Source organism: Nylanderia fulva, unplaced genomic scaffold (genome assembly GCF_048542155.1).
Source record: "Nylanderia fulva isolate GAGA-0341 unplaced genomic scaffold, ASM4854215v1 Scaffold90, whole genome shotgun sequence".
NCBI classification, from domain to species: Eukaryota; Metazoa; Arthropoda; class Insecta; order Hymenoptera; family Formicidae; genus Nylanderia; species Nylanderia fulva.
This window is the reverse complement of record NW_028191027.1, coordinates 315,499-387,587: the sequence shown is the minus strand read 5'-3', so window position 1 is coordinate 387,587 and position 72,089 is coordinate 315,499. Positions and strand designations below refer to the sequence as shown.

Here is a 72,089-nt window from a genome sequence, read left to right as displayed (position 1 = left end):
GCACGCCGCCATCTAGCGGCGATGCGGTGAGTGAATAAGCCGCATTCAAAGCCATTGCCTACGGCTGAGCCACGTTCAAGTCATTGTCTACGGCTGAAGCCGTAAGCAATGTATTGAACACGGCTATTCCCGCACCGTGCCGCCGCAAGATGGCAGCGTGCAATCGGCCACCTCGCTCACAGAAAACGCGCACAAAGCCACTTTGCCTGCACTTGTAATACAAAATAGTATGTGTATCACGTGCGGATTGACAATTGTTCACTCGTGTGGGGTGGTCGCACTCGCCTTCGCCTCGTGCGTCCATCTCCCGCACTCGTGACCAATTGTCAACTTTCCGCACTTGATACACAATATACTATTATGTGCAATACGGTTTGTGCGCAAAACTGTTATGTGTACAAACGTACGTTCGTCTCTTCATTTTTCATTTGTGTGCAATAGCATTAGTAAGCAATCGATCTGTTGGCAATAATTTTTGTGTGCAATACGATTTGGATCTATATTTTTTTCTCGCATTTATTTGTTTATTTTCGTAAGGGTGTTAGAGGGTTATTAAAATTAAATCTCAAGTATGAGATTATTTCGAATTTTAAGTCTTGCTGGTACATCGAGAATGATACGTGTCTTGTGCACGGTTTATTCCAATGAAAACTTAATTTTTATTCGAAATGTACGCAGCAACATCCGCGTATGGCTCTTTAGGCTTTTCTTATTTGTAATTTATATTTAATATTATAATAGAGAATAATATAATAGAATATTATAATTTATGTTTAATATTATAATAGAATAATATAATAGAATATTGTAATAGAATATTATATTATAATAGAATCTATCTGGCGAGAATTGAAGGATGACATTGCTAATTAATTATAATAGAAGTTTTATATAATGTCTCTTTTCTTCTTTCGTTTCTTCTGACATTTCATAATGTTTTTTTCTTAGTGTTACAATTCTGCTTTTATTTGGATCTTCTACTAGAATTATTTTCAATTTCATTACTTTTCCTATAAAAACCGATTCTGCAGAAAGAAATTGTTGTTTTATCGTTATTTTATTATTTTTTTTATTTCTTTATATCGTCTATAATTCTTATATCTATTTTTTTTTAATTGCATTTTGTGCTACATTGGTTTTCTAATCTTATTTAACAGGTTTTACAATATGTAATACTTATATATCTATTTTCCATTACTTTCTCTATTTTCATTATCTTTTTTCAAAAATCGATCTTCTTTATATTATTTCTCATATTTTTTTCTTTTGTCTTCAACTTCTTATTTGTTTTATTTATTTATTTATTCATTTTATACTCCCTCAATACTTTGCTAAAATATAATATCAGTATTAATGCTATTTAAGCGTAAAAAATTAAATAAAATTATTAAATTTTATTTAAAATTATGTTGTATTCTTTATTATCAGAATATAGATGTAAGATATATAAATATATAAATATATAAATAGAAGTGTACAAAATATATGTTGCTTCTTAGTATTTATTAAACTTATATAATGTTAACGTTATACAGACAACATTTTAACATATTTTTATGTATTTTAAATACTTTGTGAATTTAAGCCGATACATCGTTTAAGCTTTGAGGATATTATTACAAATTTTACTGGAACAATAAATGAAAATACGCGTGTACAACTAACGAGAATGGAAAATTGGGCTTCGGAAAAGCATTGTCCTCTCATTAAAGTAGAACGAAATTATAGTCATCCTAAGGGCCAAACAAAAGCAAGGGTATAATATAGTGACACATTAGAAATTCGCTACATTCCTATAACTTATACTACGGAAACATTTCCCGAATTTGAACATTTCATTATTTATTTTATATCAGTGTCTGAGTATTTGGATATTATATTACTATCTAAAAAGGATGGTTGGGTGATATTCAATATAAAACAAATTGGTAAATATTGACAAATAAAATTATTATGACTTATTTCTCGTTTTTATGTTACACACACATAATTGACATAATTTTATATTCTCCTCTATTTTATTCATTGTCCTATAAAAATTTGAAATATTCATTATATAATTATAATAGTTTTAAAATGTTTTGTATAGTTTTCAGCATTATATATATATAATATATATATATATATATATATATATGTATATATAATATATTTAAGATTTAGAGGTAGGCGTTTTCTAAACAATATAATTAAATATTAAATTAATAGTAGATATCTTGTATCGCCAGTGATGAATAAATTTAAAAATAAATGTGAGACGACCCAACTGGCTTAAATTAATTCTTATTATTATTTGTTTGATGCCATGTACAAGAAAAGACAACGTTTCGACCTTAGGTTTAGGTCCTTATCAAGTCTTATAAATTCTTAAGTGCAATATATAATTAATTTTGTTCCATTTTACATATTTCAATATAAATATTGTGTCAACGTAAACGTTCGGTATGGATGGTAAAGACGAACTGTCGTTCGTCTTTACCATCCATACCGAACGTTTACGTTGACACAATATTTATATTGAAATATGTAAAATGGAACAAAATTAATTATATATTGCACTTAAGAATTTGTAAGACTTGATAAGGACCTAAACCTAAGGTCGAAACGTTGTCTTTTCTTGTACATGGCATCAAACTAATAATAATAAGAATTAATTTAAGCCAGTTGGGTCGTCTCACATTTATTTTTAAATATTAAATGTTATATTATTACAAATATTTTATTTTAATAATAGTAAAATTATTGAAAAAATAATTATATTTATAAAATTAATAATAGTAAGTAATTGGGGATAATAAAGTAACATTAATTGATAACACTAAAACTTTATTAGATAAAACGAAAGAACTTGGGTTGCAAGTAAGCGTTGAAAAAACTAAATATATGGTCACTGATAGAATCCAGAGTATTCATAATTGCGGAAACTTGGTCATTCGAGATAAAATGTTTGAGCGGGTCAGCAATTTTAAGTATTTGGGTTCGATTTTAAACCAAACTAATGAAATAAGAGAAGAGCTTAAGAAAAGAATTAATTTGGGAAATACTTGCTTCTATTCGGTTAATAAATTACTCGGATCGCGAGTGTTGTCTAAGAGTTTAAAAATTAGAATTTACAGAACGATTATTTTACCGGTAGTTTTTTATGGCAGCGAAACGTGGTCACTTACGTTAAAAGACGAGAAAAAATTTAGAGTATTCGAGAATAAAATACTTCGAAAAATCATGGGTGCGAAGCGCGATAAGGAGACGGGCGAATGGAGAAAACTGCATAACGTAGAATTACATCGATTATACAATAGTCCAGATATAATTAACGTCATAAAATCACGCCGATTAAGATGGGCAGGCCACGTGGCGCGTATGAGTGAGGATCGAACCGCATATAAAATACTAATTGGTAAACCTAATGGGAAAAGACCATTGGGTAGACCAAGACGTAGGTGGGAAGATAATATTAGAATGGATCTTAACGAAATGGGGTACGAGGGACGCGAATGGAAGGATCTTGCTCAGGGACGGGAACATTGGCGAGATTTGGTATTTGCGGCAATGAACTTTCGAGTTCCGAACGCCAGTCAATTAATTTATAATAGTAAGTAAAAGTAACATACAATTTTCGTAACGTTACATGTTACAGAAATTATATTGGTTATCATAAAATAAATATTATTTATGCATAACTAGAATCAATTTTATTTTATGGTATACAACAATATTTTACACAGTTTTATTTTTTTTTCTATTTGAAGTATTAGGATGACATTTATATAATTATTTTTTTATATATAATTGTATTTTATTTATATGTATAAAATTTTTTATGTTTTTAATTTATAATTTATATAAAAACAAGTATGAAACAAAAATTGAAATAAGTTTGAAAATAATTAAAAAATAAGTTTGAAAATATTAAATATTAATGATAAACCATCAGAATTGATAAAATTTATTCACTATTGGACAAGATATTATCGCGTTAATTATGATGACGAGAATTGGCAAAGAATTTCAAATTATCTAAACTCTGATGATTACACGAAAATTCATGTTCTTAATCGTGCCCAAATTATCGATGATGCATTTCATTTAATGATAGCAGGCCAAATCAACTGCCATATATTCTGGGATCTCATCAAGAGACACGGTAGTGTCTCGCGACCAGTTAAGGGCGTAGCGGAGACACCGTGTATCTTAACGCGAGTCGGACATTTGAGTCTTTATAATATTTCGAATCCTCAATAATGGCTGAAGCAATCGAGTTTATACTAGACTTAATCGATAGATTGAGTTCGAATTATATAATAAAAGTGTCTTTATTTCTGCTCTACGTGATTTGTAAGCAGAGATATATAAATGCAAAGTCGAAATATGAAAAATTTCTATTAAGAAACGTCCCCGTCATCATTATTATTATCATCATTATCATCATCGACCACGCATACATAGTAGTATCGTGCTACACGTATTCACACGTATACAACACATGCGCACACATATATCACACGTACACAACACATGCAAGATGCATGTAGTGGTAATTTTGTCCATCTCGCACGTTTTACAACAGATGGCGATAGTGGCGCTCCGCCATATCGGCAGCGTGCGGGGTTATGTTGGCTAACTCTCTCTCTCTCTCCCTCTCTCTCTCTCTCTCTCTCTCTCTCTCTCTCTCTCTCTCTCTCTTTCTCACACACACACGCACACACACACACACTCTCTCATTCTCACTCACTCACTCACTGTTCGTCTTGTGTACTTATTTAGTACATTCATGATTAAACATCTATATGCATTAATGTGAAATTTACTTACAATTAGTTTACTTGAAATATTCAATCTCTAAAGTGTTTATCTTATAAGATAAACAAAAAAATCTGAGTAAATAATAAGAAAAAAAACAAGGATTATTATTGTCATAATTTTTTATCAATTAAGTACTCTCAACTATCCAATAATTAAATAAATACGTACAAATGTGCGCGCGTGTACACACATACACATATTGATATTAAAGAGATTGAAGGAGAGGAAAGAGAAGATAAAAATTTAAATATTCACATATATTTTCAAATATTATATATGAATTTATAGTTTACATATCTAATTAATAATGAATTTCTAATTATATTAAACATATCAAAATAAAGACATACATGTATTTATCAAATGAATAAAATTATTGAATACAGACTTAAAAAATTTATTAAACATAGACTTAAAAAATTAATTAATTAAACATATTCCAAATTTAGAAAAAATAAACTTTATTTATATATGCAACAGCTTTTTAAACTAAATTTTTAAATTCTATTTTATATTAGACAATTATCTCAATCAACATCTACGTCCACATTAGCTGCACTGCAGACTACCTCTACAGCCACATTATCTGCTGCGCGGATATAGCGTTATGCCAATACGATACATTACATGTACTTACTTACTTGCCTTTACTGTACCAACTCTTGTTCTTTCCACGTAATCATGTTTTTACAGTTATCGTTTGCTGTATATCTTCCAGCAAACTTTATTTCGTGTGAAGTGTATTTAATTAATTAAATCTCTGCGAAAGATTGAGAAGATGAAGGGATAATTCAAACTATGAAGACATGGTTACATGGAAAAGACAAGAGTTGATACAATAATAAAGACATACATGTATTTGTATCCTGCTGGCATAAGGTTATAGAAGTTGATTGAGATTGAAAAATAATAATGAAAATAATAAAAAAAATAAAGACACATGTATTTGTATCGTGCTGGCATAAAGTTATAAAAGTTGATTGAGATTGAAAAATAATAATAAAAATAATTAAAAAAAGGAAATATTCAATTATCATTTAAAAGCATATTTGAAATCTGTAGAATAAACAGTTTTTGCAAAAAATGTGGAGCATTAGAGCTCTAGTAAGTCTAAAAATAAATGTAAACATCAATTAATAATAACTGATCTTATATATATATTATATATATAAACCAATTTGTTGCAATATTCACTATAAAAGGTTGTAAGGGTAAGATGGCTAAAAGTGAATAATTTAAAAGATAGTTAACATAATTTTACATAAACTGAAATATTTCATAGAATAAAATATTTGTAATATTTCGAAGTTTATGTAAGATTATGTAAAAATTATACCTTTACAACTTTTTATAGTAAATATTGCGAGGAATCGATTTATATGAGAAAAATTAAGGTAATTCTATTTTGAAAATATAAGTGACCTTTAAATAACCTTGAAAATCACCGTTTAGGAAAAAGTCTGTGTCAACTTTTTCTTTTTCGAAATCCTGCAACTTTTATCTAAATTTAATAGAAAATGTATAAAAAATGCTCGACATTAGTACACACACACACACACATATGGGTAAATTTATATAAATAGGGTGCTTTAGGAGGAATGATCAGGATTCTAGGATATGATTGTACACATCATTTTAAGCAAAGAAGTTTAGATAAACATGTTTAATAATTGTTCTATTCCGGTCATAAAAATATACAAAAATGAATGATATAATCTCTAAAAACTCATCTTTAAAAAAAGGTAAAAAAAGGCGACCAGTTAAGGGCACGCCATTAACAAAAATTATCCATTGCAAACCCATGTAGAATCCTATCCTATTGCAAACCCATGTAGAATCCTATGAAAAATTAATCATTGCAAACCCATGTAGAATCCTAGGCAAAATTAACCATTGCAAACCCATGTAGAATCGTACCCATTGCAAACCTATGTAGAATCCTATGAAAAATTAACCATTGCAAACTCATGTAGAATCCTATGAAAAATTAACCATTGCAAACCCATGTAGAATTGTATTAAAAATTATCCATTGCAAACTTATGTAGAATCCTACATTGCAAACCCATGTACAATAGAATTGTATGAAAAATTATCGATTATAAACCCATGTACAATCGTAACAAAAGTAATGAAATAAAAAAAAAATTGCGCCAAGTGAAAGTAGAAACTTGTACCAGTGGAAAATTAAAGTTGCAGACATATATAGAGTCGTATAATGAATCAGTAAAAATTTAAATTTGCAAATGTAGAATCGTACCATAAAAAACTTATCTTTTAAAAAAAAAGATAAACAAGATGCCAAGTCCATGCGCCATGTGAAAAAGAAATAAAAAAATTTTAGTTAAAAAAACTGGGAGCGGAATAAATGCAATTATAATGGCTTTATATGAATATTACATGTTGTAATTAAAAAAAATTAAACATATAGTTGGAAAAAATTAATTATATAATTCAAAAAGATATATTTTATACCTTATTTAAAAATAAAATATGATTAATAAATAGTTATGAAACTTTAACGTCTATTAAATATTATATAACATTTCGCACAAGTTAAACCATGTTTTTGCGTACATGTATAATACATACGTATATTTGCACGTACATATGTACGTGAATAGATAAATGTTAGCGTCTATAAGTGAATTTGTATGTATGTTTATTTTATAGAGAAAATTTTAAGAATCTATTGAAAAATAATAAAAAAATATAATAATTTTTAAATACATTTATAATATAAACAAATAAATATATTAAAAATAAATATATATTTAACTTAATTAATAAATATTTAATAAATATATATTTAACGATTTTTAGTCTAGAGTAACTTACGTATTACGCGAGGTACTTAAAGAAATCAAATATGAAGAAGTTGATGATACAGACGAACTTAGAATATGTTTACGACAAGAAGCTGCAAGATGGGCATGTTTTCTCGGTGACTACGATTGTATGAAAGAAGCCAACAATAAATTACAACAACATCTCCAAGATCCTACAGAACTCAAGTAGATATTGTTTTATATTTTTAGCCTTTCTTAATCAAATTCTCTTGTAGGTATCGCCTACAATGTTCAAACGATTTGATCAAGAGATCCCATATGCTAATTTTTAATAAGAAAATTTAAATTTTTATTATGTTTTAAACTTTTGCCATGGTGGAAGGAATGGACATATTGTTACGGTTTGATGAAAACTCCCAACAATAAAGAGATTTGGCGATCAGCGTATACTATAGGATTTGAAAAATTTGACCCTAAATTTATAGAATATTTGGCTTGTCTTGAAGATGTTAAAATGATTAGAGTCTGTTTACAATTTAAACCTATTAGAAAACGAGAAAATCAATATGTTCGTACATACAATTTCTTACATATTATTACGATGCATGCGAAGAATCAGCATACACTGCGGTACATATTAGATGATCTTTTGGACGTTAAACCAAAGTAATTTGACATATATTTATAAATATTTTCTACAAAAATTTATTATGTGTTTTATACATATATATTTGTTTTTTGTTTTTAGACATGTTAATATAGCTGCAGCATTTATTATTATAATTAATAACGTATATTCCGTAAATCAAACTCAGGTAAGAATTTTACATGTTTATATATGTATAAATCTACAAAATGTAATAAGAATACGATATTGATAATTATTATTTATTGTTAAATAATTTTGATAATGTTATTGTTAAATAATTTTGATAATGTTATAACAACGTTGTTTATTAATAATGTTAAAAAATAATATATTTTAGGAAATAACCAGATCCGTTCAATATTTGAAGAAAAATGTACACATAATCGTTAACTTGAAAGAAAAGGTAAATTTAAAAAATATTATTTTGTAAAGCGAAAGAAAACGAAATATTGTTCTATTTTATTAATTTCTGAATATTAATTTTATATTTGTTTTGTTTATTATATAAAGAGTATACATTGATTTCATTGTGCAAATCTTTGTTTATATATATTAGGATTTCATAAGGCAGAGTTTTGGCAAACTTGAAAGCAAGATAGCCATTCGCAAGAATCAAATCAAAACACAGAAACAGTATTTTGATAGTATTTTCTATTGGTGAAAGCAAAAAAATCACCTTTGCGTTGTGTGCATGGATATACTTCATATTAGTAATTTTTATATATTGTATGTACTATTTATATTTTATTGCTTTAATTATTATTTCTTTAGATGTATTACTTTGATGCCTCTGTATTTAAAAATTTTTATGACTGCATGCATCAAGTTTTCCATTTTTTTGCGAATTTGCTTAATGTAATTGAACTATATATTATTGTTTGTGTGCACAAGAAAGTAGCCATATATATTATTATAAATTTTATATATATATAAACTTGTTTTTTGTTAAATGACAAATGCATTATCTATTAATTTTGAATTGCATATTGACTTGTTTTTAATCTTTTTACGTGAATTAATCAAAATATATTTTTACGCACACACATACACATGTATTGTATATATATATATATATATATATATATATATATATTTATACCTTTACAAAAAGAATTACAAGCATATGAAAAAATTATTGGTATAACAATAATATATTATAGAAAAAGTATTATTATATCAGTAATTTTTTCATATTCTTGCAGTTTTTTTCGTACGAGTATATATAACAAATTTTTATTTAAATATTATAAAAATTTGCAACCAACATATTTATATTTATATGTATTATTAAATTCGTGATTATATATATATATATATATATATATATATATATATATATATATGCGTGTATATGTGTATGTGTGTGTGTGTGTGTGTGTGTGTGTTGGCATATATAAAATAATAATGTATATTATATATTATGTATATTATATACATATACAGATCATATTACACGTTAATTATATAATTAATACAATATTATACAATAAATAAATAATTATATATGTATATATAAAACATGTTTGTATAACTATAAGAATTAGTAATATGTTAAATTTATATGTAAACTAATTAAAATTATATGTGCTTATATGTTCAATATTTAAATATCTTTTATATTTAATATGTTATTATATAAAATTTGTGATTGATTAACACTTTTTAGTTTACAATAAACCACATAATACAATTTCTCTTTCTCTCTCTCTCTCTCTCTCTTTCTCTCTCCTCCGCCTTCCTCCTCTTTCTTTATAAATTCACATTTCAATTTCAATAAAGTTATTTAAATAAAATATTAATCTTAATATTAATATTTATTAAATTACTAGCTTTTCGGATCGCGCTTTGCGCGGTCCTCATATAGCCTATATTAAATCCGTTTTAACACAAAAAATTAATTCTTTTTTCTGTAATACCGCGAACTATTTTCACATTTGTTATCCGACTTTCACGAAATTTATACCAAAATAAATATTTAAATTTTTTTATGGATGACTACTATGTTATCTGATATCGATTTCGTGTAAATCGATCCATAAATGCACGCGCGCGTGGGTGGATGCGTGGGTGGGTGACGTGGGTGTAAAACTTAAAAAAAAATTAATAGCAGACTTCTCATAAAAATTTTCAAAAATTTAGTACCGATTTCATTTAAATCGGTTCATAAATGCGCGCGCGCGTGGGTAGATGCGTGAGTGGGATAAAACTTTAAAAAACCACTTGGTAGTAAAAAAAAATTAATAGCATGCTTCTCAGAAAAATTGCAAAATTTTGGTACTGATGTCGTGAAAATCGGTCCATAAATGCGCGCATGCGTGGATGGACAAAACTAAAAAAATCAAATATTAGCCATCCCCGAAAAATTAGCGAAATTTTAGTACCGATTTCGAGAGAATCATAAGACATAAATGCATGTGTGTGTGTGTGTGTGTGTATGTGTGTGTGTGTGGGTGGGTAGGTAGGGCTGTAAAATTAAAAAAACCACCGAGTAGTCATCCTCGAAAAATTTGCAAAATTTTAATAAATTTTAGTACCGATTTCAAGAGAATCGGTCAATTAAGACGTGAATGCGTGAGTGGGTGCATGAGTGGGGATGTAAAATAAAAAAAAACACCTAGTAGTCATCCCCAAAAAATTTACAAAATTTTGGTACCAATTTCGTGAAAATCTGCCAATAAATGTGTAAGTGTGTGGGATAGAAACTTGAAAAAACCACACAGCAGCCACTTCCGAAAAATTTGCAACATTTTGGTGCCAATTTGAAAAAAAAATATTTTTCGCAAAAACATACCCTCCTCTAAGAAAAAAAAAAAAAAATTTAAAAATTTAAAAAAAAAAACCCCACAGCAGCCACCCTCGAAAAATTTTCAACATTTTGGTACTAGTTTCACGAAAATTGGTCCACAAAAGCGGAAGTAGTTCGCGTACATACAGACAGACAGACAGACGGTGCTTATATATATAGACTAGCTTTTCGGACCGCGCGAAGCGCGGTCCTCATATAGCCTATATTGAATCCGTTTTAACACAACAAATTAATTCTTTTTTTGTATTACCGCGAACTACTTCCACATTTGTTGTCTGTCAAAATGTGTATAAAATATCTGAGAGAAAGAAATAGATAACATAGTAGTCATCCACAAAAAAATTTTAACATTTATTTTGGTTAATATATACTTTAAATATTTTTTTTATTACTTAATAATTATATCCTTTTTTACATTTTACTCAATTTTTTTTTATTTCTAATGTACCCACCGCTAACCCGCTATTATTAACTCTCATACAATTTCATAATTTTTTAATTTACAAAATTTCCCTGTATATTACATTTTTTGTAAAACATTTTTCACTTTCTTCAATTAAATGTCCTTGATATCTACATTCATCAATTTTAATTTTTACACTTTCTCTTTTTGTTGCTCTAGAAAATGCCACATAAAGTTGACCATGAGCAAATACAGGATGTGGCAAATAAATTCCAATTTTTTCTAAACTTTGTCCTTGTGATTTATTTATTGTCATAGCAAATGACACTCGAATAGGAAATTGTCTTCGTTTAAACTTAAATGGCAGTTCCAAATCATTTGTAATTAAATCTATCCTCGGAATCATGACAATTTGTCCTCGAGCAGGACCTGTTATAACTTTTACATAAATTATATTATTTTTCAAATTAGTTACAATAAATCTTGTACTATTACAAAGTCCTTTTTTAGTATTTAAATTTCTTAATAAGATTACTGTAGCACCAACTTTTATTTTAAGCCGATGAACTGGCATTCCAGAAAGTGTCAGTGAGTTTAGAAACTCAGTTGGAAAATTTAATTGCTCCTGTGAATCATCACTTACAATACAGTCAATAGAGAGATACTCCTTTTCTTCTCCTTCCATTAGACAAAGAATTTCATCATTAATTTTGAAAGTATCCTCATTTTTAGGACAAAGAATCGCTCGATCTTGATTTTCTCTAATCCTTTTCATGGTAATTCTATCACCAAAAATCTCATTAATAAGAGATTCTTTTGATATAAAATCTTGTGGAATTTCAATCGTGTCTAGATTTACATAGTGCATATCTGTATTTGATAATTTACCATCTCCGAGTTGCATTAACCAATTTGCAAATTCTTTTTCTTCCGCAGTTCTCATATTTTGCTGTAATTTAACCTTAATTACATTCCTCCATATAGGGTTGTATTTTACAGTCGATTCAATTATCGCTGTTTTGTGTACATGAGATACTACTGGAAGATTTTGTTCGAAATCTCCTGCAAATAAAATTACTTTTCCTCCAAATGATTGATGATTCTTCATTAAATCCTTGAAAAGTTTATCAACTGCTGTTAAGGCATGTCCAACAGTCATGCTCACTTCATCCCATATGATTAATTTGGCATTGATCAATTCTCGTGCAGCTTGAGAATTTCCTCTAATATTTGATTTATCTGCATCATCAATTGGAATTGTAAGCTTAAACAGAGAATGATAAGTTCTTCCTCCTTTCAGAAGTGTGGCTGCAATTCCAGTTGAAACACATGGAAAAATTATTTCATTTCTTCCTCGAATAACACTTAGAAATGTATTAAATAGATAGGTTTTATCACTTCCTGCAAACCCGTCAATAAAAAATAAACGTTTAGGTTCATTTTCATTTTCAATTGCTCGCATTACTATATCATACACGTATTTTTGCTCATCATTTAGTGTAGATAATAAATAATCACCACGTATTTTTTCTTCATCTACATTATACTCTGTTTCGTAAATATTTATTTCAGTTGGATTTGGTAATTGAAGTTTCTCACAACTACTTCCATTATTTATCAGAATTTGTTGTATATGGTTTAACGCCATATTTTCGGGATTTACAACATTATTATTTACAAAGTTCTCAATCATAAAATCTTTGTATTTATTCCAAATTATTGGTACATCTATTGGATTTCCAAAGATGCAAATGTAAGCAAATAATTCTCAAAATTGTGCAGACATATTTGATTCTGTTGCTTCCTCCATCGTTTTTCCCCAAAAGTCATTAGTTTCTACTAAATTTTTTGCAATTGCTGCATCCTTAAACGTATTATAAATAATTCCATTTACATTTCTCAAATCTTCAAAACATTTTGCTCCAGTCACATGTAGTAGAAGAAGACGGAGATAAAATCTTTCAATATCTTTTATGCTTACTGTATATAGTCTTGAAATTATTTTTTCACCATCTTTTTTACGTGGCTTCCACTTAGTTTCTTTTTTATTATAAACAGAATAATAAGGAATATCTGTATAAAGATAATTTACTGCATTTTCATCATATTGATTTAATTTGAACCATGCAGTCAGCGTAGTATCTCGATTTAGCTCTCTTTGAGCAACTTGTTCTTCATTTCCTGCTCGAAAATAAATCATTTAGCGATCAGGCAAATAAACTGCCAATCTTATTACTGTATGAGATTTCATGAACAGATCATATCCGTTAAGTCTCCACATTGCTTCTGGAGCACTAACATAGCTTGCATCCATGAATGAGTTAACCTCATCTATTCTAATGAATCTTGTACCATCTCGTACTTGCACTTCAATTACAGCACAATCAAATCCTTTATGAATATATTTATATAGATATTTTACGCTCTTCACTGATGAACATATTTCTAAATTAATATGTCGATTATATTTCATGATTAAATATGGTAAATACGGCACCACCCATCGATTATCCATTTTTTTATTTTTAACGATGTATTTTATTCCAATATTCCTACGTTGATAGATGGGATATCCATTTACATTAGCATTAGTTTTATCACAAAATTCTTTAGGAAAACCTTTTGAACATTTTCCATCGTCCTCAGTGCAAGAATATCTCCTCGAGGGATTTCCACATAGACCGTGAATCATGTGTTTCAAAACTTTTTCATTAAATTCTGAATATTTTTCTTTATTAGGAATTTCAGCCCATACCATTATATCAATGACTTCTTGAAGTCGGAGCTTATCTTCATCGCTCAACATTGCAAGTAAATGCAAATGTGAAAGTTCTCTTTTTTGAAATTCAATCACACCTGCATAAGCTATAATATTTCCAAAAGTTTTATTTTGAATTAAATCCTTTAAAATCTCTTTGACATCCAAATTAAATGTTTTAGCGACTAAATCAGGTTGAAACTCTATTTGACATCCATCAAGATTATCCTTAATTTTAAAACATTGAAGATTGCAAGTCATGGTTAGAAAAATGTCTGGTTTACCATACTTTCTTACCAAAGATATGGCATCTTGGTATCTTTCTTGCATGTTTCTTGGACTGCCCATAAATGAAGATGGTAATATTACAGGTACACCAACTGTAATTCCCTCATTTTGTGCTCGATTATCAAGGTGATCCATTAATCCTGAATAAAGTTCTGCTCTTAATTGAGGTTGATTTAATTTAATATAATTAGAAGACAGCATACTTATATTCTTTATATTGAGAGCCGATAAAAATATTTATTTTCTGAGTTTAATATAATTAAGTCTATTGGCTTCAGTTTTCATATAGGCATCAAGTATAAATTGACATCTCAGTTTGCCTGCTCTTTTAAATTGGCTAAATTCGGCTCTTGGTGCCAGCAGATGAGCATAATAATCCATTTGAGTTACTTTCAATCCTGAATATTTAGAATTATAAGATTTCATTTCTGAATGCCATCCATCGTTACCATATGGATATAACAAAGAATAACACATTGGGTCACACCTTTTGTCCAGAATTGATATTTGTTGAACATCGTTTGAATTTTTATTATAAATCCGAATGTCTCTTTCAAATGGAGGCTCACCATCTACATTCTGAAAGACCACAGCTATTTTATTAGCTTGTGGAGCATATCTTCTTTGATCATGTTAAGGATCGTTTCGAAAGGACAACATTAAATTTATATTTTTATTGCCTATCGGATTAAGATCTTGTTCAACTTGACGCATCATCTTGAAAGTCTTTGCAAATTCATTGCATTGAACCATAAAACTTGACAAATTTTTTATTATTATAAAATCACACTCTTGATTAGCTTTCTTATTCATTCTATGATTTATAGCTTCTTCTGTATCTAAAAAGTAAAGTTGTGCAAAGCGCGGAGCTTGCCCATCCGCTGGGCGCATTGCTGTCGAAGTAAAATGATGATATTGCCTATGAATCTTCAAGCAATAAGAAGCATTGTTCACAACATCCAATGGATTTCTATTGCCAGGGGCACCCATAGAAGCCATAGCTAAAGCGCTATTATATGAACAAATATTATGAAGGAAATTTTTCGATGCATAATCATTTCCCATGTATAATTTTTTAATAAAATCAGGACAATTTATTGACTTTAATGTAAGCTTACTTTTTTTGACAACAATATGTAAATTTCCCATCTTTAGGTTTTTCACATTCAAAATTTAACAATTTGCAAAATTGGCATTCTATATTCATTTGGCCAAGTGTATGAACTGACACATTTATTCCATTGCCCTTGGCAATTAGCGCAATATGATGATTTAATTGTCTAGCTTGTTGCCTTCTCTGAGCATGTCTCTGAGCATCAGCTTCGAGTCGTTGAGACCTTGCGTCATTATTTTGATAAGCCCTCTGCTGAGCATGTCTTTGGACATCAGCTTCGAGTCGTTGAGATCTTTCGTCACCATTTTCATTGATCCTCTGTTGATAATTTCTTTGAGCATTAGCTTCAAGTCGTTGAGATCTTTCCTCCAAACTCTCAATTTTTTGTATTTGTCGTAAGCGCTTGCATTCGCGACTGATTTTATATAAATTTCCGCTTTTTCTCTTTTGAGGCATACTTATCTGCGTCGTACCGTATACGGCGTATACGTAGGTATATTATAAATATATTGCCGTAATAATTATATCTATATTATCTATCTACGAGGGCAGTCCGATAAGTACTTAGTCTCATCGCCCGATGGTGCCAGTATCGCAAGAGAGTTTTACTATCGTGTAGTACATTCTCGTAGACGGCTACTGTCAAAATTTCAGCCGAATCGGACTCGTAGTTTTGTTTTGACTACGTGTGAAAGCGGGCGTGTCTGCGGATTTTAGAAAAATGGAAAAAGAGCAATATTGGTCGGTGATTCGATTTCCCTTCTAAAAACAAGAATCGAATCACCGACTGATATTGCTCTTTTTCCATTTTTCTAAAATCCGCGGACACGCCCGCTTCTACACGTGGTCAAAACAAAACTACGAGTCCGATTCGGCTAAAATGTTGACAGTAGCCGTCTACGGGAATGTACTACACAATAATAAAACTCTCTTGCGATACTGGCACCATCGGGCGATGAGACTAAGTACTTATCGGACTGCCCTCGTATATATGTAAGTACCGTCTGTCTGTCTTTATGACCAAGAATTATTTATTCATTAAATCATCGATTTTCTTGATGGAATTTTTCTTTTTCATGCTTATTCTGTTTTATATTAATTCTTTGTATAAGCACACAGCAGTCTTTTTATATAGGCGCACTGCAGCCTTTTTTACAGGCGCACAGCAGCCTTTTTTACACACGCACAGCAGCCTTCTTTTACAGGCGCACTGCAGCCTTTTTTACAGGCGCACAGCAACCTTTTTTACAGACGCACAGCAACCTTTTTTATAGGCGCACAGCAGTCTTTTTTTACAGGCGCACAGCAGCCTTTTTTTACAGGCGCACCGCAGCCTTTTTTTACAGGCGCACAGCAGCCTTTTTATATAATTTTATATAATTTTTATATAATTGAATTTAGAATATCTAAGAAATAATTATTTTTTATATAAGAAAAATGTAATAAAAGTGTAATTATTATAAAATAATTACAAATATTTAAACACATTTATTACAAATACCTATAAATATAAAGATGTAAAATATCTACCGTCTCTCTCTCTCTCTCTCTCTCTCTCTCTCTCTCTCTCTCTCTCTCTCTCTCTCTCTCTCTCTCTCTCTCTCTCTCTCTCTCTCTCTCTCTCTCTCTCTCTCTCTCTCTCCCTTCACTCTTTTCAACGTTTTAACTTCGCTTATCACTAACTCCTTTCTCGTAAAGTTTTACGCCTTTGGCTCCTTTTTTGTTGTACTAACTTTATTTATTATAATATTTTCTATTTTATTTGATCTATCCATTATGACATTTAACGTAATTTAATATGAAACCAGCAACTTATATAATCATTTATTAAATGACTCACGTTAAAAAATCGAAACTCACTCCTAAGGAGTGATTTTTACAAAATCACACCAAGAAGTAATTTAAAAAAATGTGTGTACGTATTTGTAATTATGTGTGCAATTCGTGTAAATAATTTTAATTTGTATGCCTTGACCATAGTAACATTTAAATTCAATATTCTTATTTTATACATACATTTCCTTCAACTTTTTTTTAAATCAATGTGACACATGTCTAATAACCTCGTATAATCGTATAAGTCGGCTTTGCTTGTTGTTTCCGTTAGAGAAGAGAGAGGATGGCTCTCACGGATAAGAGTGGCGATTAACCTACATATCCAAAACAGAGAATTAAGTCAAGATAGTTTGAGAGAGGGAGAATAGGGAGGAAAGGGCCCGAGTGTTAAAAAAAAAAATCGGAAAAATTAAGGAAAGTAAACCTCCCCCCGTATTTGGGGGGAAGGAGGGTTTTAGATATGAAATAGAAAAAACGAGAAGAACAGTCAGCTCAGGGAAAAAAAGCAAGATAACAAAAGACGTCAGGAAGATGGACAGTAAGTCTGGGAAAAGATCAGCTACGGAAGAAGAGTTTGATATATTATCGAAATCTATAGAACAGAACGGAGAGTGGAAAAAGGTAATACCAAAAAGACAAAAAGGCGCGAGAGAAGAAAAAAGTAGGAATGAAGCAAGCATAAAAAAAGACGCGGTTAGCAACCAAACGTCGGAGATGGACATGGACGAGCCTGAACAGGATTCACAGGAAGAAGGAGAGGTAGCAAAAAAAGGGGTATATTATGGTAAGACGACAACAGATGTAAACACGACGTCCGATATGGAAGCAGGTAAAGGAACCCAAAAAGAGATAAATCTAGACATAAGAAACGAAAAGAAAGAAAAAGAGAGATATAGAAATGAGAACGGTATATTGAAAAAAATAAGCGAAAAAGACGCGAAAGAGAATAATGAAACAAGAAGCTCACGTGTGAATGAGGATCATGTAGGGCCAGTTAAAGTTATCGTTAAATTAGTTAGAGAGAAAACTACAACGAACAGAGTTAAAAATCTTTTTAAGATCACGCGGACCATTATAAGACATAGCATAGTACATGAAAATATCGTAATGATTAATCATTACTCAGCTGAAGTTACATTCAAAGATTATGTAGATGCAAATTTATGTTTAGAGACATTAGAAAAAAATAAGGAGGACAGTATTACAACCAATATTGATCAAAGAAGTCTCATTAGCAAAGGAGTTATAGTAGACTGGGACGATACCATCAGAGACCTATGGGAAGCCATCGATGACAATAAAAACATCCTAAAAGTGGAGAAGATGTACAGGAAAAATTTCGACAAGGCTTCAAAAAAATTCACAGAGGAAGAAACAGATAACATCGCAGTGACGTTCAAAGGAGGAAAGATCAAAACAGAGATCTGGTTATGGAACAGAAAATTATCGATTAAGGTGAGACCATATATTATGCCTGTAAAACAGTGCTTTAAATGTTTTAGATATGGCCACCTGAAAGTGTTATGTAAAAGTGAAGAAATCTGCATTATATGTGGTGATAAAGCCCACGGAATATGCGATAAAGAGGCCAAATGCAGGAACTGCGGCGGCAATCAACCGATCCACAAACAGAAAGTGCACAGTTTATGAGAAAAACAAAAGTATTCAAGTCATTATGGCCTACCATAATATCTCTTACGGATCTGCTATCAGAGTGCTAAAGGGAAAAGAAGATGAGCCGGTCAAACACTACGACAGATTTGAAGAACCAGAAAGATGGCCTAAACTTCCAACAAGAAATAAGAGTCTCCTCACGGAACAAAGTCAAACACAGAGAGTTGATAAAACAACACCTCAAGACAATAGAAAAATGATAGGAAGAGGTGCCTACAAGAAGAGTTATAACAAAGAAGATCAAAATGTAAAGCTTATCATAAAAGAGAAACCATGGAATAGGGAGAAGGATACGGATAACAAAGAATATAAAGATAAAAAGTATGAAAAAAGGAATCTACAACAAAAAAGAGACATGAACAGCAATATACACAACTACTGGAAACAATCTAACGCAAGAGAAAGTGAAATATCCAAGGAAAAATATGGTATAGCACTCTACACTTCCTCGCCATCCACTGGAACAGCAGAGGCGAAACCACGGACGTATGAAGGGGAAACGGAAGAGGAGATGACAAATGAATTAATTGAAAGACCGAACTTCACAGATATACACTACACAAAAGAAACAATGAATAAGTTTATGAACAAACTCAAGTTATACCTAGAGGAAGATTGGGAATTAAGAAGAATACTATACACAATCCTGGAAGGACCAAAGGAAACCAATCCAGAAGAACTAAACATATACAGCAGTGAAGAAGAAGAGTCATGGAAGAACATAACCAGAAGAAGAAGAGTATTGCACGATGAAGAGAAAAATAAAAGACAAAGATTAATTGTACAAGAGACAAAAAGGAAACACTGGCAAGATGGAAAGGAGAGAAGAGGAAATTAAAGAAACATCTGTATAAACAAAAAAACTCACATTTGGAAAAAAAAAAAAAATTTTATAAAATGAACCACACGAACACTGATATACTGTTGTGGAATTGTAGAGGATATAAAAACAAGAAAAACGAAATAAAAGAAAGGATTAACATATATGATATTATAATTTAAACAAAAACGAAAATCAATACAACAAGTGGGATCTATTTACCAGGATATAAAATAGTAACAAAAGAAAGTATAGGAAATAGTGGAGGCGTTGCCATTGCAATAAAAAATGAAATAGAATTCGAAACATTAAACTATTGGAACAACATAGGAACCCAAGTCGACATTGTTGGTATAAGAACAAAGAATCTGGAAAAAAACTTCAATTTACTAGGAGTGTACAGAAGGCCGAATCAAAATGTTAATAAAAGAGAATGGGAAAGAATTTTAGACTTTGAGACAAATAACCTAGAGATCATGATTACAGGTGATTTTAATTCACACAATACGAGCTGGAATTGCCTAGATACAGACATTAATGGAGACCACCTTTCCGAAGCGATGGACGAACACGAGCTTATGTGCGGAAATTACGATACGCTATCAAGGCTTGGAAACCCAGGCCAAACATCATCGAACATAGATCTCTTCTTCTGCACTACATAATTAATAAATATAATGGAATTTTCTCAAGTACAAGACACATGGAATTCAGATCATTTCCCGATAGTGGGTAGAATAAGAACAAGAATTATCAGATATAAAAAAAGATCAAATAGGGCCTCCACAACAAGAACCAAGTGGAAATACTTTACAGGAACATTACGTGAATATGCAGAGAAAGAACCAGAGGCCATAGGAAAAATGTCAAGCAACGAAATAAAAATAACAGACAAATTTAAAATATTTGAAACCATACTCAAAAAAGCTACACTTAAGATCTCGGACAAAAACCCAGATAATATGGACATAGAAAACGAAGGATTCAATAAACACAATGACAATACAAAAAACAGAGGACAACCTAAAGAATGGTGGGACCAAGAATGTAAAGAGGCAATAGAACAAAGAAAAACAGCTCTGGCCAAATTCATCAAGGAAAAAAGTCTACATTCATTCGTCGAATTTAAAAAATATAGAGCAATTGCACTCAAAACGATCAATAGAAAAAAAAGAGAAAGTTTTGATAGATTCTGCGCATCGATTAACAGATTCTCGAACCTGACATATGTGTGGAACAAAATGCGAGTTTATAAGAATATAAGGAAAAACATACAGTGGAACAAGTGGATAAATAAGAATAGAGAAGAGGAAATCAACAAGGATATCAATATATTAGCACCACCATATGTCTTAGAAGAGAAGAAAGGAAGATACGCTCAAAAAGAAAAACAAGACTCACAGCTAAATAGAAAGTTTAAATATGAAGAGTTAACAAGAGCTTTAAACATGATAAGACGAAATTCAGCACCAGGAAGAGATGGAATAGAATACACCATGCTGAAGAATCTCACGGAAGAAATGAAAAATATTCTGTTAAACATGTATAACGAAGTTTGGTTTACAGGAAAAATCCCAGATGCATGGAGAAAATATCAAGTGGTATTTATCGACAAACCAGGAAAAGAAAAAGTCCGACCCATAGCATTATCATCATGCATAGGAAAACTCATGGAAAGATTAGTCAACGAACGATTGGTCTGGTGGGCGGAACACGAAGGTAAACTGGCGGGAGATCAAAACGGCTTCAGACGAGGTAGGTCTTGTGCGGAAAACTTGACCAAAATTACGACGAATATAAAAACAGGACTATTACAAGGTCAATTTACACTGTCGGCCTTCTTAGATGTAACTTTAGCTTACGATAACGTCAATTATAGTATACTGATGGAGAAATTAAAAGCTTTGAAGTGCCCAGTGGTTATTAGAAATTTCATAGGGAATTGGTTATACTTTAGAGATACAGAGTTTATAGTGAATAGCCAAGAATCGATTCATAGGAGAGTACAGAGGGGTTTACCGCAAGGGGTGGTTCTGAGCCCGATCTTATACGCTCTATATACAAACGACATAACAAAAAATTTGAATGTAGGTATCAACTCGGTACAATTTGCAGATGACATAGCGTTATACACAACAAACATAAATAGAAACTTAAACATGGATAGACTAGAAGAAGCAGTAGACACACTAGCAAACAGATTATCTGAGTTAGGCTTAGATTTAGAACCAAAGAAAACAGTACTAGTTGAGTTCAACAAAAACGGGTTTCGAGACAAAAACATTAGTATTAACATTAAGAACGTAAGAATTGAGAACTCCTACGGAGCGAAATTCCTGGGCATCTGGATGGATAATAGACTTTGTTTCCATCAACAGATAAATGATATAAGAGGAAAAGTGAGCAGAGCGAATTCAATAATGACGTATTTAAACAAAAAATCTAAAGGAATGGAAGTGAACACAGCGTTAATGCTATACAAAAGTTTAGTAAGATCAATCACAGAATACGGCATATTTACCTACTACCCAACGGAAACAAACCAAAGATTAAAATTAGAAAGAGTGCAATACTTAGGCTTAAGAACAGCAATGGGATATAGGAATAGCACACTTAATAACGTGATAATTGCGGAAGCCAAAGTTAGACTATTAAGAGATAGGGCGCACTTACTAGCTAGAAATTTTTTAAGTAAAAACTTAATTTTCTATATTTTTCTCTCGCATTTATTTCTTTAGGGGGAATAGGGGATACATGGAATTAAAAATCTCTTGTATTAAAAATCTCTTGTAATTTTATATCTTGGCCGTGTCCAAGTAAAATTTGGTGCCTTGTGCACAGGTATTTAATTCTAACGAAAAAATTTAGTTTCGTTTAGGATAACGCACTGTCATCCGCGATTTGGCTCTTATTGCCTGTCTTATATATGTTAAATTTATAAAAACTTAATATATGGTGGTCAACAATTAATAGAACAAATAGAAGAATATTCAAGGAAAGAAAATTATGCTAGACTCAGACAACCGATGCTAAAAAGAAGTATCCTATCAGAGTCATGGCAACGAGTTAAATGGATAAGTAGAAAAACAGGGACCAACAAAAAAAGATTCGAAATATTTGAGACTGAATATGAGATTATTACAAATAGCATAATAATAGATTTAGAGTTAGGTAAATACAGGAGAGAAGGAAAGGGAGAGGACAGTGTCTTAATTAAAAAAATATGTGATAAATATCATCTAAACGATAAGACTGAAATAGTATATACGGATGGTTCCAAAAAAAAGGAAGGCGTTTCCACAGGTGCAGGCATAGTTATAGAAAACCGAGTAATAGGATATAATATAAGTTTACCAAAATAATGTTCAACATTTACAGCGGAAGCATTTGCGATTAAAGCGGCGGTAGAATTAATTTATAGAGAAAAAGAGAACCACTGCGACAACATAATTATCTTGTCGGATTCTAAATCAGTATTACAAGCATTAAAGAATAACCAGATAAATGTATACCATAATAGGTACATTATAGAAACGAAAAAAATAATACATAAACTAAAAAGAGAATTGGATAAAAACGTAATACTGGTTTGGATCCCGGCACATGTAGGAATTAAGGGCAATGAAATTGCGGATGGATTAGCAAAAGATGCAACCAAAGAAGCAGAGGATAATAACATAGAAGTCCCACTAGGGGATTATCGGAAAGAATTTAAAAAGGAAACATGGCAGATGACACAAGATAGCATTTTAAGAGACGCCCAATATAAAGGAAAATATTATTTTGAAAATTTTTATAAGAGAAAAAAGAAAAAACCATGGTTTTATAAGATAAACAAGGAAAGATACTACGTGACACTCATTAATAGATTAAGAGCCAACCACTATAACGTAGGAGAGTCACTCGCTAGGAAGGGGATCATAGATAGCGCTAGGTGCAAATGCGGTAACGAGAACAAAAGCATTGAACATGTAATATGGCGATGCAGTAGATACGACGAGGCAAGAGCTAGGTTAGATCAAAATCTAAGAAAAAAAGGCATCACGGAAGAAATAGATATTAAGAACATTCTGACGAATAAAAACTGGAAGGCTTTCGATTGTATATACAAATACATCAAGAACATTGGCAAAATAATCTGATCACAGTGAAGATAATAAATGGAAAAGGGACCCTGTGCCATATAGCCAAGATAGGATAAGCTGAAGGCACTAAGTTCTCCAACCGGGGAACGACACAACCAAAAAAAAAAAATATAAGTCGGCTTTTAATTAACCAAGATGTCTAAAGAGAGCAGCGAAAATGCATGCAACTCAAGTCAGCATAATGTAATAAGATTTTAATTTTAGAGAAAAAGATAGGGAGAGAGAGAAACGGAGAGAGAGAGAGAGGGAGAGAGAGGGGGGGAGAAGGGGGAGAGAGAGAGAAAGATTTTGATTATTAAACTTCTATTATTTATATCTATATGTATATATCTCTTTTTAGAATAACATCAGTCACGAAGAACTTAGCGCTGAAAATAATATTTTAAAGACGCAAGTACAAGAATTGCAGCGGCAGCTGGCTTTAGCTAAACAACCACAGCCCGCAGTGGTGATGACTGCTGATGACAATACAGAGCCTGCAGTGGTGGTGGCTGCTGACAATACACAGCCTGCAATGGTGGTAGCTGTTGACGATCCACAGCCTGCAGTGATACCGTCAGAAAATTTAGAAAAAATACATTGCAATGTAAGTATATAATAATAAAGAATAATAAATCAAAATAAATATTATATAATATCAATTTTTTACAGTAAAACAGAAAGCTCGATGGGCAAGAGCCGGAAGAAGCCGAGAACGCGGACGCGGCTGTGGACGCAAACGTGGCCGCGAACGCGAAAATACAATTATAAATTGCATTACCATGTAATAATATACATTTATATAAATATTCGAACCATTAATGTGAAAGTGCGTGGGTGGCGTGTAAATATTTCTTCGTCTTAAATAAATTATTTTCGGCAAAAAGTGCTTTACTACTTATTCTATAAAAATACATAGAATATATCTATAATAAATTAATAATTCTTATTTATCTCTTTCTTTAAGACACACGCACTCTCTCTCTCTCTCTCTCTCCCCCCTCTCTCTCCCCCTCCCTCTCCTTCTCCCTCCTTCTCTCTCTCTTTTTCTCTCTCTCCCTCTCTCTCTCACTCTCACACTTTACTTTTTTAGATAAATATCTTTAAATTAAATATTAGATCTTCGATACATATATATAGAGATATGTTATTTTTAATAAATAAATATATAGATACATATATACTTATATATAAATAGATATTAGATATAATTTAAATATAAAAATTATTATAAAAAAAAACATTTTTATACATCAAATTTTATTTTTTTTTATTTTTCTTGTTCTTCTTGTCATCACTAATATCTTTTCGCGTTTCTTATATTCTTTTTTTACTTCTTCCCTTAATTCTTCTTTTTTATCCTCCTGATTTTCAAAATCAATAAATTCTACTTTTTTAACCTCCTGATTTTCAAATTCAATTAATGCATTTAATAAAACGTCATCGAGCCCATTTTCAAGCACTGAAATTTTTTAAAATTTAATTAGATATCTATATATATAATATAGATTTATACAGATATAATTAGATATATTATGCAATCAAAATATTTATTAAAAGATTTAAAAAATTTTAAATTAATTATTATTATTAATTTTTATTTACCGTTTCTAAATTCTTCAATTTCTCTTTGTCTTGCTGACATTTCGTCTGTGCTGGTATGCTCATTATATTGATTTATTTCATTTATTGTAACACTTTTTCTTTCACTATTATTTGCATTTATTTCATTGATATTTTCCTCAGCCATAATGACATGTACATTTGAAATTAGCAACTTATGTATACAGACGTTTATTAAATGACACATTAGAAAATTAAAACTTATATTACTCCAATTTTTTTCCATGAAAACATAGCCTCCTTTATGTTAAAAATATTTAAAAATTAAAAAAACCACCATCTCATCACACTTCCCAAAAAATTTGCAACTTATATATATAGATATATAGATATAAATAGATATCAAAATTTTGAGAAAATTAATCAATAAATGTATGAATGCGTGGGTGGATGCGTATGTAGTATTGTAAAACTTAAAAAAAAACACATAGTAGTGATCCCCAAAAAATATGCAAAAATTTGATACCAATTTCGAGAAAATTGGTCTATAAATGTGTTGGTGCGTGGGTGGTTGCGTAAGTGTGTGAATAGAGTGGTAAAAATAAAAGAAAACACATATTATCGATCTCCGAAAAATATTCGAAATTTTGGTACCAATTTCGAGAAAATCGGTTTATAAATTTGTTGATGCGTGGGTGGTTGCGTGAGTGAGTAAATAGGGTGTTAAAAATTTTTTAAAATCATATATTGACCATCCCCGACTTTACAAAATTTTAGTACATATTTCGAAAAACTTTGTGAATAAATGTGTGAATGCGTGGGTAGATGCGTGATTGGGATAAAACTTAAAAAAACCATACAACAGCTTTCTATTAAAAATGTGCAACATTTTGGTACCAATTTCGTGAAAATCGGTCAATAAATGCGTATGCACATGGGTGCATGGATGCGTGGCTGGGTGCGTGGGCGGATGAATAGGGTGATAAAAATTTGTTGAAATCATATAGTAGCCATCCCCGACAAAATTTGATTACAAATTTCGAAAAAGTCTGTGAATAAATGTGTGAATACGGGGGTGGGATAAAACTTAAAAAAACCACATAGCAACTTTCTTAGAAAAATTAGCAACATTTTTGTACCAATTTCGTGAAAATTGGCCCATAAATGCGCATGCGCGTGGGTGAATGCGTGGGTGAAGGTGTAACACTTGAAAAAGCCACATCGTCGCCATCTCCAAAAAATTTGCAACATTTTGGTACCAATTTAAAAAAAAAGGTTCATAAATATGCGATTGCGTGGGTGGGTGCGTGGGTGAAGGCGTAAACCTAAAAAATAAAACAGCAGCTTTCTCAGAAAAATTTGCAACATTTTGGTACTAATTTCGTGAAAATTGGTCCATAAATGCGTATGCGTGTGGGTGAATGCGTGAGTGGAGGTGTAACACTTGAAAAAACCGCATCGTCGCTATCTCCAAAAAATTTATTTCTCGCATTTATTTCCTTAAGGGAGGAACAGGGGATGTATGAAATTAAATCTCTTGTAGAGATTATTCCAATTTTAAATCTTGGCCGTGACCAAGTAAAATTTAGTGCCTTGTGCACAGGTGTTTAATTCTAACGAAAAAATTTAATTTCGTTGGAATAACGCACTGTCATCCGCGATTTGGCTCTTATTGCCTGTTTGACATTCTCAATTTATATTTATATTTAAATTCATAAAATTATTAATAAAAGATTACAAAACTGTGTATATATTTTTTAAATTTATATAATTTATCGAATGTTCTTGGAAGAATTGAGGCATGTAACATTAAATTCTGTGTTCCTAATGTATTTTCTGTCAATTGTACTGAATCAATGAAACTAATCGCAAGTATAATTTCTCATACTTACAACAAACAAATATTTTATAATGTTTATAAACTTTAGAAAATCGCAGCATGTATATAAAAGTTGAAACAATCCACCGATTATAACAATTATTTTCATTTTAAGCAAATATTTACTAAAATAATATATAATATACATAATATGTTTTATAAGATTTTACAATACGTTTATGATATGCTTTATAAAGTTTGTAATTACATTTTCGCAACCAGATTGATTTGGAAACTTTTTAAACAAAAGTGGTGATTTGTGTAATTAACATTATTGCATTAAAGACGAAAAGCGGCACCTTTAGATATTATATATGTAATATATATATGTATATATGTATTCTATTCAAATTTATATATATTGTATTCCATATAAACGCATCTTATAAAATATTTTAAATCGAATAACTAATGTTACTACATTTTCAGTAAAAATTTAAAACTTTTTACTGCATCTAATTTAAATTATAATTACAATATTATTGTATAGAAATTGAGCACCGATTCAAAGCCAAATATACGAAAGAATACAACATACATTTTTTAAAAATAGAGAAAAAATTGTTTACCACTCAGCAACATATACTTTTCGAGATAAATTTATATGTATTCCGAATAGTGCAATATTGTATCTCGAATTTAGTTGATATCTAACATTGAGCTTTAGTCGTTGTTATAAATAACCAGAGTGAAACATACGTTACAATTTTTAATTTCTCTTGCCGTCAGAAAACGTTTTTTTAAACATATTTGTGTTTACTTTCGATTTATTTAGTAAGTACATTCTCATTTTAATTTTTTATTTATTATTTTGTAACAAACTTCCAATTAAATACTATGCAACTTATCTATTATATTTATGAGAAAATTGTCACACCATTTTTGAATATTTATTTATTAATACATATAATCAAACCATAAATTCAAACACAGTATTAAGAATATCGCGAATATAATTTTGCAATCTTGCGATAATGCAATTTTTAAATATGCAATAGTGCAACACGTATTTACTTCTCTGCCTTTTTGCTTTTCTTCGTAGGTCAGTCTAATTATGAAAATGTCGGAAATTATAATAACGGATTATTATAAAAATGAAATGAGAAAAATAATTGCGGCGCACCTCGATTTAAGTAGAAAGCTCGAAGAAGTTGCAGACGAAATTATAAAACATGATAGATCTGTCACTCCAAGTGTAGCAGAACATTATAACATAGCATTTTCTATTTTAAAACAAAAAGTAGACATTAAAAGGCGTAAAGCAGAATTTTATAAAAACAAATCTTTATTCGAGTCTGCAGCAAAAGAATACTTCGAAGGAGCAGAAAACTCAATAACAGGTATTGCGAGAAAATATGGAATTTTACACCATACGCTTCGGGCAAAAATAAAAAAAAGCATTGCACAAGAGCCAGAAAAGTCATATGCATATGACAGACCAGAGAATGCTTCGAAAGTAATTTTTACATATTTGAAAGAGAAATTACTTTGGGATGAGTTGAAAAACTGGAACAGAGAAGACTTACAGATAATTTGTCATTGCCAAATTTGCGCCTTGGAAAAACTATCGACACTTGCTTACGAATTTGCTCAACGTAAAAACATACCACTTCCTTCAGACTGGACTAAATATAATCAGGCGGATATTAATTGGCTGATTAAATTCGAAATGAGACATTACAATGAAATTTATGACGAGTTCGAGCCTTTTTATTGTTTGAAAGAAGAGTATTAGATTGTTAAGTACTGAAATTGCTGAAATTTTGCAATGAACTAATATTGTTCTGTTTCGAATTTGTATCATTAATTAAATGATCATAAAAAGTCTTAAAATATAACAGATATTGAAATTTAAATATATGAGTTTAAAAATATCTTTGGAATCAAAAATAATTCTTACTCTTTAATAATTAACATATTTAAATTTAATAAGGAAAACAATTAGATATTTAAAGACAAGGCTCGTGTGATATTATAAAATTAAGATTTAGAAAGACAGGGCCAACTATAACAAGCATATTAAATTAGTGAGAGATGTAATGTCAACACATAATTGATTTATTTCTTAGTAAATACAATGATAATAAAGAATAATAAAACGTTTCGGCTGTTACCTCAGCCTTCTTCAGTAAATATAAAAAACAATAAAAAAATTCTTTTAAGTAAAATTATGACATATTACGCATTAGAGTCTATTTTTTAATGAACATTTTGGTTTGATAAGTCGATGAATTTAAATTGGGTTACGCTTATATCATTTATTAAATTAGATATTGTTTCTAATCGACTAACCATTTTTTAGCTAAGATGGTAAACTTTGATTATGTCAAAAAACATGTAAACGAGTTCCCTGTTGTTAGTAGAACAGGTTGACGGTCCATTCCACGTTATCAATTCTTTTGAACATTATTAGTTAAAATTATCGTCAGAACCGCTTGATATGAGAATTGAAAACAATTAGATGTTATCCAGCATCAAAAAGTTAGTCCCCATCATCAACATATTTAAATTTAGCCGTTAATATATACAGAAATTGACAAAAAAGAGACAATTTAACCTCATACGTATATGTATATAAAAATTTCTGAAATCTAAGAATTTTAATGCAAAAACATCCTATTACCGAGTTTTCTTTAAAGGGTTGCTATCATACTAAAGATTTGTGAAAAGAATTGAGAGATTATTTGTTGTAACAAAAACTTATAACATTATTTTAACAAAATGTGCATTTTATTCTACAATAGGACAATAATCCTATAAGCATACCGTCGAGAAACGAAGAAGTTTTTAACTTGCCATCATATAAAACTGCTTAATTGATCTCCAAAATCTTCAGATTTGAATCTAATCAAAAATTTATGGTCGATTTTGGATGAAATGTACTTGCCAAATTTGCGCCTTGGAGAAACTATCGACACTTGCTTCCGAATTTGCTCAAATTAGAACAATATCATGTTCTCCATGCTGGATTAAACACAATCGAACGGATATTAATTGGTTAATTGTATTTTAAATGAGACATAGCGATGAAATTTATATCGAGTTTGAACCGTGTTGTTGGAAAGAGACGGATTTGGATTGCTTTTTCAGATTTTGCAGTGATTAAATATTTAACTGTTTTAAATTTGTATCATTAATTAAATGACAGAAAGTCTCAGAAAGTATCAGACAATGGAATTTAACGTATATGAGTTTAGAAATATGTTTGAAATAAAAAATAATTCTTAATCTTTAGTAAACATATTTAAATTTAACCGGTAATATATATATATATATATGTATATATATATATTTTGTGTTTACGAAAAAAAAAAAAATAACGAGTTATCAGATGAAAAAACTACTAAGAAAACGTCTTTTTCTCGCGATTTTATCCTCACGTACTTCTCGGATTTTCGATCGCAATACTTGTATTTTAAAAACAATGAGATTTGGATAATAAAATATATTAAAAATGATAATGGAAAAAAATGTTATCGATTTGTCAAAAAATTATTTAATATCGAATATTATTTTTATCCAAAATATTAAGGGTTTAAATATTATAAATTTATCCTTTACAAAAAAAGAAGACAATCGATGTATTTATGTTACAGCACATAAAATTTGCAGATAGATGGAGAAATAACCGATATTACATAAGTGCAGTTTTATCTTGGCTGAGACTGAGCTACCACTGTGTTCTCTAGAAAAAGTTTCAAATAGTCCAACTTGTTAATGTTCTCGAAAGCCGATTTCTCGAAATCAATCTTGTTTCCAGAATTGGACAGGTAGAACAGTTTTTCCAGGCCAGGCATGGCTAGACCAAAATTATGCGGATTATTATGCGAAATATATTTATCGTTATTCTTTCTTCCATATCCATAATTATGTCGATTATATTAATCGTGTGGATTATATTGACTGTAAAAATTGGATGACGAATCACGCAAATCATGTATTATACTTTTTCACGTATCTCAGATTATTGTTATGTTTGGCGCTAACATGTTCACTTGTTTCTTGTCAAGAGCTAAAGAAGCGAGCGAGTTATAGTAAAAATCGAGAAAGTACAAACTATTTAGCAGCAACTCTAAGAAATTATTTGTACCTTGTATATTGTTGCTGGAAAGATCTAGGATCCTCAGTTTTGGGAATAGAATTTTCTCGATGGAAGTTTGCAAGTCGTTGATATGATTTCTACGAAGAGATAGGATTTCTAACAATAAGTTAGGATACTTTTAGGAAACCTCTGTAAATGTAGATATTGTAGATGATAGCTGTGTTGGGTGGTTGTTTAGAATATGAATCTTCAAGCTTTCGTGATTCGCGAAGTCAAAGAGCTCGCCGTTAGATTAAACGAAATGATATATTAGTATTAATGCTACACAAATTTAATATTTATAAGCAGATTTGTTAATAAAATAGAAAGTTAAAAGTAGAAGTAGTTGTATCGACTCTAAATCAAACTCAGTTTTGTTATCAAGTTTAATTATGATATATAGTAAATTATTGTTAGTATAGTAAACTGATAGTAGAATACTATCTATATATATATATATATATATATATAGTTTATATTTCAGCATTTTTTTCTTCAAATGTATGGATTATACATTTTTTTTATACATTAGAAGAGGAAAATATCGAATTTGCAATCTTGAACCACGTTCACGTAAACGTCTTCTAATTGTGTGATCACTGATTCTGTGAGGGAGATCTTCATTAGCAATTTATCGTGCAATCATCGTTGGTGCACGTCTGGTAACGCTGGTGATAATTGTACAAAAATGCATATATAACTTTGATATGCCGTAACTCTGCCAAAAAAGATCGTACAAACTTTGTTTTTTTTTATTTGTAGAAAAAAGTCCATATTTTACGAAAATTTGGATAAGGTTTGCAAAAAAAATTTATTTCACTCCGTAGAGTTCGTCAAATTTTGCAATTTTTTGAAAAAAAACACCTTACTTTTTAAAGGGATGGAAAGAGGATGAAATCAAAATCGAATGAAAGTTTCTTAAAGTAGAGACTTCACCCTTTAAAACAAAAAAAAAATTTTTTCAAATACGATAATTTTTCGTGGAGATACGCTTACTTTACGTAAAATTTTGATATTAATTGCGTGTTACGATAATTTTTTTGACCAGTGTATATGTATATGTATAATTTTATTTTAAAAAATTGTGCAAATGGAAATTGCACATTGCTTTCTTACCATATAATATTTCACTAATTAAGATGGTTGTTCTATTAATAATTTTAATATTTTTTTGTATTTATTTTCTTGTTTATATACAAGAGTCATTTGAAAAAGACATCAAAACTATATTTAATATTTTTATTTATTTTTTGTTTAGAGACGTGTTTTACAGATCTAAAATAAATATTCCTTTTCTTCGACATAATGATAATTCTAAAACTATTATCAAATAGTAGATTGATATTTATTGTTGTGACGGCTTTCGTTCGTAATGAATCTCTATGTTATCAACTATTAGAATATGTAAAACCAATGCATTACGATATCAAGCTTACATCATACATTGAAGGAAATTTTTTCTATGGAGAATACAATATCAGCATAAGCATTCTTAACAAAACGCAACACATACTTTTACATTCAGAAAAATTATATATTAAAAATATAATTTTATTTGCAAGTGTAGAAAAAATTCATAAGAATGATGCAGATACAGTTTACAAACCAACATATAATACTACTGAAGAAGACACAATTGATATTATTTTTAAGGATGAGTTATCACCAGAAAATTACATTTTAAATATAAAATATTATGATACTACTAATGAAGTCTTTAGAACTCTAAAAACTCACCTTTAAAAAAAGGTAAAAAAAGGCGACCAGTTAAGGGCACGCCATTAACAAAAATTATCCATTGCAAACCCATGTAGAATCCTATCCTATTGCAAACCCATGTAGAATCCTAGGCAAAATTAACCATTGCAAACTCATGTAGAATTGTATTAAAAATGATCCATTGCAAACTTATGTAGAATCCTACATTGCAAACCCATGTACAATAGAATTGTATGAAAAATTATCGATTATAAATTCATGTACAATCGTAACAAAAGTAATGAAATAAAAAAAAAATTGCGCCAAGTGAAAGTAGATACTTGTACCAGTGGAAAATTAAAGTTGCAGACATATATAGAGTCGTATAATGAATCAGTAAAAATTTAAATTTGCAAATGTAGAATCGTACCATAAAAAAACTTATCTTTTAAAAAAAAAGATAAACAAGATGCCAAGTCCATGCGCCATGTAAAAAAGAAATAAAAAAATTTTAGTTAAAAAAACTGGGCGCGCTGCTAAGTTTCAAAATTACAATGCACTTTAAAGTAACATTAATTAATTTAAACACAAAACATATTTTAACTGTAATGAGTTTAAAAGTAACAATTTAATTTTAATATTGTTAGAATATTATTTAGCAGCGCTCCCAGTTTTTTTAACTAAAATTTTTTTATTTCTTTTTTACATGGCGCATGGACTTGGCATCTTGTTTATCTTTTTTTTTAAAAGATAAGTTTTTTTATGGTACGATTCTACATTTGCAAATTTAAATTTTTACTGATTCATTATACGACTCTATATATGTCTGCAACTTTAATTTTCCACTGGTACAAGTTTCTACTTTCACTTGGCGCAATTTTTTTTTTATTTCATTACTTTTGTTACGATTGTACATGAATTTATAATCGATAATTTTTCATACAATTCTATTGTACATGGGTTTGCAATGTAGGATTCTACATAAGTTTGCAATGGATCATTTTTAATACAATTCTACATGAGTTTGCAATGGTTAATTTTGCCTAGGATTCTACATGGGTTTGCAATGATTAATTTTTTATAGGATTCTACATGGGTTTGCAATGGATAATTTTTGTTAATGGCGTGCCCTTAACTGGTCGCCTTTTTTTACCTTTTTTTAAAGGTGAGTTTTTAGAGATTATATCATTCATTTTTGTATATTTTTATGACCGGAATAGAACAATTATTAAACATGTTTATCTAAACTTCTTTGCTTAAAATGATGTGTACAATCATATCCTAGAATCCTGATCATTCCTCCTAAAGCACCCTATTTATATAAATTTACCCATATGTGTGTGTGTGTGTGTGTGTACTAATGTCGAGCATTTTTTATACATTTTCTATTAAATTTAGATAAAAGTTGCAGGATTTCGAAAAAGAAAAAGTTGACACAGACTTTTTCCTAAACGGTGATTTTCAAGGTTATTTAAAGGTCACTTATATTTTCAAAATAGAATTACCTTAATTTTTCTCATATAAATCGATTCCTCGCAATATTTACTATAAAAAGTTGTAAAGGTATAATTTTTACATAATCTTACATAAACTTCGAAATATTACAAATATTTTATTCTATGAAATATTTCAGTTTATGTAAAATTATGTTAACTATCTTTTAAATTATTCACTTTTAGCCATCTTACCCTTACAACCTTTTATAGTGAATATTGCAACAAATTGGTTTATATATATAATATATATATAACATCAGTTATTATTAATTGATGTTTACATTTATTTTTAGACTTACTAGAGCTCTAATGCTCCACATTTTTTGCAAAAACTGTTTATTCTACAGATTTCAAATATGCTTTTAAATGATGATTGAATATTTCCTTTTTTTAATTATTTTTATTATTATTTTTCAATCTCAATCAACTTTTATAACTTTATGCCAGCACGATACAAATACATGTGTCTTTATTTTTTTTATTATTTTCATTATTATTTTTCAATCTCAATCAACTTCTATAACCTTATGCCAGCAGGATACAAATACATGTATGTCTTTATTATTGTATCAACTCTTGTCTTTTCCATGTAACCATGTCTTCATAGTTTGAATTATCCCTTCATCTTCTCAATCTTTCGCAGAGATTTAATTAATTAAATACACTTCACACGAAATAAAATTTGCTGGAAGATATACAGCAAACGATAACTGTAAAAACATGATTACGTGGAAAGAACAAGAGTTGGTACAGTAAAGGCAAGTAAGTAAGTACATGTAATGTATCGTATTGGCATAACGCTATATCCGCGGAGCAGATAATGTGGCTGTAGAGGTAGTCTGCAGTGCAGCTAATGTGGACGTAGATGTTGATTGAGATAATTGTCTAATATAAAATAGAATTTAAAAATTTAGTTTAAAAAGCTGTTGCATATATAAATAAAGTTTATTTTTTCTAAATTTGGAATATGTTTAATTAATTAATTTTTTAAGTTTATGTTTAATAAATTTTTTAAGTCTGTATTCAATAATTTTATTCATTTGATAAATACATGTATGTCTTTATTTTGATATGTTTAATATAATTAGAAATTCATTATTAATTAGATATGTAAACTATAAATTCATATATAATATTTGAAAATATATGTGAATATTTAAATTTTTATCTTCTCCTTCCTCTCCTTCAATCTCTTTAATATCAATATGTGTATGTGTGTACACGCGCGCACATTTGTACGTATTTATTTAATTATTGGATAGTTGAGAGTACTTAATTGATAAAAAATTATGACAATAATAATCCTTGTTTTTTTTTCTTATTATTTACTCAGATTTTTTTGTCTATCTTATAAGATAAACACTTTAGAGATTGAATATTTCAAGTAAACTAATTGTAAGTAAATTTCACATTAATGCATATAGATGTTTAATCATGAATGTACTGAATAAGTACACAAGACGAACAGTGAGTGAGTGAGTGAGAATGAGAGAGTGTGTGTGTGTGTGCGTGTGTGTGTGAGAAAGAGAAGAGAGAGAGAGAGAGAGAGAGAGAGAGAGTTAGCCAACATAACCCCGCACGCTGCCGATCATGAATGTACTAAATAAGTACACAAGACGAACAGTGAGTGAGTGAGTGAGAATGAGAGAGTGTGTGTGTGTGTGCGTGTGAGAAAGAGAGAGAGAGAGAGAGAGAGAGAGAGAGAGAGAGTTTGCCAACATAACCCCGCACGCTGCCGATATGGCGGAGCGCCACTATCGCCATCTGTTGTAAAACGTGCGAGATGGACAAAATTACCACTACATGCATCTTGCATGTGTTGTGTACGTGTGATATATGTGTGCGCATGTGTTGTATACGTGTAGCACGATACTACTATGTATGCGTGGTCGATGATGATAATGATGATTATAATGATGATAATGATGATGATAATGATGACGGGGACGTTTCTTAATAGAAATTTTTCATATTTCGACTTTGCATTTATATATCTCTGCTTACAAATCACGTAGAGCAGAAATAAAGACACTTTTATTATATAATTCGAACTCAATCTATCGATTAAGTCTAGTATAAACTCGATTGCTTCAGCCATTATTGAGGATTCGAAATATTATAAAGACTCAAATGTCCGACTCGCGTTAAGATACACGGTGTCTCCGCTACGCCCTTAACTGGTCGCGAGACACTACCGTGTCTCTTGATTTTAAAAATAAAAAAAAATTACGTAAGTAAATAATATATGTTTATTTAAAAAATGCAATGTGCAATTACATAAAACGTTGTAATTAATATATATTATTTATATATTAAATGTTTCAAAAATTATTATATATCATAAAATTTAAATATAAAGACGATCAATCCTTATCTTTAGTACACATTATTACATATTACATTTATAAATTATCAATCCTTATCTTTAGTACACATTATTACATATTACATTTATACATTTTTTAATTCTCAATGTTCTTATGTTTGCTAAAAATGTTTTATTAATTTATATTCTTTGAAATGTATAGTTTGGTAGCTGCTACTCATTTCTATATAATCGGCACCCGGGTTCAACAGAATTTATTGTTAGACGCAATCTTTAACATATCTCTAGGATGTAATCAATGTACGGCTTTGTTAAATATGCCATTGCGAAATATGGAAAAAAATAAGCGTAATATGTTATGGACACACTTCGATACCACACCTGCAATGTCACCTTATCTTGCAACAATGATTGTGTCTAATTACCTATTACATATTGATAATGACACTCGAAACATTGAATTGTGATGCAGAAACGAATCTGGATTTCACATAGATTTTGTAAAAAATGTAGCTGAAAATATCACGTTGCATTTTAAAAATAAATGGAAACGTTCGTACAATATTTCGAAGGTGACTCCTGTTGCAATTCCAAATTTCTATGACAATGGCACAAAAGTTTTTGGACTTGTTTTTTATAAGTATAAGTACAAGTATTTAAAATTACATTAAAAATAAAATTATATTAAGAGTTTTAACAAGGCTCTGTAATATAAATATAAATTTAAAGGTATAAGACAGGCAGTAAGAGCCAACTCGCGGATGACAGTGCGTTATCCTAACGAAACTAATTTTTTCGTTAGGATTAAGTATCTGTGCACAAGGCACCAAATATTTTACTTGGTCACGGCCAAGATTTAAAATCCGATTCCCGATTCAGCGACTTTCGGATCTATATTTTTCTCTTGCATTTACTTATTTTCCGTAGGGGGGTGAAAGGGTTATTGAAATTAAATCTCAAATATGAGATTATTTCATATTTTAAATCTTGGCCGTGACCAAGTAAAATATTTGGTGCCTTGTGCACAGATACTTAATCCTAACGAAAAATTTAGTTTCGTTAGGATAACGCACTGTCATCCGCGAGTTGGCTCTTACTGCCTGTCTTATACCTTTAAATTTATATTTAAAATTATATTAGTATGCAAATTGATAAAATTTAAAAATATATATATTTTGTTTTTGTAAACGTTTGAAAGTATAAAGAATTGCGAAAACAATTTTCGTAGAATTAAGTTTATTCATATTATTACAAAGTTAAAGTATACCGTTTGAATAAAGGGTAAAGTATGTATGTTAAATCGTACCCTCTTAGGTAGATGTTGCAATAAAGCTACAAAAGAAATGATATTTTTTTAATTTTTTCAAATTATTGTTCTTTGTTAACGATATACACACTAATAGAAATTCATTGTTGCTTTATATTGTAAATTAAAAAATAAAAAAAATATTTGATACGATTTACAATACTGATTTGCTAAATTGTACTCATGAGTTTGTAAATCGTACATATAACAATTAAATTAAAACATTGTAAGAAAAATAAAGTTTTATTTTCTATAAAAGTTCTGATTTTTAACATTAAAATATAACTTTCAGGGAAATAAATATTATCTACAATAAAAATTTATATCCTATTACTCACAAAATCGAAGTAGCTCAATTAGTAGGACGTAAAGTGACACAGCAATGGTTTAATAACATGTTGAGCAACCCACTGAGCAACCCACTCGTGTCGGATTTTTGGTTTAAAAAAGGTTTTACTACATTGCTTGCAACGTACGTTGTCAATAAAGTACGTTATTCTAAATATTTTCAACTCTATCTCGCTCCACTTTCTCGCAAACTATATAATACTTAAAAACACAATATACACTTTCTTCATCTCAGCCAATAGAGCCAAACGCGATTTAATTGCGACAATTAAGAAAGAAAATTTGGAAACTAAGGAATTTGTATCTTATGGTTAGGATCTCAGAAATTCCCCTTGTTCCTCTTTTAACTTCTTTTGTAAAGAAATAGGCGAGACAAATTTTGGTCCGAAAGTCAGCCTATTTCTTTACAGGGGAAGTTAAGAGAGGAACAAGGGGAATTTCTGAGATTCCAACCATAGAATACAAATTCCTTAGTTTCCAAATTTCCTTTCTTAATTGTCGCAATAACATCGCGTTTGGCTCTATTGGCCGAGATGAAGGAAGTGTATATTGTGTTTTTAAATTTAAGAAGCCGATTTAGTATTCTTATTATTTATATAATACTTAAGCATCCATATTGCATGATTTTTTAAAATTAAACTTTTTTTACAAAATCTATATGCATTCTTCGTGAATTGTCTTCAGAACATATTTAGCATTATTTAAAATAATTACTTATTTAAAAAAAATATTTTTTTTATGTTTATATACATTTAATTATAATTAATTTATTAAAAATTTTTATTTTTTTAACACCACTATTGCATATTCAAAAATTTTTACGTAATATAAAATAAAATAAACTAATAAAAAACGAATACACATGATAATTATTTAATTAAATTTAGTAAAGGAAAGTGTACAATAATATAACATATCATGAGACATTCATGAGACAATAATTAAAAAAATATGTAATATATATTTGCTAATTATATTAATACACACACACACACAAAATTTTAGATTTCATTATTATATATTAATTTTAATGGGTGTTTTTTAAAATGAGAAAGTGTTTCGTTTCAACAATGAAGTAGCGTTAATAATATTAATATTTATTTTTAATGCAAGTATCTTCAAAAAGGTGATATCGATATACTAATTATTTTTTTCTATAGACTTATCCAGATTATCGAATAATAAATTTATTTGTTGTTCAAAATCAACATTACTCTTTTAATTTGGATAGTGATTATTATATGGGGAATTTTTCACTACTATTCTATTCTTCTACTTCACAAGTTAACAGTTTATTGGAAATTCCCAATTCTATCAGAGGTATACGTAATATAATAAAATAGTCCGCGTAAATTTTTAATTGTTAATATTTTAAAATTTGTGTAAAGTCAGATAATATTTAATTCTTTATCTGGATTTTAATTAAATATTATTTTTAAAAAAGTACACACACATACGCGCGCGCACGCCCCCTCACCCACTCACACTTCTCCCACACACACACGGACGCACGCACGCACACTCACGCACACGCACACACACGCACACATACGCGCACACACGCACACACACGCACAAGCACGCACGCATACACACACACACACACACGCAAACACACACACACAGTGTTCGGTGATAGTCGCACATATGTAGGTAGAGGGAATTATAATTGGATGGTCCTTTAAAGTTTTGGTATCTTCGTACTTATAAAATAAAATGATAAATGGTGCGACTATAAAAAACATTTTATTCTTACGCAATTACTATTGTGTATATACATATATATTATAATTTTCTTTATAAAATTACTATGTTTACATGTAACCATTATAATAAATATACATTTATAAAATATCTAATTTATAATTTTTATGTAAATTATAGCACCCTTTATACTGCGCATGATGCAACACGCCTTCGAAGACATTTTTTGAAAAAACATTTGCTCATATGCAAATAGCACGTGAGTAATACAACATAGAATATGATATAAAAAAAATAAAACTATAGAAATCTTAAATAATTTATAATAATATACAAATTTTATATAATGTCCCTTATTTTCTTTCGTTTCTTTTGACATTATTTTATAATAATAATACATGAATTTTAAATCGGCCAATAAAGCCCAAGCGCGAAAAATTAATTCTTCGGAACTGTATCTCTTGGTTTGAGATTACTAAGTTCCATATATAAATTAATCTCGAACTTTACATATGAAGAAAAATAGGCGAGAAAAATATAGGTCCGAAGAAAAAAACATTATTTCATAATCAAAGGGTCGCCGATTTCCGTCGGTCGCTGGTCGGTCCTTTCTTTCGATAAACAAATAAATCGACCACCCGCTTCATAGCGTTCCGCAGGAGATAAGCGGATATGTATACTCCGCCGCGATCGCGCGTAAAAGAAACCGAGACGAATATCGTCCGTCGATAAGCCTGCGGTATCTATCCTTGTATATATTGTAACCGTTGATTTTTATACTATCCGTGGGATCGAAAATGATCCGGGAAATAGGGCCGATGTAAGTGGCCGACGGCACACCTTCGACGCGGAAAGCGGGAAATTCGCGTAAACACAAAAAAAATATGTTTGATTGGGCGCCAGGCGCGAGATTCGCGCCACTCTGAAAATTTACAAATCGACAAATGACCTTTATAATTAGTAGATCATCCCGACAATTTCCGCGACGGCGATAATCGACTCGCTCAGATCGTCAGGGGGTAGAGGGGGGAGTTCGGACGGGAGAGAGAACGGAATTCGAGAGAGGCTATTTGAAATCGCTCAAATATAACAAGCATTAAATATATTTAAACAATGATGAACGAAGATAGACAGAGAAATAATTGTAGAAAAACTTGAGTACAATGTTAGGTCAAGAAAGAAAATCAATATTCGTTCGATATATTACGGAGAGATCTCCGCTTTAGTGACGCCGAAATACAGATAAACGAGGTCGAAATTTGATTTGGACAATACAATACGGCGTATGTACGGCCGAGACGCGGCGCGTTGTTATTGTTCCGCGCCTTTGAGACGACCCGACGCGGTGATATCGGACGACACGCGGGACCCGAAAGTAACTTCGCACGCCTACGTGTCGAATAATTATTAACGCGCGAGACTTAATAAGGTCCGCGCGGCGTAATTAATTCTGAGGGTTGGAGGCCATGCAAAATCTCCGTAAACTGTAGTAGGTCCCGCGCGACTTCCTTTGCGACCGATCACTCCGGTCGTCCCTCGCAATATTTTACAAAGAATCAGAAGACTGCGCGGATAATGATAGGCGCGAGAAAGAATACGCTATTTCGTATGCGTGACTCTAGACAATGTTACATTCCCCGATATAGAAATCCTAATAGACGAGAACGACACAGTAATTACGAGACGATACTTTAATTTTTCCTTAACGTGACCAAAATCGCGGCGACTGTCGGCGTATCCACGGGAGAGAGAGCCTCTCTTAATATTCGCGCGGGAGAGAGCACGCGGTCGGCCGGGCGCCGGGATAAATTCTACGCGGAACGAAACTCTAAATCAAACCTCTCAAAATATCACGAAATTACCGGTGAATCTAATAACCGGCCGCGGCCGTGACACGCTTCTCTCCCGAATACGGTACTCACAAAAGAATTTAGCGGCTTTACAATATTATAGGGCCGTTCGTCTCACCAGTATCGAGGGGTCCTCTGATGCTTCGGCATCCGCGCGCAGGAACCTCTGCTCTCGGGAACGCTCCGCCAGACAGTGACGAGCAAGAGGCCTGCCGGGATCACGCCGATAATGGATTGGGCATTTTCCACCCGTGGCGCTCCTTATCCTGGCAGGGCCGCCGGGTACCCCGCGGGGCCCTGCGAATTTGCTTGATGCAAATTTTCTCTCGCCGTTCCTCGGTGCTTCCGCTTCGGGTTCCGTTATTCCTCTTTATGTTCGTCGGGAAGACTCCTATGAGCGCGCCTCTTTGCTGTTCCTCTAAAAATCCGCCAGATCGATTGTTTGATCGATGGTGAATTTTTGTACATCCAAATAGGCTGAGGCTCGAGGCAGTGCGTCTCCCGTGCCTCTAGTTTCCGGGGCTCTCTCGCGTCTCGCGAGAGAGTGGCCATCCCCGTCTCTGGTCGGAATCTCTGTGAAAGAAGGAACATTTTACGGCGGTACCCAGGTTCTTAACGGGAGGAGCAATCCAGGAAATCTATGTGAAAATAATATTTACCGGGCGTGATCCGGACTTGGTGCTTCTGCTCGGTCCTAAATCGTCCTCTTCGTCCTCTCCGTCCTCTCACTCTTTCTCTCTTTCTGTTTCTCCGGGTGAGACACGTACCCTATGCAAAATTGCTCGCCGAAAACGCAAAAATCGCTTAAACAAAAATCATAAATAAAGAAATTCGCGAAACGGATGCGCGAAGCGCATCCTCCGACGCGGTAGAAAACGCAAAAATGATTTTTCGGGTGCTCTCTCTCTCTCTCAAAGATTGGCGAGAGAGCAAAGGTTCCCGAATTCCCCGCCTTCCCGGCCGGGCCTTCGGCCCTTGTGACGGACAGTAAAAAATGTCACGTCACAATATATAGATCTCACTTACTTGAGCGGTCGCAATTCCGCTACAATTATAAAAAAATAAAAAAAATAATAAAAAAAATAGTTTTAAAAATTATTTTAACAAATAACAAATCATAAAACAAAATAAAACAACAATAAATATGTATATGAAGAAATAATAACGATAACAACTTCTTTCTACAGAAATAGTTTTCATAGGAAGAGTAATTATTTCATAATGTTTTTTTCTTAGGGTTACAATTCCTCTATTCTTACTTATTTTTTACCAAAATTATTTTTTAATTTCAAAATTAATCTTTTGATATTATTTAATTGCTCGTTTAGTTGGCCTACATTATTTACCTTTTTTTAAATTTTGTTAATTTATACGAGCCTTTCATTAATTAATTATACAGACAATTTTAACATATTTGTAATGTTTTCCTTTTATATATTCTACATACTTTGTGAAATTAGGCTATCACATCATCTAGGCTCTACGAATCTTAAGAAGGATGTTGCTTTAAAAATTATCTTGCTGTACAACTAACAAGAATGGAATATTGGGCTTCGGAAAAGCATTGTCCTTTCATTAAAGTAGAACGAAATTATAATTATCCTATGAGCCAAACAACTGTATTGATACAATATATCGACATATTAGAAATTCGCCACATTCCTATAACTTTTACTACGGAAGCATCTCCCAAATTTAACAATTTCATTCATCATTTTCTAAACGCGTCACAGGATTTAAAATTATCATTACCATTTAAAGAGGATGGTTGGATGATATTCAATATACAACAAGTTGGTAAATATCGACAAAGGAGGAGGGCCAATAAGGTCGATTTTTAAGCCAAAGCATCGCGTTTTTGATTGCATATTTGTATAGTTGAGGTCGAGAGCTTTCCAAAACACAGGCAGTCTACTTTATGCATATGTGTATTTATTTAACTTTGAGGACTTATAACTTTCACTTTTCCCAACGTAAAAAGCTTTTCATAGAGTGTTTTGGAAAGCTTTCGATCTCAACTATACAAATATGCGATCAATAACGTGCGACGCTTTGGCCCAAAAATCGGCCTTCTGGCCCTCCTTCTTTACTTTTTATGACTATTATTTCTCGTCTTTATTTTATACACATATAATTGACATAGTTCTATATTTTTATCTATTTTATTCATTGTTCTATAAAAATCTGAGATATTCATTATATAACTACAATAGTTTTAAAATGTTTTGTGTACTTTTCTGCATTATAATATATATATATATAATATTATATTTAAGATATACGTAGGAGTTTTCTAAATAATATCATTCAATATGAATGTTAATTTTTACAAATATTTTATTTTAATAATAGTAAAAATTATTAAAAAGGTAATTATATTTATAAAATTAATAAAAATAAGTGCAGATAACATACAATTCTTTTAGCGTTACATGTTACAGAAATTATATTGATTAGCATAAAATAATTATTATTTATGCACAACTAGAATCAATTTTATTTTATGATATACAACAATATCTTGCACATTTGCATTTTCTCTATTCCATGTATCAGGATGACATTTTTATAATTAATATTTTAATTTATCTCAGTTTATATACGCAATTGAAATGATCTTGGATTCGACCAGTTTTAGCTTTAACGAACAATTCTATGAGCAAATTTTTGGTAGTCCTATGGATTCCTCGTTATCACCAATTTTGGCGGACATTGTAATGGACGACCTAGAGACACATTGTTTGAGTTTATTAAACGTTGATGTACCTGTATATTATAGATATGTGGATGATGTCTTTGCAATTTTGCCACGTAAAAAAATAGACGAGATGTTATCATGTTTTAATTATTGTCATCAAAGATTGAAATTTACATACGAAATAGAAAATAATTCTCTAATTAATTTCTTGAACACTAGTGTCATTCGCAATGATAAAAAGCTTATTACAAATTGGTACAGAAAACTCACCTGGTCCGGAAGATATATAAACTTTTATTCCAATCATCCGTTAAAATACAAAATCAACACCATTTACAATCTCATAGATCATGCCATTTTACTATCAGATGATAAATTTCACAATAAGAATATTAATATAGTACAGCAGACTTTAATGAACAATTGCTTTCCAACACATATTATTAAACGACATATAAGTAAAAAAATTAATTATTTAAAAAATAATAATAGTAATAATGTTACAAATGAGACTTATGAAGTGCGAGAAAACAAGTCTCCTTATATTTCATTGCCGTATGTCAAAAATGTGAGCGAGAATATCGGTCATTCATTGAAAAATGCTGGCTTTAGTGTAGTCTATAAAACAACCAAAATATTGGACATATTAATAAAACGAGGCAAAGATAGATTACCTAACGACGATAGAACATATATATATATACATATTTTTTGTATATTTAATTAAATATATTTGATTAAATATATATTTGAAAGAATTATATTTTATTCTTTATGTATATAGCAATGGTAATATGTTTTATACATCTATAAATTCTTTTTGCGTTATTATAACCTCTTTCTGAGATTTTGTTGCATGATATAATTATACTCATGCCAAATATTTACGTATATAAATAACCTTTTTTATATCAATTTATGTAGATAAATATTAAAATTAGAAATTAAAAAAAATAAATGTATAGTACAAAAAAGAGTGATATCCCTAAAAAAAATTACCTTTTTAAAAAAAGGTAAAAAAAAGGTGTATATATATATATATATATATATATATATATTTAATATACATATATATTGTATATGTTTTGGAAGCGTTTTTGCGACTATCGCTCGCCTCGACTTATTGTCTGCGCGAGCGAGCACACAGCTGATCAACCAAAAAACTATATACATAAACACGGCTTGTTATTGCCCGCGCTCTGACTTCGTGTTATTTCCCTTACTTTTCTCCGAAACCGGCGGGTTCCTGCGATCCGACGGTCGATTCCGAGTATGTCTGCGTTCAGCCGTCTAAGCGACCACAAGTCAGTGATACTCTATCGAAACAGTTTTCGCTCTGTATTCTCCGAAAAGTGCGTCCACCGAATCCCTTCGAGTTTGTGGATCTTTGCGCTGTAGCGATTTTAACCCGCTCCCGTTGAAAGAAGGACGAGCGAAAGACTACCAGACCAGAGGAACGACACCATCATTATTATTTAATTAATAAAATTAAAGGGAGCCTTCGACAACCAACCCGGTTATCGTTAATCTCCCTGAACATTCCTTGCCCACCGATCGTTCAATAAACGTTTAAAACCACACAATATATTTAATATATATTAAATGCATATGCAACTTATTATGCAATTGTGTGCGATAGCCTTTAAAGATAAACGCAACGCTAACTAACGTCATCTTATGTGAAAAATTGGAACTTGGACATTTTTATGTAGACATATATATATATCGAAAGTGGTCGACGATGATAATGACTACGACGGAGACGTTTCTTACTTGAAATTTTCACGATAGAGACTTTGCACATGATTTCTCTGTTTATATAGCACGTTAGCGTAAAAATAAAAACACTTTTATTATATAATTGAAACCCAATCTTTCGATTAAGACTATTTAAAACTCGATCCGTTCAGCAGTTATATGAGAACTGAAAATATCGAGTACTCTCAACTGCCTGACTCGCGTAAAGAGACACGGCGTGTCTCTTGATTATTTATCACGAAAAAACATGTTAATTTATTGCGTCTTAAAGTAAAACAGCGAGCTTCTCAATTAAAGAATAATTACAATTTCAATGAAAATCAAATCAAAATAAGTCTCAATATTTAAACAAATACAGAAAGGAGCAAAAGTTCCGAAACGGCAAAATATCTCAAAGGAGCTGTCGCAATTAAAGTACCTCGATATGGTCATAAAAGAAACTCTCAGATTATATTCAAGTGTACCCATGATCTTAAGGAAATTAGTGGAAGATGTAAAACTAGGTATGAGAAGACTTTTTACTTCTATTAACATACACTACTTAAAAAAAATAGGGACCATTATTCCTATCTTAATTGTACTATTTTCAAACCACTAAAACTTGACAAAAAATCATCGTAGATTAAAACATTTTAAAACTTTAAGTTTTAACTTTAACCCGGAGTCCGAAGGCTGATTTAAAAAAATTATTTTATCTTTCCCTTCTATGCTTTAAAAATGGATACATTGATTTCTTCCTTAATATTACATATTTTTGACACTGGACTTTGATAAAAAAGTTTCTCACAAAAAATTCTACTCGAATTTCATAAAGTACAATATTTTTGCTACAAAACGCTATTTTTAAAATTTTCTTACGACCTTTTTTTAAGTGAGTTATATAATTTTAAAGGTAAACTTTTATTTTATTTTTATATATCGAGACTCGGCGAAAAATAATCGTAAACAAAAAATTAGAGAAGCATTTTACAGCTTGCAATTTTAACATTAATGTATTATTCGTGGTTTTTATAAATTTTTTAATTTCTTTGTTTTGTACTAAGAACAAACATATATTGCTATAGTTTTGCTTCATAAAATTATGTATTTTTGGCACTTTAATAAAAAAATTTATCTTGAAAAATTCTACTTATATTCAATATAAACTATAACATTTTGCCTACAAAACGCTACTTTTTAAATTTTCTTACGATGTTTTTTGACCGAATTATTAATTTTAGAACTAAATCTGTATTTTTTAGAAATGATGTCCATGCTCGACGAAAAATCATCGTAGACAAAAAATTAAAAAAGCATTTTAAAGCTTGAAGGTATATAGGTAGTTATATGTGTTAAGTTTAAACTTAAATAGAATCTAAGTGAACAGACGACTTCTATACTACTGCTTGCTTTCTCCATCCTTTGTCCTCCTCCCTCTTCTATTCAATTTGCTCTCTTAAGATGTGATGCAACTAAATCTTGTTAATTATTGATGATTTATCGTAATTTTTTTCAATTGACGCAATAGGGTGTGACTCTTTAAATATAAGACACCCTGCATATGATTTAAATATTAAGATTTATTCTGATTTTGGAATACATTGAAATTATATTTGTAATTATTCTTCAATTGAAAAACTCACTGATATTTCTTATCTTGAGAGATAACATGACTACTTCTTGTGATTTATAATCGAATTTCCAAAGAACAGCATTTGCATTTATTATTTTTTTTTTTTTTTTTTTTTTTCATTATAAATCACCCAAGGAAGCCATTAGTTATACATACACATACACACAATGTGCAAAATCCAACCTGCAACCTCCACATAGTGCACATTGGGTAACACTAATATCTGTGGTACACGTCATTTTTCAAGAAAAAAAGTTGACTTTGAAATCGGTGAAAAAAAAAATTGTAAAAAAATTTAAAATAAAGTATTTGTAAATAAAATGTTGTAGTTTATAAAACATGAGTTGAATTTTTTCGAAAAAGAATTTTTCATGAAACTGCGGTGTGTCAAACATATGCAATTTTAAAGAACAAATCATTATTTTTAGATTTAGCACCAAATAAAAAAGATAGAAAAACTTTTTATAACCACCGATATCGCGTTAAAGTTGATATTTCGAGCTTTAAAATGCTTTTTTAATTTTTTGTCTACGATGATTTTTCATCGAGTTACGACATAATCTCCAAAAAATACAAGGTTTATTTCACAATCGTGTAAATTGGTCAAAAAAAAGCATAAAAAACTTTTAAAAAAAGTGTCTTGTAGGAAAAATATTGTACTTTTTGAAACGTTAGTTGAATTTTTCGAAAGAAATTTTTTTTATTGAGTTTCAAGTTGTCAAAGATACGTAATTTTAAGAAACAAAACAGTGTTTGTTTTCAAAGCATACAATAGGGAAGATTAATAAAATTAAAAATTCATTGACTGTGCGTTAAAGTTGAAACTTTGAACTTTAAAACACTTTTTTAATATTTGTCCTACAATGATTTTTTCCCGAGTTTCAAAAGTTTGAAAATGGCCTAATTTTTAAAATTTTAAAAGTATTCCTATTTTTCTTGACTAGTTTATTTTCTTATTAATGTTTTCTTTATAAAAAAATTATAAAGAACATTCTTCATAAAATATTGCGATTTAAACGCATTTCTATTTAAACGCAATATCTTTTTAAGTAACTTTTAATCAGAGTTGGGTAATAACTAGTTAATTAGTTAAACGTTAAAAAAAGGTAAAAGTTAATAACTTTTAACTTAACTTACTTAATTTAAAATGTATTAATTTTTAACTTTAACTAGTTATTTTGGACCTTGAATTTAACTTCTTATTAACTTTTATTAACTTTTTTCCTAACAATAAGTTAAATTTTTTTAATGTCTGAATATAACATTACTGTTTGGTAACCATACTAAAAGTATACCCCTGCGGCCGAACGCTAATTTCCTAATGTAGAATTACATTTTTATTTTACGATCATTTGCGTGATGCATGATGCATGAAAAAGGGTGCATGCGGATGATTAATGCTTTTACTTTGCAGGTTTCTCAATTTTGAGAGTTCGATTTCGAACACAAAGAAATCTGTTTATTTATGAAAGTAGACATAAATAGCTATGATTTAAGACAAAAAAATGTTAGCAAAAAATTTTAGTTTAGAATTAAAAGGTTTGTAACACATAGAGTATTAAACCACAAATAGTTTTGTACAAAACTACATCTATTTGATAATTAGAAAGAAATCATCGTCATTTGTGATTTGTTTATTATTATATTATTTTTATTATTATGTTCTAATTAATTTCTTTTTGTAAACTTGCGATTTAAACCAACTTTTATTTAAACGCAATATTTTTTTAATTACCTCTAAATTACACTTGAGTAATATTATATTATTATTTTTTTTTTTTTATTATTATATGTTATAATTAATTTTTTTTCGTAAACTTGCGATTTAAACCTACTTTTATTTAAACACAATATTTTTTAATCACCTCTAAATTACACTTGAGTAATTTGTTATAGCCCTAAATAACTATAACGACTTGTATTACATCCACTTGATGACGGATGTCGATCGCGCGAAAAACGCAGACGCTGCGAGATACGCGCGAAACCGAAATTGCCTAAAGTACGAGCAAAGCAAAAGGACTTCGAATTTGCTTCGCTTGCACTCAGGTTTTTGACTAAGAAAACCTGTTGCCAGACACCCCTTCAGAGTAAGAGACCTCCCAAAATCCGTTCATATAAATCGAGCAGAAGACGCGCTTGAAGCAGTCGTTAATAAAAAGTAACCAAGAGTTCGTAAAACGTAACGCTGTCGCCACTCGAATGTCAGTATATCCCCATTATATTGTATATTATATTCAAATATAAGTTTATAAGTAAAGTATAATTAAAAAACCCAAAAATGTATGCGAATTGAATAAAAGTGTAATAGATAAATCATAAAAAGTTCCAATTTGACAATATCCGAAGACTTCCTTGACGCCCCGAATCCTTATCCAAATTCGGCGCGACCCTTGTGCCGGTTCAGCGGCACACAACAAATTTTATCTGACTCAACTTTGTAAGTTCAAACAGTAATCCAATGCGTGCACGTGTTATTTTTATATAGTAATTATTATTTATCACAAAAAAACATGTTAACGCATTGCATCTCAAGGTAAAACAGCGAGCGTCTCAATAGAAGAATAATTACATTTTCAATGAAATCAAAATTAAAATAAATCTCAATATTTAAATATATACAGAAAGGGACAAAAATTCCGAAACGACAAAATATCTCAAAAAATATTTATTTGTTTCATTTACTTTTATACAGCAAAATGTATTTATTAAAATAAATACAATCATCATTATATTACCAGACAGAAGAAAAAATAGAAGTTCAAAACAATAAGACTTTCATATATAAAAAGTTTTAATAAAATAGTTTAAATATAAATTATAATAAATATATACTATAAAGAATTCACAGTTATGTTTATATTTTTTCTAACTCGTAGAAAAATCGCAAGATACGTCATTTGCCAAAACTAAATCTCGCAATTTGCCTACTGTCAAAGTACGGATTTCTCGGAATGATAATACTATATCATAATCTTTTTCAAGAATCTGTTTGATCTCTACATAGCCCAGTGAGTCGACACCCAGTTTCTCGAAACTGTCATCGAGATTTTTTGACAGAAAATTTTTGATACCGAGAACATTAAAAATTTGAGCAAAATTAACTTTGCTGTCGCTATTCGCGGTTTTATGTTTCTTATTAGCTACTACCACAGACGATAGTATAGGATATTGCTGTTGAAGAAAGACATCCATAGTTGCGAGGCAGCTGCTCATAGATTGCGGTAAAATATTGCTTAAATTGATATTCTTATTCTTCATATCTATAAACAGAAAAAACATAATGGTATCATAATAAACAATTATTATTAACTTTAGTTAAGAAAAATATCGAAAAAATATTTCATATATTAAAATATTAATTAATTAGTTATCTTTTTTTTAATAAAATATTAATTATTAATTACATTCTAATTATTTTAGATCAAAACTTATAATATATCTCGTATTTTTTCTATACTGTATTTATATTTTTTTCAATACTAAAATTACACTCTTGATAATAAGAACATAATAAAGAATATAATTATCTTTCTAAAATTAATTGATGAAAGGCTTATATAAATTAACGAAATTAAAAGAAATAAATATTGTAGGTCAACTAAACGAGCAAAATTACATAAGATATAAAGATTTATTAATAAATAAATTCTCATTCCATTAGAGAAACAATATACAACGTAAACGTTTCGACTGCACTACAGTCTTCTTCAAAACATAAAACTCAAATATTAAAATACAAAGTTAACGATTCTTCGCTGATGAACAATGGATGAGTAAGACGATTGGTCTGAGATTCCAAGTTTTGCGACATTTAATCATGCTGTGGAGATTTTACGCGAATTAATTAATATCAGAGAAAATTGAAAAATCTTTCAACATACATTATCGTTTTAACAAGTTCTTCTTCTCAAAATTTCAAGTGTGTGTGTCAAAGTCTAAATAACAAATGTCAAGATAAAAAGCGTGATGTATATATTTATTACCAACGTTTTTCTAAACTATGATGCAGCTAATTTTTAAAGTATGTCAAAATAACTACTGTCTAGCAATTCAGTGTCTTTGTTATATAATATTCCGACACAATAATTTCATTAGATGTAGTTTCATTATTTACTAATGTCTCCGTAGTTCTTGCATTGAACGGTATCAATAGTAGATAGCATTTTATAGAGTCACACACAAAGATTCCCAAAATTGACTTCATAAGTATGATAAAATTTATATTAGCTTCTACATTTTTTACTTTCAATAACATAACTTACAAACAAATTTATAAGACTCCTATGAGCTCCCAACTTTCTCCGATCATTGCCGATATAGTCATGCAGGACTTGGAAACATTGGTAATTAGTAATTTAAATTGCGAACTGACTTTCTATTTCCGTTATGTAGATGATATTATTATATGCACTTCCGTTGACAATATTACATACGTTTTCAATGAATTCAACAATTATAACGACAGACTAAAATTTACATTAGAAAAAGAAGATAATTGATGTATAAGCTTTTTAGACATAATGATCAAAGTAATAGATAATAAAATTTATTTAGATTGGTATCACAAAAAGACATTCTCAGATAGATTACTCTCATTTTTTTCAAATCATCCGACTTGTCATAAATTAGAAACAATTTATAGCTTGGTAGATAGAGCTATATTGCTATCACATCCTCAATTTTACAAGAAAAAAATAGAGAAAACTATTAATATTTTGCTATCCAATGGTTATCCTCTTGACTTAATTTTCATAGAAATAAAATGCAGATTAAAACATCTTTCAACGAAGAAATTTAGCAAGTCTAATACCAACAATATAATAGATACCAATACCACAAATACAAACATCAAATATTTTGTTATACCATATATAGAATCAATTTCTGATAAAATCGCTTCAGCAATAAAAAGACCAGATATATTGGTGGGATATCGTTGCATTAAAAAATTGAATAACTTCATAAGGGTTCAAAAGGACAGAAACGATTGTCCCAAGAATTCTAATGTTATTTATAGATTGAATTGCAATGATTGTGACGCCACATATGTCGGACAGACAAAAAGACAGTTAGAAACGAGACTTAAAGAACATAAAAATAATATTAAATTAGACTCTGCTAAGCATTCAGTTGTCACGGAACACATTTTAAATGAACAGCATACATTTGACTGAGATAACACTAAGATTATGGATCATGAAAAGAATTACCATAAAAGGCTAATATCTGAAATGATTCATATTAAAGAACAGAAAAATGGAATTAATTTAAACAAAGACACTGAATTGCTAGACAGTAGTTATTTTGACATACTTACAAAATTAGCTGAATCATAGTTTAGAAAAACATTGGTAATAAATATATACATCACGCTTTTTATCTTGACATTTGTTATTTAGACTTCGCAACACAAACTTGAAATTTCAAGAAGAAGAACTTGTTAAAACGATAATGTAAGTTGAAAGATTTTTCAATTTTCTCTGATATTAATTAATTCGCGTAAAATCTCCACAGGATAATTAAATGTCGCAAAACCCTGAATCTCAGATCAATCGTCTTACTCATCCATTGTTCATCAGCGAAGAATCATTAACTTTGTATTTTAATATTTGAGTTTTATGTATTAAAAAAGACTGTAGTGCAGTCGAAACGTTTACGTTGTATATTGTTTCTCTAATGGAATGAGAATTTAATTATTAATAAATCTTTATATCTTATATAATTTTGCTCGTTTAGTTGACCTACAATATTTATTTCTTTTAATATCTTTCTAAAGAGTTGTACAAAATCACACTATATCGACAATCTTATAAAAGACAAATCTTATAAAAAAAAATTGAATATGAAATTTAAAGGTTATTTTATAAAAACCTCAAAGAAATGCAATAAGATCTGAAAAATATTGAAAATTACAGAAACTCATGGAAATAAAAAGATAAGACTCACCTACGTATAAACCGACATCTCCGATAGGACCCCATTGAATAGCAAGACCGGGCAAACCCGAAGCACATCTCTGTTCCATCATTCTCTCCATAACCGAATTTGCATATCCGTAAGCAGATTGACCTGAATTGCCGCGACCGCACGACACGGATGAAAACACGACAAAATGATCTAATGATGGACAGAATTTTCTCGATATTTCATCCAAATTTCTCGTAGCGTTGACTTTTGGCAATATTACACTCTCGAAGTCGTCCACGTCAAGGTTTTCGAACAAAGCATCGCGCATCACAGCCGCCAGATTAAATATACCACCTACCGGAGCCAGTTGGTTACTTTCTTTGATTAAACGTTCGGCGCCCAATGATGTTGTGACATCTGCCGTAGAAATGACGATACGGATGCCGCTTTCGCGCCAATAATGCACTCGCGATTCCTGATAACCGGTGCGTACACCGGTACGTGCCACGAGAATTATAAACCTGGCACCGCGAGCAATCATCCAATTGGCCAATTCCAAGCCAAATCCACCGAGACCACCAATCAGCACGTATGACTTCTCCGGATGCATGTAAGTTCGCGGCATAGCAGTCATCATTCTAGAAATCGGTAGCACACGATTCTGCGTTTCCTCTTCCCGGATTCGGAACAATACCTTGCCGATGTGTTTGCCTGTCGCCATAAATCTAAATCCCTGTTCGAGATGTTGGTCTGAAAATATTGTTGTTGATAACGGGCGCACTACGCCGTTCTCGATTCCTTCCGAGAAAAGCATAATTGTTTCTCGTTTGTCCACGTAGTTCTCAAAGAGCATTTCAAACAGTATACCGTGAAAGGCAATGTTCTTTAAAAATATCGACATATCTATGCGGTTGCCATTCATCATGTCATACTTCCCTATCTCTAGAAAACGACCGTTTATTGCGAGACACCGTACGCTGGCATGCAGTTTTTCTTCCGCTAAAGAGTTTAATACCACGTCCACCCCACGTCCTTGGGTATTATCGAGAATTAATTGCTCGAAACTCGTATCACGGGAATTGCCGATGTGCTTATCGGACAATTGTGGAAAAATTTTTTTAAGATACAGCCGCTTCTCCAATGTACCAACAGTGGTGAAGACTGTGCAGCCGGCATGCAATGCAATGGTGATCGCTGCTTGACCAACCGCACCCGCACCAGTGTGAATCAGCACGGTCTCTCCCCTTTTTAACCGACCTCGTACAAACAGAGCGTAATAACTAGTCATATAAGCGACAGGAATTGTAGCCGCTTGCTCCAACGTCCACTTGTCAGGTACATTCCAAAGAAAATCGGAATCAGACACAACAGTGGTCGCCAACCCTTTACCTCTGATCACACCCATGACTCTATTTCCATTTACATCTCTTCCGGAAAACTCAATACCTAATATAAAGTCCTCTTTAGGCAATCCCGGGATTTCGTTCATTGATATTTTACCGGTTGCTAACATGATATCCCTATTGTTAATATAAAATATATTTGTTATATGTTATCCAACTATGTTATCAACTGGACGAACAAACGACACTCCGCGAAACTTACTTGAAATTTAACGAGGCGTAATACACACTGCAGATAGATCTTTGATAATTAGTCTGGCAGTATGTTATCGGACTTTGAATCCATTCCAGACTGCTCAAGTCTCCTTTCGTTAATGTATTCACGTAGGCGTGCTCAACTTGAATTTTGCCAGAACAATCTAATTGGAAGTGCCGATAACTACCCCATTGACCTCCTTTTAACACATTAGCTATTAATCCTTTATCTAATTGCTCCACATAAAACTGAGTGGATAAATCAAATTTGGGAGCGTTATCATCATGAATAAACACGTAACGTACATTTGTGGTCTCACGCCGAATACAATTCATCAATCCAATTAAGCCTGCAAATTAAAAATAAATGTGCTTCACAATTTGTTGATAATACACGCAAATGTATAAACTAATTTGTACGTCATTTATTTTATAACTTTACCAAGTGAATCTTTGTCCTGAGACACAAAAAGTATTTCTTGATTTTCACTATCAAATTTTTTAAATACTTGTTTCGCATTGTCCAACCATGAAAAATGTTTTCCTGTAATTGATATTACAATCGACTCTCTTTTCTTATTTCGCTTTCTCAACAAAACATAACTCTTTCCCGAAGAACCAATTTGTTTTCCGACTAACACCAGATTCTCCTCTTTCAACCTGGTCTCAAAATCGAATCGTTCAGCAGTCACTTCCAGAAGAATAAAACAACCTGATTTCAAGACAGCAGCTAGATTTGTAAGATGTGTAAAAGACTGAATATTTGCGGCTATGATAAGATGCACATTCTGACTTAAGGATGCTTCATTCCATGTCACAGTGTTAATTTTTACATTCACTCGATTAAAATGTTTTGCGTAATTTTTGGCGGAATTGATGGCTATCTGTAAATCCACCTGAAACAAGCGATATTTTGACACTTAAAATTGTGTATGAAGTAAACGATGAAATAAAAACTTGCTGGAAAAAGTTGCAAATTATATGCAAATTTACATTTGCAAATTACAGAATATTTATCAATCATAGTTATTATTTCAAATATATTTTGATTTCTGAAATTATGTTTTTTTTTTGCAATTAGTACTTACATTACAGAAGGGTTCGCTGTATAAAATGTCGTGTACAAGCGGCATTAAAAGGTCTTCTGCGGCTCGATTGCCCACAACTTCTACGATTTTGATTCTCGATGTCATAACGTTTTCACAAACTGTTTGTAATAACACGGTAAGCGCGTGTGTTTTTCCTTTTATGGGATCTTTCAGAATAAAGTTGTGCGGATTTTCATAAGATACATAATCATAACTTTCGTATTTAGGTCTGACTTGAACTTGTTGTCGTATAGGTGCAGTAGGTTTTATACCTCTCACTTCGATACCACCCGATTTGATAACGGCGATGTTCTTGTAATAATATACGGGTAATCCACTGTGTTTTGGTAATTCATCAACCAATTGTTTATGAAAAACAGGATCGATTGCGACATAACGGATTCCCGATATGTACACCACTTTTCTTTCACTGAACAATACGGTAAATTGAAACATACTGTCTATGTACGAGGTCCATTCGTTAAACCAATATAGCTCACCTATGGTTTTGTCGCAATTGCAGGACTTTATCCCTTTGAAAATGTCACTATATTCATAACCGCGCAGCCTCAATTCCTTATAAATGTCCTCTGTATTCATTGGTAATGAGTGCTCCTTATTAACGAGCGGTATCGGTGATCGATTTAGCTGCTCTTTTTCGATGGCCTCAGCTACGCGTATGTTTCCACTGACAACGACCGCATTGGATTCACAGATCTCAAAATTACCCGTTATTTCAAAAATATTTACGAAAAACTTGATTGTTTTTTTCTCCGGCACAAAGGTAGCACGATGAAACTGTAGATTCTCTAGGATTATTGGTATTTGTTCGAAATTGATGTCATGTAGTTTGGCAAAAGTTTTCCAAATCATCAGAATAAAACCGGCGCCAGGAAAGATAAGTTTTCCGTTGACTTTGTGTCCAGTTAGAAACGCATCCATCTTTCTTGTTAGATTTACTTCCACAATGTGCTTGTTCGACAATTCTCCTGACCTATGCTTAAAATTTGGCACCTCCCACGTAACGGAATGGTCCCATTTGACTAAAGGTCCGATCATTGGTGTTCCACGACCAACAGGAAAACTGACCGGCAAATACAATTTGGAGATATCTGGTTGCGCTCCGGCATTATACAATTTTCCTACATTAGACAGCAAGAAGATAAGGTTGTTTGAATGATTCCGTTTTTGAAGACTGACATTTGTCACCGTCGGTGGTAGCGATCGACAAAGGATCGCCTGAAGTAAACAATGCGGCGAGATTTCAATGGTTATGGCGTTCTCTGGGATGTGCGCAGTCGCTTCGTAGAAGAGTACGGGCGATAACAAATTATTCACGTGATAATCAGTTGAGCTGAACTGTGCAAGTGGACTTTTCCACGCGACCTTGGGAACCGAACTAGAGATCCATCTGTGAGATCTCTGCTTCGGTTTTGTTATGATCATGTCGAGTGAATTGCGAAACTTAAATTCTGCCTCGGCAACGTATTTGCTGTGAAAAGCAATGCCAGAGCATTTAATCATCTTGGTAAAAATATTTTTCTTATTCAGCTTCTCGACAAACATGTTTACAGAAATAGATGGGCCGCTTATAGTAACCAAACGTGCGGAATTGTGACAGGCTGGAACGATATCGGACGGACATATCGTTTTAGCTTCCTCCCAGTTTAAACCAATCGCTGCCATAGCACCCGGTTTCAAGTTTGAATCTACAATCGCTTTGCCTCTGTAGTAAGCTGCCAATATGGTTTGTTCCAATGTAAACGCACCGTCGGCATAGGAACAGCTTAATTCACCGATAGAGTGTCCAACTATGCCGTCTGGTTGTATGCCTATAGATATCAACATATCGACGAGAGCGATTTGGATGGCCACAATTGATACAAAAGCAACTATTACGTTCTCGTAAATCTCGTCAGTACCATTCATGATGATATTTATTAGGTCGATGTCTTGGTTTTTTAAGATATCCGCACATTGTCGCAAACTGCGTTGGCAAATTTCGATGTGAAATAATTCGCGACCCATACCTGGCCATTGAGAACCCATACCGGAAAATACAAACCAAATGGGACGTTTCTTATCATAATTGGCCTCGGCCACTTCGCGCGTATTGTCATGACCAAGTATCTCGTAGCCGCGAACGTTGTGTCCTGATATATTAACACTGTGCACAGCATGTAATAGTGATAAAAACTCCTTGTCCTGCAGATGCTCTGTTGCCTTATCCAGTAACACGTCTGTAGCATCTTTCGTTCGACCTGACACGATAACTAGCTTCGGCAGCATCGGTTCGACAGTTTCTGACACTGACGACATCTTTGCTTTTGGGTTACTGCGCAGAATGACATGCGAATTAGAGCCACCAAAACCGAACGAATTGATACCCACGAGACCGCCGTTCCAAGATGTGATTTTGTCGACCACACGCATTCGTCCTTCTTTTAGTGCAGGGAGCATTGGATTTGGAATAGTGAAGTTTAAATTCGCAGGAATTACACCTGTTTCCATCGCGATCAGCACCTTAACAATGGAGCACAATCCACTGGCGGGTTCCGAATGTCCCATATTTGACTTAACCGAGCCTATCAGCAGTGGTGTCTTTCTATCTTTACAGAGCAGTTTATCAATGGCAGCGAGTTCTTCTGGATCCCCCGTTTTGGTACCGGTTCCATGAGCTTCCATGTAAACAACATTCTTGGGATCGAGACCCACCTTGTTGTATACCTCGTGCAACATCTGACATTGAATGTTCCCGTTTGGATACGTGATACCTTCAGGCTTATAACCATCCGTGTTTACCATTGTATTCATCACTGTGGCGTACACTCTGCGCGCATCAATCGCCTTCTGCAGATATATTGCAACCACTGCTTCGGCTCTCGCGTAACCGTCAGCCGTAACATCGAATGTTTTGCACTTGCCATCGTTGGATAGCATATTTAGTTGATGAAAGTGAAGAGCATTCGCCGGATCGAGCAAAAGATTCATTCCTCCAACAATCGCGCTGTCGCATTCCCCGGTCCTTATAGCGAGGACTGCTTGATGCAAGGCAGCCAAAGACGAGGAACAAGCTGTGTCAATCGCGTAACTGGGACCGTTCCAATCAAAAGCATATGAAATTCTGTTAGCAAACATTGCTCTGCAACATCCAAGCAATCCATATCCTGCAAACAATCGATAAATATTTAATGTTAGAAAAAATTAAATAATAATCACAAATAAGAACGACCTAAAGGGCCATACGCGGATGTTGCTGCGTATATTTCCAACAAAAATTAAGTTTTCGTTGGAAAAAATATAAATTCATAAATAAGATATTAAGGTGTACTTTATATTGTGTAATTTGATTTATATTCTTGCGAGAGGTACATGTTTTTATTTTAAAGAATTTGTTCTAAATAGGGACTCCGAAGTCATATGAAAGTAATCACTTTTCTTAAATCATAATTTTTTTAAACATGTGTTTGTAGTTTTTTTGCAATATATTTGATTTATTGAAATATTTATAATTCAAGGTCATTTAAGATTCCGCCACAGATTGTTTGTAAAAAAATTTTGATTATGGTTTTTTTTACCTGCTAAAAATTTTAGAATTTATTGTTATTTTTTACTATGTATATATATAATAACATACAGTAACTTATTATATTTATGTCAATAAATATCACAATATATTATAATATTAACAAAGTCAAGTTTAGACTCTCCCTTTATTTCTTTTTTTAATTATTAGTAAACTATACTTTTGCTTATTTAAAGAATTTCAAAATATTCTATAATATAATTACATTATTTGATTTGAAATGCAAACATATACAAAAAGCATTTTTTCTTAGATTTATTTTTTGTTTCATGACAATCGTGGGACAATATGGTATCGTAATAATATTTAAGAATTTCACTGATTAATATTTAATTATTCGACTAACTTTAATATACATATATATGTATATATATATATATATATATATATATATGTATATATATATTAATAATATTTATAATTCCTAATAATTTTTAATATTAATTTTTAATATTATTATAATATTAATATTTAATTTTTTAATGTTTACCTTATTTTTTATTTGTATTTTTGTATCATAATAATTCTATATCTTGTGTTTCTATATACGAATTTATAATTCTAACATATCTGATATCTTATATTCGTTATACTTGTTTATAAATTAATTTCATTATTTTTAAAATAAATATTTTATAATATCATTTTATGGGTCAGAAATTTTTAAGGAAAATTTGCAAAATGTACAAACCGTTTGCATTTCTCTTCCAAAAATTGTTCGCATCCGAAGAAGAAACACCGACGAATACACCGGTGCGTGATCCTTTCAAGGTGGAAGGATTAATGCCAGCGTCAATTAACGTCTCGTATGTCACTTCTAGCATAATGCGAAGCTGTGGATCCATTACGCGCGCCTGTTTAGGATGTACCCTGAAAAACGAGGCATCAAAACTGCCAAGATCCTTGAGTTTGCCAAATCTGGATGGCACTTCATAAGTACCCTTTGACCAACGGCGCTCGTCCTCGGTAACCATGTCCATTCCTTTCATTAAATTTTCCTTAAACTCCTCAATGTTTGAGGATTCAGGTAAACGACCTGGAAAAACATCGATGCATTGCTTTGATATACGAAATTGATTGATTGTAAAATCAGCACAATTACCTGAAATGCCCGTGATGGAGATATCACCTTCAAAATGATCAGACATGTTGATGTTTGAGTATTTAATGTCGATTTTTCTTTATCTGATTTTTTTGATCTGAAAAGACACAATTAACTAATGCTTTTTGCATATGATTATGCATTATATACATGTATATATAAACCATTAATTTTTATTAAATGTCCCAAACGGTCCATAAAAATTTTTGTGTTAATTTAAAATAATATAGATATATTAAATTGTGACACAAATATGGTGTTAATAAATATTAACACCATAAAATGCAAAGTTTTAAGTAATTTGAAATAAATTTTGTGTGAAAATAATATAGTTTTAATATAAAAATTAAATAAATAAATGTTAATTTTACATTTTATCATTTTGTTACAGAAGCCTAGAGTAAAAAAGTAGTGACAATTACGATTCGGCTGTCAGCATTTATACGAAGATTAAGATAAAGAAAAGCAAATTTTTATACAATTCCCTGATTCTATCACGGCAAAGAATATTATAATTTTTTGCGCTTGATAAGTCTGTGAAAGATTGACATTAGAAAAACATAAATATATCTTTACATTTTCTCTCTCTCTCTCTCTCTCTCTCTCTCTCTCTCTCTCTCTCTCTCTCTCTCTCTCTCTTTCTCTCTCTCTCTCTCTCTCTCTTTATTACGAACAAGATACTCGATCAAATTAAATCTCACCACTAGCGAAAGTAGTCTATTTCACGTCTGGCTGATTATTAATCAGTTAATAATAAACAATACTAGACGAAGACTAACAATAAGTAGAAACATTGTCCGCTTTTCTCTGAAAGAGTGCAAACTTCATCATCATACATCGCAGAATATTGCATTTAGGGTTTATCAAGACGTAATAAATTTTTGATCCGACCGAGCAATTTAACCTTCCCGCGGTGTACATCGGGTAATGCAAATGCCGATGATATGTCGAATTTTAAGCTTTATATCTTGGGAACGGCTTGCGTAAAAGACATCAATAGGTAGTGTTTTAGAAACGTCTCGACAAGGGCTACAAGAAAATGTAATAAACAATAGAGGTTTCTATTTAAAAAGACATCGATAACTTCACTTGACCTGACCGTCAATAGGTCACTCAAGGTCAAGTCCATATTTTTTTATCTGGCCCATCGTAGCATTAGTTTCTTTTAATGTGATTGAGAATGCGATATATGTAGATTGGTTCCATAAAAAACCTTTTTCAGGTAAATTTTTATCTTTTTATTCCAACCATCCGATGTGCCACAAATTAGGCACTATTTATAATTTAGTGAACAGAACATTACTATTGTCGCATTTTCGATTCCATGGTAAAAATTTGTATACAATTATAAATGTTCTGTTATCGAATGGCTACCCTCTTGCTCTTATTTTCAATAAAATAAATCGTAAGATTAATAATCTTATCGGCAACAAATTAAATATAACGGATAGAGAAAATAAAAAGGGTCCTCACGATAACAAGGATAAAGATAACAAATTTGTTGCAATTCCATATGTAGAATCCATCTTCGAAAAAATGTCAGTTAATATTAAAAAATCGGATGTAAATGTAGGATATCGTGTCTTAAAAAATCTAAACAATTGGATTAAACACATAAAGACAAGAATGACGACTCCAGCAATTTAAATGTTATATATAAAATTAATTGTAGAGACTGTGACGCAACCTATATTGGACAAACAAAAAGACAATTACCAGACTTAACGAACATAAAAACAATATTAAATTAGACTCTGCAAGATATTCGATGATTTCTGAACATATTTTAAATGATAAACACACTTTTAATTGGGAAGGGACTGAAATATTAGATCACGAAATCAACTATAATAAAAGACTTATTTCTGAAATGGTATACATAAAAGAACATAAAAATAGTATAAATTTAAAGAAAGACATCGAATCTCTTGAAAGCTGTTATTTTGACATTTTAGAAATTCTTCATTTTTTCAATCCTTTTTTCAAAATAGATATGTTAAAAGGATTCTAATAAAGAACACTCGGAATTATATAAATTTGCAATAACTTACATATTGATGTTATGTGTTGGTTGTTGCGACTCAACAATTCAAAAGAATAATACGTGTCATTGTTATATTATAGCCTGTTTATATAGTCAATAGTGTTATCAGTAGTTAAAAGCTAATTTGTTTTGTAAAAAAGTGTCAGATAGAATTATATGACACACTTTTTTAAAAAACAAATTAACCTTTAACTACTGATAACACTAATAACTATATAATATACATATAATATAATAATATATATATATCTATATATATAAGCACCGTCCGTCTGTCTGTCTGTCTGTCTGTACCCGAACTACTTTCGCATTTGTGGACCGATTGTCTCGAAATTGGTACCAAAATGTTGCAAATTTTTCGGGGGTAACTGCTGTTGGTTTTTTTATTTAATTTTTTTATTTTTATTTTTTTTCCTCAGAGGATGGTGTTTTTGCAAAAAAAATTTTTTTTGCAATATTTCTGAATACATGGTATCAAAATGTTGCAAAATTTTTGGAGATAGCGACGATGCGGTTTTTTTAAGTGTTACACTTCCACCCACTCACCCACCCACGCATTTACCCACATGCATGCGCATTTATGGACCAATTTTCACGAAATTAGTACCAAAATGTTGCAAATTTTTCTGAGGAAACTGCTGTGTGGGTTTTTTAAGTTTACGCCTCCACTCACGCACCCACCCGCGCAATCGCATACTTATGAACCGATTTTTTTTAAATAGGTACCAAATTGTTGCAAATTTTTTGGAGATGGAGACGATGCGGTTTTTTCAAGTGTTACACCTCCACCCACGTACCCACCCACGCGCATGCGCATTTATGGACCAATTTTCACGAAATTAGTACAAAAATGTAGCAAATTTTTCTGAGAAAGCTGCTGTGTGGATTTTTTAAGTTTACGCCCCCACCCACGCATCCACCCACGCAATCGCAAATTTATGAACGGATTTTTGTAAAAATTGGTACCAAAATGTTGCAAATTTTTTGGAGATGGCGACGATGTGGTTTTTTCAAGTGTTACACCTCCACCCACGCATTCACCCTCACGCATGCGCATTTATGGACCAATTTTCACGAAATTGGTACAAAAATGTTGCAAATTTTTCTGAGAAAGCTGCTGTGTGGTTCTTTTAAGTTTTATCCCACCCCTGCATCCACCCACGCCTTCAAACATTTATTCACAGACTTTTTCGAAATTTGTACTCAAATTTTGTCCGGGATGGCTACTATATGATTTTAACAAATTTTTATCACTTTATTTATCCACCCACGCACCCATCCACGCACCCACCCACGTATCCACGCACCCATGTGCATAAAAATAAATATAAATAAAAAAAATAAATAAAAATAAAAATATATAATAAATATTTAAATATATGCAAAACGCGGTGTAAAATAAAATATCTGGGAGAAAGAAATAGATAACATAGTAGTCATCCAAAAAAAATTTAAACATTTATTTTGATATAAATTTCGTGAAAGTCGGACAACAAATGTAGAAGTAGTTCGCGGTAATACAAAAAAAGAATTAATTTTTTGTGTTAAAACGGATTTAATATAGGCTATATGAGGACCGCGCGAAGCGCGGTCCGAAAAGCTAGTATATATATAAAATATGTAACAATATATAAATATATATATATATATTATATTAATATAAATATTAATATAACACACAATTAAATATTAACATTAATTAATTTTTTTGTCATTTTTTTGAAAATAAATCTAACGTATCATTGTCTCTCATTACCGTCAGCATTTCTATTTAACAAATGGAAGACGCTTCCGACGAGTGGCAATGCCTTTGGACCAGGTATGTTTTTCACCATTTTGACGAAAACTAACCGGCAAAAATGAAAGATAAGATATATTATGGCGATCCACGCAAAAATCATTAACACACACTTTCGGTGCCATTGTACGTATATACTTGGCAACTTGCTGACAAACGAACGTATCGACGCGTTATTTTGCGTTAATGTCACTAACTCGTGACATGCAAGGCAACATATATTATTACTTTCTTTTTTGGACTTAGCACAAGACACTACCGTGTCTCTTGATTATTTATCACGAAAAAACATGTTAATTCATTGCGTCTCAAAGTAAAACAGCGAGCTTCTTAATTGAAGAATAATTACAATTTCAATGAAAATCAAAATCAAAATAAGTCTCAATATTTAAACAAATACAGTAAGGAGCAAAAGTTTTAAAACGGCAAAATATCTCAAAGGAGCTGTAGCAATTAAAGTACCTCGATATGGTCGTAAAGGAAACTCTCAGATTATATCCAAATGTACCCATGATCTTAAGGAAATTAGTGGAAGATGTAAAACTGGGTATGAGAAGACTTTTTAATTTTAATAGTAGATATCTTGTATCGCCAGTGATGAATAAAATTGAAAATAACTGTGAGACGACCCAACTGGCTTAAATTAATTCTTATTATTATTAGTTTGATGCCATATACAAGAAAAGACAACGTTTCGACCTTAGGTTTAGGTCCTTATCAAGTCTAAAATTAACATTAAAAAATACAATAGATGTACATACAAGAATTTCGATTTTTAAGAAAGCAAAGCGCAAACCAAGATTGTAATAACAATTAAAACGTACCTTACAAATTCTTTAGTGCAATATATACTTAATTTTTTCATTTTACATATTTCAATATAAACACTGTGTCACATAAACGTTCAGTATGGATGGTAAAGACGAACTAAGTTAAACAGCTTTGATTGTTCTATCATAGATCGGATTCAAATTCTCTGTGTCTTTCTGTAGGTTGATCGTGTTATTGAATTTTTTTATAAAAAACATTTCAGCAATCTCTCTTTTCCTAGTGTTTGTTTCTCGATGTAAGATATTTAAGTTTGTCCATTTAAAGTCATGCGAAAAATCATTTCTATGTTTGCTTATAACATTTTGGTTGCTGACATGCATTTTTATATTATTCTAATAATAATAATAAGAATTAATTTAAGCCAGTTGGGTCGTCTCACAGTTATTTTTAAAAGTTATTTTTAATATACACTACTTAAAAAAAAGAGGGACCATTATTCCTATCTTAATTGTACTATTTTCAAACGCGTACTATTTTCGTACTATTACGTACTATTTTCAATGTCACTAACTCGTGACATGCAAGATAACATATATTATTACTTTTATCTGAGTCTTTCCCATCTAGTGAATTATGTATATGACACAATGTACGTATATGACAAAAATGAAAATTTTATAAATAAATACGTTCTATGAATATTCGGATTTCAGAAGCATTCAATCAGTTATGCGATATTAATTCAGTAAATTGTAAATACAATGTAACTTAAATATTACCAAGTTGTCTCAATTATTTTCTTAAATTATAATTATATACGTACAAATTACATACAAATTAGCTATATACAAATTTCAAAAATAAAAATAAATTTTTATATATTATACAAATAAAAAATTAAAATAATAATTTTTACTTGAATAATTGCAACACATAATAACAAGCTGTCATTTTTTCGAATGTATTATGAACATATAAAATTATATAAGTATGGCCTGTGTGAAATATTCGATATATTTTTGAAGAATATTCATAAGACGCTCATAAGAAATTAAACTTTATTGATTTGTATTAGTATTATACTTGTATAATTGCTGTATGATATCTTCTTCAATAATGTATTAATATATGTATATGAATTTTTTTCTCGGATTTGTAAAACAGATTATAAATTTTAAATGCATACTTTAATTATAACTGCTATAATAAACAGTTATTATTAAAAAATAATTCACATATTTGTTTTTATACTTATTTAAAAAATCAACCAATTATATTTTATTTAAATTTAATTTATTTATTAAGAGGAATAAAATAGTAGTCTAAAAATTACAATTTTATAAAATATATACATGCATAAAATCATTAGGTTCGTATAAATATAAATTATAAAAAGGGATAATAAATAAAACCAAGGCCAACTAAAACGAGCAATAACAATTACAGTGTCAAATTGTTAAACTATTAAAACATTTATTGAGACTAAAAACTTAAATCAAATTAATATTAATCGTAATATACATAAACGTTTCGACTGCACGGCAGTCTTTCTCAATATAATCAATTGTTGTTAGATAATAAAATAAAATTTTTACGTTCAATCTCGAATTTGGTTAAAACATGTTCTATTTCCTGTCAATGACTAAAACCGATTAACGCAGATTACTAATCATTTGAACTCTCGCTTACAATATTAACATCCCTATTGAAATTTTATAATAGTCAGCTTAAATTTTACAATAATATTAGAAAGCAGGCGTGGTCACAAATTATTATTACGGTGTCCCTTATTTTCTTTTGAATTTTTTTTATTTGATCAGAAGTCAATAAAAGTTACCTGTTATTAAATAATTAGCCATAAGTAACTATCATAAAATATATCATAAAAACAAAAACTTACGTATTTATTTTAGCTTTCGGAATATAATTTGTCTTGTAGCAAAACACTATTATTCTTTTTATACACATATTCTTGATGTGTTATTCTTATCATTTTAAACGATACTAATATAATAATAAGTCAGCACAAAAGACAAAATTATCATGTTACCGATAATTTTTCTAGAACATCAAAATAACAATTTTCCAATGACTCAATATCTTTTTTTAAATTAATACTATTTATATGTTCCTTGATATGTAACATTTCCGACATTAATTTTTTTTTATAATTACTTTCATAATCTAAAATTTTTGAATTTTCCCAATCGAAAGAATGTGAAAAGTTTAACATATGTTCCGAGATCAATGATAGTTTTGTTGTGTCCGACTTAATATTATTTCTATATATGCTCCTTAAGATGGGTGCAAAGTTTCCTTTTTGTTTGTCCAGTTTACGTAAATGTGATGGATTAGTGAGAATCATCTTAGTGTTAATCTTACGACGTTTTATTTGGTTTATTGATGTAACCGCGTTTAAATATGTTTATTAGATTTTTATACGTTAAACATGAACTTTAGACTTTTGTGATTTTAATTTGCTTTGTGTACTGCGCTGAAGAAGATCCGAAAAATTGGATCGAAACGTTCGCTTTTTCATTTGTTTTAACTTTCGAGTTTATTTTTATAATTTTATATTAATTTAAACTTTATTGTTTCTATCAGTATATATTGATTAAATGTAATAAATTAGTTTTTATAACCCTAATATTACTTCTGCTCTTATTAGCCTTTTATATGTGTAATACTTTATTTGAATTAAAGAGCATTTAATTAGTATGTTGTTTTTATTTTTACTTAGCATAATTTTTTTATATTATTAATTTTTGTAGGATAGGTTTTTACAGGGACATTACGCGGACTTAGCACCTTTTTTTTACTTTTTTTTAAAAAGGTAATTTTTTTAGAGATATCACTCTTTTTTGTACTATACATTTATTTTTTTTAGTTTCTAATTTTTAATATTTATCTACATAAATTGATATAAAAAAAGTTATTTATATACCTAAATATTTGGCATGAGTATAATTATATCATGCAACAAAATCTCAGAAAGAGGTTATAATAACGCATAAAGAATTTATAGATGTATAAAACATATTACCATTGCTATATACATAAAGAATAAAATATAATTCTTTCAAATATATATTTAATCAAATATATTTAATTAAATATACAAAAAATATGTATATATATATATATTGTATATGTACATACAGGGTTGGGAAGTAACTCGTTATTTGTAACGAAGTTAACAGTTACAGTTACTTTTTTTCAGTAACTTTAACTTAACTTCGTTCCTTTCTCTCTATCTGTAACTGTAACTTAAGGGTCGGCAGTACACCCAGGCAAACTCCGAATTGATATTGGAGACCTCGTGCGGTGACAACGCGAAACTCCGGTTTCAGTGTTGCCAACGCCGAGAAACCAATTCTCGGGTTTTATGTAGTGGTGTATGTCTGTACACGTACATACACCAACTGCATCGCTCACGCGGACGCACGTAAGAGAGACAAGGACCGATAATCACGTGTTCTCCTTGTTCATCTACCGTGCCGGTATACGCGAGATGCCGCCTGAAAATGCTTTCTGGCCTTCCGTAGCAGAAAGCAGTAACGTAGCAAGACTAATAAGCACCCACTTTTTGGAAATTGTATATATGGTTATGCACATATGTGCATAACGTATATATATAACATATATATATATATATATATATATATATATATATATTATATAAGGGATATGTTGATTATATTTTTGATTTCTTTTTGATTATTGATGCTATTGTATAATTTGCTCCAAATACTTATAACGTGAAAGAACGTTGAGTAATGTATAATCAATGCAAGGATGTTCAGTATATCATCCAGTATATAAATTAGAGTTCAAATATATCAATATCAATTTTTTTATAATATATATATATATTAGAATATAGAAAAATGATAAAAAAATATATTTCGGCGATTTAAAAATTTTTTAATATATTGAAAATATTTTTACTACATACACTATATATAAGTGTAAAATAATTCAGAAAATAAATTTAATAAAAATCTACATACCAGCTGTGTGCATGTGTGCAATTGATTTATTACTTGAAATTTATTTACGGAATTATTTTGCATTTATATATTTATAGTATGTGTAGTTGTAAAATGATTAAAATATTTTCAATATCAAATTTTTAAGTTTATCGCCTATATAAAAAATATATTTCTATGATTTTCTATATTCCAATATATTATAAAAAAATTGATATTGATATATTTGAACTCAAGTTTTTTACGTGATTAAATATTCTTGCATTGAGCCATCATACGTTACTCGTAAGTTCTTTCACGTCATAAGTACTTATGTAGCAGAGAGAAAGAAATGAGAGTTATACAATGTAACATCAATAATCTTATATATTATATATATATAATATTTCATTTATTTATAAAAAACATTTTATAAATAAGTAAAATATTATACAGACAATGTACAAGATGTTCAGTTTGTGCCATAACAAGCTTCAATCAATAATTATTACTCCAATGAGTATAATTCACAATAATTTTTATATAATATAATAAGTATTTGAATATATAAAAATATTTTTAAAAATTTGTTTTAAAAATTAATTGAAAAAGAATATTTAAAATATTTTTTTATATTTAAAATATTCTTTTCCTCAATTAATCTTAAAAAAAATATTTTTAAATATTTAAAAATATTTAAAACTACTATATATTATATAAAAATAATTGTTGATTATTATATTGGATTATTAATTGAATGAAGCTAGAGCTTTTAATATGGCTTTTAATACTGCTTGACAAGGAGAGAGCATCATTCCATCTTTGTCTCTCTTACATCGCATATGTAGTAGCGTCCATGTAGGTACAAACACTAAAAAATATTAAATTTAATTTTTTTATTGTTTTGAATATATTTATCATTAATATACTTATTTTCAGAACTATTTCAATTTTTATTTCATACTTATGTTTATATAAATTATAAATTAAAAACATATCAAAAATGTAATACATATTAATAAAATGCAAATACATATAGAAAATTAATTATAAAATGTCATCTTAAAATAGTTTTTATTTTTGTTCTTTATTTACATATGCATACATATACAAAAAAATAAAAATAATATGATAGCCTTTTTGCTAACATTATCTCTCAATATTTGCATCCGTGTGCTCACGTATTAGTGTTTGTACCTACATGGACGCTACTACATATGCGATGTAAGAGAGACAAAGATGGAATGATGCTCTCTCCTTGTCAAGCAGTCAGCATGTTACCACAGAAATTTCCCCTGCTCCTTATGAATCTAGTGAGAATCTTATCGTCCAGATATTTCATAAAATAAGTGACATAACTTCGTGAATTTTTTTTTAATATATTCTTTATATAATAAAGCAGTCCTCTAAAAGGCCGGATTTTACATTTTCGCTCTTAAAAATTTATAATAAATAAAATACGGACTCGCGGCTAACCCAACCTTACCCGTTCCTAGCTGTGCATTCCCCCAAGTTTATTAAAAATTTTTATTTTTATCTTTTTTTCATAAAATAGCTCTTTAGAGGACTACAAATGAGCTTACTGATTAAGAATATCCTAAATTTAATAAGATTCATTCAATATTTTCGCTAATATCTGGAAAATAAGAATCCGTAATTCCCGGCCGGCCGATAGGCGTCTCCACCATGTCGCCTGCCGACCCTTAAGGGTCGACAGGTCGGCCGGCCAAACTCCGAATTGATGTTGGAGACCTCGCGCGGTGACAACGCGAAACTTCGATTTTAGTGTTGCCAACGCCGAGAAACCAATTCTCGGGTTTTATGTAGTGGTGCATGTCTGTA

General features: G+C 30.7%; 1 protein-coding gene and 1 pseudogene across 3 annotated transcripts; both read right to left on the bottom strand.

Moving 5' to 3' along the window:
- Positions 1-31,155: 31,155 nt before the first annotated feature.
- On the bottom strand, positions 31,156-42,866 carry LOC114945899 (uncharacterized; annotated as a pseudogene).
- An 8,169-nt stretch (positions 42,867-51,035) lies between these two features.
- Positions 51,036-63,760, bottom strand: LOC114945873 (fatty acid synthase-like). Of its 3 annotated transcripts, none has more exons than XM_029322217.2 (8): positions 63,718-63,760; positions 61,667-61,763; positions 61,256-61,600; positions 56,979-60,145; positions 56,333-56,786; positions 55,898-56,240; positions 54,332-55,812; positions 51,036-51,645 (listed from the first exon to the last, which is right to left on the bottom strand). In XM_029322217.2, exons 2-8 carry the CDS (start codon positions 61,710-61,712, stop codon positions 51,251-51,253), a joined length of 6,231 nt encoding a protein of 2,076 aa, XP_029178050.1. In that variant the 5' UTR covers positions 61,713-61,763; positions 63,718-63,760; the 3' UTR covers positions 51,036-51,250. The 3 variants fall into 3 exon arrangements, with proteins under 3 accessions (XP_029178050.1, XP_029178051.1, XP_085346003.1); XM_029322218.2 differs by having other exon boundaries at positions 62,368-63,750; XM_085489877.1 differs by having other exon boundaries at positions 61,667-63,353; positions 63,718-63,734.
- Positions 63,761-72,089: the final 8,329 nt, after the last annotated feature.

Bases quoted from the DNA above. Each gene is read 5' to 3' on its own strand.
- LOC114945873 (XM_029322217.2), bottom strand. From the start codon at position 61,712: ATGTCTGATCATTTTGAAGGTGATATCTCCATCACGGGCATTTCAG. The intron at 61,601-61,666 runs GTAATTGTGCTG...ATGTTTTTCCAG, and splicing joins CTCCATCACGGGCATTTCAG to GTCGTTTACCTGAATCCTCA. The intron at 55,813-55,897 runs GTAAGTTTCGCG...TATTAACAATAG, and splicing joins TACGCCTCGTTAAATTTCAA to GGATATCATGTTAGCAACCG.